At 44.5% G+C, this 72,089-nt stretch overlaps 1 protein-coding gene across 1 annotated transcript; it reads right to left on the bottom strand.

Annotated features, from left to right (window-relative positions):
• Positions 1–32,816: 32,816 nt before the first annotated feature.
• LOC144891252 (extracellular calcium-sensing receptor-like) lies at positions 32,817–50,865 on the bottom strand. The gene is made up of 9 exons (XM_078773665.1): positions 50,614–50,865; positions 50,216–50,489; positions 49,644–49,862; positions 48,936–49,123; positions 43,533–43,767; positions 43,389–43,399; positions 43,160–43,283; positions 34,060–34,372; positions 32,817–33,018 (listed from the first exon to the last, which is right to left on the bottom strand). Exons 1-9 carry the CDS (start codon positions 50,863–50,865, stop codon positions 32,817–32,819), a joined length of 1,818 nt encoding a protein of 605 aa, XP_078629791.1.
• Positions 50,866–72,089: the final 21,224 nt, after the last annotated feature.

The following is a 72,089-nucleotide window of genomic DNA, read 5'->3' as shown; positions in this document are numbered from 1 at the left end:
TTTTATGAATCTTCTCATTATTCGAAAGTTTACAAAATTTCCCAAATCTGTATATTATTTTCTACTGTGGTTATATTAAACCATTATTTTACAAAATCCAACTTTCAATAAACTGAAAAATGCTTCGCCATGGAATAGTCCACCACTCATATAAATAATCATAAGAGTTCTGCGAAACATCTCCATCTTTAAAACTTAGCCAACCAATTTTAAACCACATGTTTTCCCCCCAAAAAACAAGTCACATTCTTTGTATATTGCCAACATTGTTCATCGTTTAAGTATCATCCAGAACTAAATTTTTTTATAAACCATCAACTTGTAGATGCATTTATTTATATCCCATTAACCCAAGAACTCTCAATTGCTTGGTTATATTTTAGTAATGTCATATATCCATATTTCTTTTCCAAAATGTTCCTGATATACACATTAATCCCATCTGTCTTTGTTTCCAGATCAACTCAAATCAAGAAATCGACACAAATCCTTATTACCTCCAATCAACTCAAAATTAAATCAAACAATTCAAAACCAGATCGGATCAGCGATCAGAAATCACTTTTCCAATCAACACATTCCAAGCAACAATTCATTCAAAGACCAAGCTTAAAAACACAACTCTCATCTTACTGTGACAAATAAGCAACCAACCTACTTCACACTAAAACAAATAACTTTTCATCACCCCTTTCTTCTCCACCGCCTCTTACACTTAAACAGATCACAATTACTCACTCATACACTGTTGCCCATCATGAAATCCCAGTAGGTTGTTCTTCAATCCCAACCATCATGTGATCCCAACCACCACTTCTGACCCCATTGTCGACGTCTCCATTTATTTCGTTCCTCATGGGGTTGGTGTTTTATGGCCTTTACCTCTTACCCAATCACACTGCACATCATTCCCCGTCCTTGATGGATAATTTTACATCCAGATGGGCACAGCATCCCATTTTTGGCGACCCAGCCCTGAAACAAGCCCCTGGACTCCTTGCAGGCTGGACCAAAACCCCTGGACGAGGTTGCATCCCAGTACTGACTCTGCTGCCTTCTTGCAAACCACTTCAACTCCATGAATTTTACATGTTTCGTGAACAGAACAAAGCACTCTGTAATCGTCAGATTGAAACTGCCCCAAACCCGTCCATATAAACTCCATTGTTGTCCTGTCCATCTCTCTCTGTTACATTTACATTTTGTGACTCACAGCTCCACATCGCAAAATGCTAGCTTCTACGAATCCAACAACCGTCACAATCCGCCCAGGAACTTCCAGGCGTGCTCTACAATGCAGCACCTCTCTACCTGGTGCACACCTTTCGCACATCCCTCCTCGTTCGCACAACGCTTCATCAACACACCTCCTCGTGCCCACACCTTGGCACAAGCCACACCACATACCGACAGTTGAAACCTCGATATTCCTCTTTCCTCGGATAAGCGTTCTGTTGAAAACGTGACATTTCTGCTCAAATTATTGAATTTCCAAATACTCTCCCTGCAGCGCCCGTGAGGCAGCTTGTCCCACATTATCTGCCCCCAGACCCATATGCGTTTTAATAACAACCTTACCAGCATCGCTCGCCAGCAAACCCTTTGTCCGGCGCATCGATCAACACAAATGCATCGAGGCATCTTCCAGCCGCCACTCCGCACTGTACCTCACTTACTGTATGAACAAGACTTCCTGTTGGAACTTGTCACCGGAAATTAATTACTCTGTCTTGAAATCGTTTATTTTAGCGTTTAGAAAATCATTTTTAGAAATCGAATTTTAGTTTAGAAATCGTTTCTTCCCCTTATATAAATCCATCTTAAATAACGTATTCCTTCTGTGACATTGCATGGCATGTATGTCGCAGGCTCACTATTCCGACATGGCTCATGACTCATGTCTAATTCTGACATGAAGATGAAGGACAAGAAGATGAAGGATGAAGGACATGACATGAAGAAGAAGATTCTGACAAGATACTGACATGAACGTCCGACATCCAGCAAAGTCGAAATGACCCACAATGCATTTGGGCACACATCCTCCTCTGAGAGTGGGCGAGTTATCGCCGGCACTCTGAGCAAATCTCATCCTCTGAACCCAATTCAACAAACTCAACAACAACTGCTCTTATTTCCCATCCTGACAACAACAATTACAACGACAACTGCCCAAAACCGAGAGCCCCCATTCAGCGCACACGTGACTCGCGGTTCGCTCGGCTCCTGCCCGAACGCACAATAACTCTACCCAAACTTCCACGGAGCCGCACGGCGGAAACACAGGTTTGTACCACACTTTAATTAAACGAACATCGCCAGGATTCTCGGATAGACGTTAATTTCACAACACACATGACAAAAATCCGATTTAAATTCAGAGATCGCCGATCGACCTGGCACAACCATCTCAACGCGACGACGCCACGCCGCCCTCCGTCCTGGCGCGCACCCTCGTGCCTCCACACGAATCCCAACACTCCCGCCTCACGGTTTCCTGCGAGGCTCGTAGCCGTGGCAACCAAAACTGCGCGCCGCTCTCGAATGAGGGCCGTCATAACAGTGAGCTGTCAGAACTCATCCCTAGCTCGTAAACATCGCAAAAAAACAGGATCTCCGACGCTCCACCTCCCCGACCCCAAATGCACCACACGACACCAATTCCAAAGGTGAGCTGCCTCAGCGATACATCCCACACATACAATCCACAATATCTGCCATTGAATGAATTCTTCGATTCCAGTCAAACACACACTTCGACCCAAACTCTGAACCTCCAGTTCCACAAACTCCAAACCTCCGTCCGACTGCCGCTCGAAAGACAAAGCAGCCCATCCTGCAACCATCTCCAAGAAACCGCTTCATATCAACAGTAGGTCGACAAGGGCACTCCGAGTGCTTTCCTGACCCGATTTATATCAATTCGCTTCCCAAACAACTCCCAAACAGATGAAAATCCGGACTCAGTTCAGGACCTCACCTGTTCCCTCGGATAGTCGCTAGGGAATGTCAAGTAGACCACTTACAAAGCTTCACACCGAAACCCTCTGCTTTGCATATGTCATACAGACAAATACATTGGCCAGATACACACGTCAATTAACATCCCAATATACATTCATTCCTCATTCATATACGAGTGAGTCTCCCAGACTTCGCGCGAAAATCAGATCGACTCAAATCATGCCTTTCTCCAGCCACTCTCATGTACAATCTTTGCTCATTCATGTTACGTCTCTCATTCAAGGAAAAGGATTTTTGGGACGGGTTGGACGGGGTGGGTTGAGGTGAAAAAGGGAAGGCAGGGCGGGGTGTTGGGGTGTTGCCTAGAGCCCCGGGACTGAGCTCAGGTCTTGGGGGGGGGGGGGGGTGGGGGTTGTTGCCTAGAGCCCCGGGACTGAGCTCAGGTCTTGGGGGGGTTGGGGGGTCTTGGTCTGGCATCTGGTCCAGCGGCATCAATCGCTGATTTACTTGCTTAACTGCTTACTTACTTGTCAAGCCTACCTACTGCGCGTTTTCCTTTTCCTGGCCATGTTCCTATGGCCCTCTAAAGTTAGCCACACCCTTCGTTCCCTGGCATGCAATGGCATACCCCATCTTGTCTCTGGGCTGTTCCTTCCTGGAAAAATCTTGGCCACCTGGCTTCAACCTATATGGCTGTCCGACCTCATTTTCCCCTTTCCCTTGTTAACTTATAATGTTACCCTTATCGAACGTTATCTTTACCGATATCCTGCGCAAATCCTTTTACTGGCCATGTTTTTATGGCCCTCTTAAGTTAGCCACAGCCCTTCGTTCCCTGGCATGCAATGGCATACCCCATCTTGTCTCTGGGCTGTTCCTTCCTGGAAAGTTCTCGGCCTGGCTCAACCTTTACGGCTGTCCGACCTCACTTTCCCCTCCTGGTGCTAACTGTAACTTTAAGCTTACTGTTAAGTCCTTACTGGTATCCTTACTTGTTTATCCTGGCTTTAACAAAGCCACGTCATTCTGAGGCCTAAAATGAGCCTTTACTTACAATTCTGTTCGAGTGCAGGCCGCGCGGAGACAGGGAGACTGAACCCGCTCGAGGGAGGAAGGTACGAATTTGGAATAATAGCCCTCTGATATAAAACAACTCCCACCTTTAATCAAATCCGCGTGCCGGCGCCGGCCTCAGGCAGCCTTCCTCCTGTCCCTCGGGCTCCGTTTCCCGTCGTCCGGTGCTGACCCCACTCCTGGTACCATTTGTGAAGAAGCAGCTCTTCGTTTGCAAAAGAAGTCCACAAATAGCCTGAAATGACGCAGCTTTTATTAAAAACCAACTTATACAGATCCGGAAGAAGCCAGACATCTACAGCAAGAACCAGCTTCATGCCACGTCTAGCCTTCCTGGAAACGCATTGATTCTCATTCACTTATATAGGAATACGATTATCAGAAAATCTCCGAGAGAACAAAGCGACTGGCGAGAGTCCCTCACCGCCATCCTAGCCCCCACCGTCATCCGCTCTGTCATTCGGGGGAGTCAGCCCTTCCTTATCATTCGGACCAGATATAGTTTCAAAAGCTCCGAGGTGACGAAAAATGTAACTCACAGAGAGAAGAGTGCATGCTTGGCCAGATAAGACCATGCTTGGCCAGCCAGATAAGACCATAAAATATATGGGTTTGTTCACATGAGTAATTCAAAGCATGTTTATACAGAGTCAGGCGTCGCTGTGATTAATACAAAATATATATGGTAAAAACAATAGGTTTATGTCTGCAATCTAATCATTCTACTAGCGTTACACAAAATCACGCGCATGTGAGCGTGATTTTACGACCGGCCTTATCTAGCCTCGAAAAAGCACACGTATACAATTGTCCAGCACGACCGAAGCGAGCCTTTCCTCATTTTAAACACAAACTGAAGCATGTTTATTGTAATTCAGGCGCCGCTATGATTATATGGAATATAATTAATGTTTTTTAAGTTTATATCTGCAATTCGAGCACTCCACTTGAAACTACACATTCCACGCGCGTATAAACGTCCGCCAGCCCGCGGCTCGAGGCGCCATCTGCGGACCGAATCAGAGAATCTATGACCGGGCTTTATCTTGCCTCGAGAGGGCACATGGAGGACGAGCCATCCGTTCAGCACGAAATGCATCGAGTACTTTCCCATTTATCCCCAGCAAAGCGAAAAACCCCTTTATTTACTTATGTAAAACATTAAGCAACATTTTAGATCAAAACATATTATTCGACCGACGTTTAAAACAGAATTCTAAGCAATAAAGAATCTACGACTTGACATATATATATATATATATATATATATATATATATATATATATATATATATATATATATATATATATATATACATATACATATATACAGACTTGGCATTTAATATGAATTTTTTTTTTTCCTTGACTTGGGTTTACTTTCTTAACTCAGTACGTATATCAATCTGGTGAGTTTCTTTTACACTTTGGTGATTTATTTGTTAAAAGAACCATGTCACTGATTGTCTGTCGCAGCAAGAAGTCAACAACAGGATTATATCTCAGGTGGCGTGGAAAAATGTACGGACAGGTGCATTTGATGATTGGCTTCACAGTCGGGTATACAAGGGTTGTTGCGTTCTGTATTAGTGGAAAACAACTGCTGCACGTCTACAAAAGTTATTGCCGCTTCCTCTGGAGATGGTCCGTCAACTCGACAATGCTGTTTGTCATGGAGTGGTGGCTTTACCAAATTACGGCATGAAACAGCGTGCTATTGCTCGGCAGTATGGCATCACTCAAGGTCAGGTGTCAAAGATCCTGAAACCGAATGCTCAGAGGGGTGTCCCTACTCCAATACCGAGGCCAGGACGTCCCCGCAGAACCACAAGGAGGGATGATCGCCAGCTGCACCGGTTAGTCCACAATGGCCGTACCAAGTCAGCTAATCGGCTTAGGACTGAGTGGCAGCAACTGACAAGTGAGCCTGTATCCAGAAGGCTAGTCAACCAACGACTGGTTCAAGCAGGCTATCGTGCCAGGCATCCCCTGAGAAAGCCACGTCTGACCAGACAACACCGCCAGCGCCGATTGCAGTGGGCCAGAGAGCACCGTCGATGGCAGCCAGGACACTGGAATCACGTGATCTTCAGTGACGAGTCTAGATTTCTGGTCTATCGTCAAGACGGCCACGTCCGAGTGTGCAGACAAGTGCAAGAAGCCTACAACGAAGATTATATAGTGCCAATAGTCCAAGCTGGAGGTGGTGGGGTGACCGTTTGGGCTGCTTTTCATTCAGGGGGCAAAACTGACCTCGTTGTTCTGAATGGAAACCTGAACCAGTTCAAGCACAGGGCCATTCTGGAAGAAACATTGCTTCCATTTGTTCATGCAGCCTTTCGAGGAAACTTTGTCTTCCAAGATGACAATGGACGGCCTCATCATGCTCGCATGATCCAACACTTTCTTGCTGACCGTGGTGTAGAGCATATGGAGTGGCCTGCCATGTCCCCGGATATGAATCCGATAGAGAACTTGTGGGCAGAATTAACGCGTCAAATCGACAACTTGGACCAGCAGCCTGCCTCTGTGTGTGAATTGCAGCAGGCTATTGTCACTGCATGGCAAGCGATTCCTGTCCAAACCTTGGCAAATCTCGTGAACAGCATGCCTCAACATGTACGTGCTCTCCTGAATGCTCTTGGGGGTTACACGAAGAACTGAACTGTAATTTTACTGTCCGTAATCCCAGTCGAAATTTAACTTTTGTTTTTGTTAAAAAAAATTTTTGGCTAATGTGCAAAATAGAGATACTTCTGGAAAACGCACAGAAGTTTAACACAGTACTGTCTGTGAATTGAGTTCGATATCAGTTTACATCACTTTCAAGGATCAATTTATTTGCTTCGAAATGTCAAATGTGGTTTTTGTTTCTTTTAAAGGTCACATCAACAAAATCTAGAATAATTTCAACATAATTCCAATGAACTTTTGGTTCTAAGTCATCTTGAAAAGTAAGTTCACCCACACAAAAAAAATATTCCATATTAAATGCCAAGTCTGTATATATATATATATATATATATATATATATATAGTTGCGGATTTGAGAATCCTGTTTGTAAATATCACCCGGTGTAAATGTAATGATCCTTGTAAATACCTCCGTTGTGTAAAGGTCAAAGGTCGTCCTTTTAGTTAGTCCATCGCATGCACGTAGAAAATCATAAGCCCTTCTAAATAGTTATTTCCTTATTCTATGTTAGTTTAAGGCTCTGTTTCCCATTAGTTGACTCTGCATTGCATCGAGTCGAATAAGATAGATCCCCTTTCAATTCCCCCAAAACCTCCATTTCCAACTGAATCATTGCCATTCGCATTGCCAACTACTTTTGCCGCCATTACGGCGAGGTCATCTCGCAGAACAAGGTGGGAGGAGTCAACCAAGCACCAGGAACAAGGCGTGGCTTTGCCAACGCCTCATCAAGGGGGCGGGATCGGTGAGCCCTCACGACCAATCCAGGCCGAGACGAGCTCACCGATGGGCATTTCTAAAAGGCCAGCGGCTTGACCGCCACGTGCCTTATAAAAGGAAGTTGGGAGAGTCCAGTTGGCGCAGATGACCGAGAGAGCCACCAGCAGATGAGTGAGGAATCCACTGCAGCTGAATCCACTGCAGATGAATCCACCGCAGCTGACTCCACCGCAGCTGAGTTGAGTTGAGAAGGAGTTGAGCTTTAACGGCAGTTCCACCCGCGGCCGCGAAGCAACGCCGCCGTATGAACGGGATTGAGGAGGGGCGGTGGCTGCTCACCTCGAGCCTTGCCATTGACAACGAACCGGACCCGTGCCCTTCCAGCCATGTGGTCCCACCTCCTCATCCGTCCAGCCATCCACCTCCTGCCATTCCTGTCATCATCCCCGTGTAAGTCTGACGGTCGTCTGTTTGTCCGTGTTGTCCCTGGGAATAAGTAAGACTGTATAGGTAAGTAGAATTGCACTGTGTCTTCCTCTTCTGTAAATTATTTTCGTTTCTTTCCATCTCCTTTGGTTTCTTTGATTGTGTAAATAGTAATTGGTTAATAAATCCTGTTATTTCCTACCTTCGTCTTCTTCTTCATGCACGTCCGGTCATCTTTGTGATTTCCCCATTGAGTACCTGTGGCACGATTTGGCCAACGTTCAGAATCGGGTCTCGTTTTTGTTAATGGCCCGAGCCGCGGGCTGCTAATCCGCTCGGCAAATAACATCTTGTCCGTGGTCTCGAGCGAAGTTGCTCACCTGCCTCGTGGAGGGAGCTGGGCACCTTCAGGAGCGGAGACAGCCAGTGAAAATAGAAGGGGGATTAACCCCCCCCCCCCGCTAAGGGAGAGAGCCGTACTCCATTTCCGTAACAATTGGTGTCGGGAGGGAGATTCGGACCTGAAGTGCACTTAGCGCACTCAAAATTACGAGTGGCCAAAATTTTATTGAAAACATCCAAATTTAAAATCGTGCCATGGATAGTCAAGGCGACCGGATGCCGGTGGGGGTAGAGTTAGAAGGGGGTAGAAGCGACCCAGGACCCCAGGGAAATGTACATGGGGGAGAGAGAGGAGGAGAGCAATGAGGGTGTGGTTGCGGCGGTATCAGGTGCACAAGATTGTGCCCTCGTGCACGAGGTTTCAGGTGCACAAAATGGCACCTCGCGCGGGGTTGCGGCAGACGTGCCCACAGCACCGCTGAATTTGGACCTCTTTATGATGCAAATGAGGGCCCTCATGGTCCAGATGAGTGAAGACATGAGGAATGAAATGGGAAACCAAATTGGAGGATTGGAAAACAGAATGGGGGAGCGATTAGAAAACCAAATCGTGGGATTGAGAGATGGGTTAAGTAATATGGGAAATCAAATCGGGGGGCTAGAAGCCAAATTTGAGGGTTTAGACAGTAAATTTTAGGGTTTAGACAGTAAATTTGAGGGTTTAGACAATACATTTGAGGGGTTAGACAACGGGATGAAAGGGGTGAAGAATGGGTTAACGGGGTTAGAAAACACCATGGAAGGCAAATTGAGGGAAATAGGGGAGCAATCCGCCCGGGAAATTAAACAGATGGGAGATCAGATAGAGGTGAAAATCGGGTTGGAAACTAAATTGGATGCCCAGAGGAATGATTTGGAACAGATGAGGGCAGCATCTACCAAAGAGATGGGAGAAATGGGGGAGGAGATCAGATGAGGTGTGGGCAAAGAGGTCGCGGTGGTACGCGAGGAGGTAAAGCGGGGTGAGGAGCGTATGGAGAAAGAGGTGAGAAATAGTATGGCTAGACTACAGGGGGGCATAGAAGATTTGATGAGGGGAGTAGAGCAGCTGACGGTGGGACAAAAGGAGTTAGGGGAGCAAGTGGAGCAGAACACTGCGATAATCGGGGGGTTGAAGGCGACACAGAAAGAGATTTTAAAAATGAACTCATTGTGACAAAGAGGGAATGTCAGATGGTACATGAGGGACTGACAAAGAGGTTGGACGAGGTGACAGAGGCAATGGAGACGAAAGAACGGGAAGTAAGAACGCACATAGAAACGACCAAGGTGGCCTTAGAGGAAGAAATTGAGGAGGCGCACCGGGAAATAAAAGAGGTGAAACAAAAATTCGAGGAAGTGGGAGAGGGGGTGAGTGAAATTAGGAAGAGATGGAGGGAAACAGAGAGATAAAGGAGGAGGTGATGGAATTGGTGCAAGGTCTGTGCTCAAATCGTGATGATGTGCTTACTGACCAAATAAAGAGTTTGCAGGTGGCGGAGGAGGAGCGAAGACGAGGTGCCGAGGTGAGTGGCGATATACTCGGAAATGTATGTGGTGTGAGGAGAGATTCAGGGGGCTTGGGTGTTGGTTTAGACCCGGCTGTTCGTGAGAGACCAATGGTGAGGTGTATGACTGGTCCGGAGTGTATGGAAAGAGGAGGTGTGCAAGGAGGTCCGACTATGGGGAGTGCGGAAGGTATTTGTGAGCCAGGGTGTGCGGCGGTGATCGGGTGTGTGCAAGAATGCACCCCCATGAGTGGTACGGAGTAGGTACCAGGAGAGAGTGTGTGAGAAAGGTGTGGAACGGAGGTGTGTGTGAGGAAAGAGTGTGCGTCGAGGAGTGAGTGTGCTGTCGAGAGTGAGTTGGTCGTGGCATGGGTGCGGGGGGGCACATTGAAGGCGGTGATGGGGAGTGTTACAGGGGATGTAACGAAAGAGTGCACACCTGTGGTGAGTGTTACGGAGGGCGTAACGGGAGAGTGTGCGCAAGAGGATACGTGAGAAAGGTGTGCAACAGAGGAGTGCATGATTACAGAGTGCGCTGTCGAGAGTAAGGGTGAATGCGCGACCGAGAGTGGTGGTGAGAGTGATGAAAGTGAAACGGAGCATGAGTTGGTTGTAGCAGGTGAGAGAGGATGCACACCTGGAATGGAAGGATGCACATCTGGAATGGTCGAGCGCGTGTGGGAATGCACACTTGAGTTGGTAGTGAAGCATGTGATTGGGTGTGCGGAAGAGAGCACACCCGTGGTTGTCACAGAGGATGTGACCGAGGAGTGGGCACGAAGAGGTGTGTTGGTGAGGTATGCGAACGACGAGTGTGAGCCAAGGTGTGTGGTGATCAGGTGTGTAGCGAAGTCGGTGAGCGGAATGAGTGTACCTGGGTGTTGTGTAGGAGAAGGTGCAATAACGAAGTGTATGGAGACACCTGGATGTGTGAAAAAGGAAGGGAACGCGGGGTGTGAGCGTGCAAGTGAAGCATCGACGTTAACCGGGTTAGCAGTTAGACCGACGGTTAGCCGAAGTGAGCCCCCGGTTCGTGCCGGGTTTTTGTGCTGCAGGAACCAGCGGGGTTCGTAACCACGGCGGTTTCGAAAGAACCGCCATGCGCGAGCCACGCCGGGCCTCGCTCTGAACGGTCGCATCCGTGCTCCGCTAAGCGGGGCGGGCGGGCCGGTTCGAGGACAGGTAGGAAGGGTCGACACAGCGACCCCTTGTGGTTGCGGCGTCCCGGCCGGCCGAGATTGGGGCATCGGACGGTTCCGTGCCGAGATGGTGCGTGGAATCCCGGCCCGAGTAAGCCTCCTTCCCTGCACCGAATGCCGGACGGACCCAACCACCGGCAACGAACGACCCGCATTCATTACTCAGCTTGGCAAAGCCGAGCTTTGCGAATGTAAAAACGCACCGAGGCTCAAGTTAAAGGACATTTGGTAGGGATAGGGAATTTGTGATTGGCTAAATTTGATTGGCAAATGATTGGTAGAATGATTGGCAGTGATTGGCAAATTTGGATTTGCAGGAAATTGGATGGGCCAAATTGATAGTAGAAGATGCCCGATGTGGTGGGATGGCAAATCCACCATCCCTCACAATGGGGCACATGAGCACTAGCTATGGAGTTTGGCAGTGACAACTAGCCCGGGAGGGTTAGGATAAAATGATAGGGATCTCGAGAAGATTGACCATAGGTAACTGGAGATTTAAGTAGCGACATTATACAGGTAGTGGGGACGTAGGTAGATTAGTTTGGATGATAACGACGTGGTATGTGCTTAGTTTAAAGGGAAGATGGGGAGCACCAAGTTAGAAGGAAACCAGGTAGACCAGATGATGCCATGTGTTTGAGAATCGAAAGTGTATGGAGCAGTGCATGAGGAACAATTGTGGTTGTGCATTGTATTGAATGATTGAGGAAGCCTGGGAGGAAGGAGGGTGCAGGTGGCACCAGGTGTGATTGCACAGGTGCGCCAAAACAGGTGTATGGAGAATGGATCTATGGAATATACGGAGTATGGAATATATGGAGTACGGAACACATGGAGTATGGAAGGGATGGTGTGGATTGAGTATGGTGGAAACTGTGGAGTGAAGTGGATGGTGTGAAGGTGTGTATGGGGAGGATGGACCCCATCATGAATACCCGGGGAGGGTAGTTTAAGAGTTAGGTAGAGGGAGTAGGTAAATTGTGGTTGGATATTGGGATCTGTGGTGCGTGTGGAAGAATGGTGTTTGGATGGGTGCATGAGTGTCGTGGAAATGGCTGGGTGTTGTGTGTGTAGTTAAATGGGCACTCCGCCTCTGTTAGGATGTCGGCCAGGTGAGTCCGCAGGTGGACTCTGGGAGCCGGTAGAGTTGTGAATGGAGCCCGAGGATCCAGAGGAGGGATCCGGGTAGCCCAGTGCCAGAGAGGGCACCGAGGGGGGTAAGTGCAAGAGAGGGCCTTCCCCAGTTAGATAGGTTAGGTAAGGAGCAGGTAAGCTCAGAGGCAACTGCAGTGGTGGAGGTGTGCAGGTGGGTAGACCTGCTGGGAGAGCCACACGACCCAGTCCTGAAATTGTGCAAAGGCACAAGGAGTTGAACCGGGGGAGTGAGACCCCAAATTGATGAAGCACCACAGTTTGGTCAATGGGAATTGGTTCTTAAAACCGCATAGAGTGTAAGATGGCCAATGGATTGGCAGGGAAAGACCCCGGGTAGTGTAAAGTGTGTTAATGTCATTTAGGAAGTAGTTAGGATTAAGAATCTCCTCGCACCATCTACATCCACTCACCTGAGGTGACAGAACTCCACACCATGCCATGTTTTTGGTTATTTTTCGGTGCAAATGTTTGGATTGTGAGACGCATCACGACGTAGGTGTGACATTGTGCTGATGTTCCATCTCTCCCTCCTTATGAGGATTGATGATGAATTGGTGATGGCAAATTTTAGACAATGGGATTGTGACGAATTCGGTATTTGGGGAAATATGGGGTGGACGAGACGGTCGCGACGGCTTTGTAAATTGTAGTGTAATGTGTAAATTGTTGTAAATATGGGTAAGGGCAAGGGTGGAGTAGATGACAGGGGGGGTGGCGTATGGTAGGGACGACCTTTCTCACTTCGTTCTCCGTACGCACCATATTCTGCATTACCTGGTTTGATGTGTACCCTTGTGCCGTTACCCCTCACTCACCTGTCTTCTCTGTCTTCCTTCCCCAACCCGAGGATCGTGCTCTCTGGGCACTGAGGGGAGCGTGCGGAGGGGGGGGGGGGTGTCGGTGTACCCAAATCCTCGCAACCAGCTGCCTGCATCCACGCACCACTTATGGACCACATTCTGTGGCAAAGCACCACTTATGGACCACCAGTTTTGTGGCATGGCCCCTCTGCTGGGACCGGCCAGGTTGGCCAGAGGAAGATCTTGCTTGCAGACCTCGGTGAGTTGGCACCAAGCCCACAGGTGAACCACCCATAGTCGGCCCCTGTGGGCCATAAATAAAAAAGTGGACACGTGCTGTGCTTTTTATTATTATTGCAAATCGGCCGCCAGCAAGAAGAACATGAAGAAAGACAACATCAGGAAGAACAATGGCCAGCAGAGGGAGCCGAAGAACAAGACCACCAACAGGGGTTTTTAAAAAAAATTTGAACTATGGTGACTGTGCACTCTGGTGCGTTTTGGTGAGTGGTGCTTTGGTGATTATTGGTGCTGGTGCGTCGATGCAGCACAGGCTGTCTCCTCCCCTCCCACAGGATTTATTCTTTTTTTTGTTCCCAAGAGGAAAAATCACAGGTCCTGTGTTGCGTTTTGTAAATAGTCCAAGTCACGTCACTTGTAAATAATGCTCCCCACCGTTCATGTTTAGTTTGAGAATTAATTCCGTAATTCGGTTATCCTGTGGGCCTGAATCTGTTAGGTAGGGTGCAATGCAGCAGAGGGACATACTTATTTTTGTTTTAAAACTGTTGCACTCAGGGTCAGGTTAATTGTAGAGGGAATTACACCTACGTGCCACACTAAGTTAAAGTTTTATATGCCCGGGACGTGCCTGGAGGGTTGAGGGTGCAGTGTTGCGGCTTTGAGAATCCTGTTTGTAAATATCACCGTGTAAATGTAATGATCCTTGTAAATACCTCCATTGGGTAAAGGTCAAAGGTCGTCCTTTTAGTTAGTCCATCGCATGCACGTAGAAAATCATAAGCCCTTCTAAATAGTTATTTCCTTATTCTATGTTAGTTTAAGGCTCTGTTTCCCATTAATTGACTCTGCATTGCATCGAATTGAAGAAGATAGATCCCCTTTCAATTCCCCCAAAACCTCCATTTCCAACTGCGTCATTGCCATTCGCATTGCCAACTACATTTGCCGCCATTACGGCGAGGTCATCTCAGAGAAGAAGGTGGGAGGAGTCAACCAAGCACCAGGAAGAAGGCGTGGCTTTGCCAATGCCTCATCAAGGGGGCAGGATCGGTGAGCCCTCGCGACCAATCCAGGCCGAGGCGAACTCACCGATGGGCGTTTATAAAAGGCCGGCGGCTTGATCGCCACGCACATTATAAAAGGAAGTTGGGAGAGTCCAGTTGGAGCAGATGATCGAGAGAGCCACCAGCAGATGAGTGAGGAATCCACCGCAGCTGAATCCACCGCAGCTGAATCCACCGCAGCTGAGACCACCGCAGCTGAGTTGAGTTGAGAAGGAGTTGAGCTTTAACGGCAGTTCATCCCGCGGCCGCGAAGCAACGCCGCCGTACGAACGAGATTGAGGAGGGGTGGCGGCTGCTCACCTCGAGCCTTGCCGTTGACAACGAACCGGACCTGCACCCTTCCAGCCCTGTGGTCCCACCTCCTCATCCGTCCAGCCATCCACCTCCTGCCATTCCTGTCATCATCCCCGTGTAAGTCTGACTGTCGTCTGTTTGTCCGTGTTGTCCCTGGGAATAAGTAAGACTGTATAGGTAAGTAGAATTGCACTGTGTCTTCCTCTTCTGTAAATTATTTTCGTTTCTTTCCATCTCCTTTCGGTTCTTTGATTGTGTAAATAGTAATTGGTTAATAAATCCTGTTATTTCCTACCTTCGTCTTCTTCTTCATGCTCGTCCGGTCGTCTTTGTGATTCCCCATTGAGTACCTGTGGCACGATTTGGCCAACGTTCAGAATCGGGTCTACTTTTCGTTAATGGCTCGAGCCGCGGGCTGCTAATCCGCTCGGCAAATAATATCTTGTCCGCGGTCTCGAGCGAAGTTGCTCACCTGCCTCGTGGAGGGAGCTGGGCAGCTTCAGGAGCGGAGACAGCCAGTGAAAATAGAAGGGGGATTACCCCCCCCCCCCCACGCTAACGGATAGAGCCGTACTCCGTTTACGTAACAATATATATATATATATATATATATATATATACATACACACACACACACACACACACACACACACACACGTGAATAAAAAATTTATGCGAAATTAAAAAGGCAATTTTAGGGATGACAAACTACCAGTCTTAAAAAGTCCTAAACAAGATAGGGATGTTGTTGGTTTAGACTTGAGAGTAGCTAACAGTATTGCCATCACATAATAATCCCTACATCACTGCCTCACTTACACTTTGTCATGGAAATCAATCAGGTCCACGACTTGTCCCAAAGGTTGGTTTAATCACATTTAGATCTTTGGTATCATCCTGTAAAATACAATCATGCAATAGATATCAGCATCTTGGTATCAATCATATAGAAAGGTCCGATAACAGTAGGCAAAGCAAGCGAGTCTAGCATATAGGTGCGTACATACCATTCAAGACTACAGGACTATATGTCACAGTAAATGTCTCAGGAGTGGCCCCGCGTCGCGGTTGTCCCAGGTCTTATAGTCGCCCCACAGTGGTTCAAGTGAGTATCACTCCCGGGTTCAGCTTCGGTATTATTTCACTACACACTTCATCAATTATTGCCTCAAGCTTCTACAAACACTCCACTGGTTACAACAGTACTTGATTACTCCTGTAGTGTAGCCACATACTGAGAATCCATAAATTATTAGCCCAAGTACAATGTTATAATATCAGTACATGATCATCAACCTCTTACAAACTGCATGGACACCTCTAATAACAGCATTCTATAATTATCTCCATTTGTGATTGGTTACTCCAAGTTGATAAAAAAGAAAAGCAGGAAAGACAACTGAAGCTGCAAGAAGTCTGAAATTATATCGGAGCTTCTTATACTTATGCAGAAATGAAATATCGGAGCTTCTTATACTTTTAGCTCGGCCTAGCCCGAGACATTAGTCTGGAGGCAGTGATGTAGAAATTCTAATGTGATGGCAATACTGATAGCTACTCTCTAAACTGACGTTCCGCAACCTATGGGTTGCAGCTGAGTGCAGCTGAGGCGAAGGATTTTCAATGGGTCGCACGATCGTTTCAGAAATCGTTGGGAAAAAACTTTATCGACGATTTACTTCTCCCGACTGAACAGAACAGAGATCAAACGAACGCCGACACGAAATTTTTAGTGTGGACTCTTCTACCGCGCTGTACCGATATACCGCGATGTACCGCGCATGCATCCGGTCAGTCAGATCATACATTTAGTTTCCGACACGCGAATGTCCATTGCTTTTCATTCGAAAGATTGAGCTGTGAGCGTAAGGTACTCGCCATGGCTAGAAAGTATCAGCCTGTGTTCCTGAACTATGTTCCCTAAAAATGGGCTCAACAAATTGATATGTTATTTATGACCCCTTCATGACCCCCGGAAAACCCCAAACGACCCCCGGGTTACTAACCGCTGCCTTGGAACAAAATCAAGATTACTCATAGAGTGAAAGAAATGTTCATGTGTTATTTTATTTATCTTGTGTTGCAGAGCAACTCATCCTGCCATGCGCCAAGGTGATGTGCAGAGAAGTGCTTGGAGAGACGGCGGCTTCCAAGATAAGCACCAATCCGCTTTCTGCCGACTCGATTCGCCGACGGCTAATAAACATGGGCGAAGACATCGAGCACCAGCTGTACGCAAACGTCGAGGCCAACAAGTTTGTCATCCAGTTGGACGCGTCAATGGACATCGCACAGAAGGCGTTGATCCTCATTTTTGTTCGTTATCGGCATGACGATGATTTTATGGAGGATCTTCTGGCACATGACGAGCTACAGACCAAGACCACGGCCGCAGAAATATTCGCAGTCGTCAACAAACACTCAGATCCCTCAGATCGGCAGTCTGCAGCCTCCTCACTCTCTGCAGACCTTGACAAAATCACAGACTGGGCAAACAAGTGGAACATGTCTTTCAATCCTGACAAATCTCACACTCTTACGATGTCTCTCCGAAAAGACCGACTGGACAACCCTCCCATCCACTTTCTGAATAATCCTCTCCAAGAAGTTCTGTCACTCAAACTTTTGGGTCTCACTATCTGCCATGATCTTTCCTGGAAAAAACACATTTCAAATCTGGCCTCCAAAGCCAGTCGCCGACTGGGCATCCTCCGTCGTGCGAAGTCCTTCCTTGGCACACCTGAGCTCCTCACCACATACAAGGCTTTCATCCGCAGCTCAATGGAATACTGCTCTCCCCTCTGGGCTGGTGCTCCTGCCTCACACCTAGCTCACCTTCGCGCTGTTGAAACCAAAGCATTCAGAATCATTGGAATCTCCCGCGATGAAGCTAACTCCAAGGGCCTCTCACTCACTCACCGCAGGCAGGTTGGTGGTCTTTCCGTCTTCTACCGACTCCTCTCTGGCCTTGCCCCCCCAGCTCTCTCTGGGCTCTGTCCTGCAAATATTCCTACAGGTCGCACAAGATCTGCCTGCAACCCTCTTTTGGTTAAACTGCCAAAATCAAGACTCTCTGCTCACCTTCACTCCTTCATTCCTCTTTTCTCCCGCCTCTGGAACAAACTCCCTCACTCTCTTCAATCCCACTCCACCCTCCAAGTCTTTAAAACAGCTGTTCACCACCATCTCTTATCTTCCCCCATCCAAAACCTTGATCTTTTCTACCCCCACTAATTTCACCCCAATTCCACTTTTTGAAATACCAACTTCTGTCCTGGAAGTCCTTGGTGTCCTTGTGCTTTATACTTCTCCCTCCCCCCCCCCCCTTCCCATGCCTCCTCCCCCCGGGCCCTCTCCCTTCCACACATCTCCCTGCTCTCGGATGTTGTGTTTGTGTGCCTCCCCTTTTCTCCCCATCTTGTCTTCCGCTCCCTCTTTTTGTGTATTTTGTTTGTCTGGTCGATTTGTTTGTGAAGTAAATGTTAGCTCTTCACGAGCCTCGATTCAGTATACAAAAAAAAAACATCACATTGCATAGCCTCGGGTTGGAAGACTGTTTTGGCGTTTGTACCGATGGTGCGGCATCGATGTCAGGTCGGCGCAGCGGTGTCATTAAGCTCATCCAAGATGTGGCACCAGAGGCAAGCTGGACCCACTGCTTCCTCCTCCACGAGGCATTAGCGGCAAAAAAGATGTCACCTGGACTTGCCAAAGTAATGGACATTGCAGTGAAAACAATCAACCATCTCAGGAAGAGCAACCTAAATTTGAGGTTGTTTGCAGAGCTGTGTAAGGAGCAAGATGCAGAACACACCACGGTGCTGTATTTTGCAGCTGATCGCTGGCTCTCCAGAGGAGATGCTTTGGCAAGATTGCCTGAACTTCGCGACCAGGTCCTCGCATTCTTGGAGGTGGCTAGGTCAAACCTGGCAGTCTACTACAAAACAACAAAATCATCGCAACATTGGCATACATGGCCGACATCTTCAACTTGTTGAACAATCTGAACATATCGTTCCAGGGCAAAACGAACAAGCAGGCGAAATCCGTGTTCGTAATGTTTGACAAGATAGCGGCGTTCAAGTCAAAGCTGGATTTATGGAAGAGAAGAGTACAGACCAATGATGAATTTGACATGTTCGAAAACCTGGATGATCTGCTCAGCAAGAGTGTTGAAGAATGTGTGGACATTAAGGATGTCATCGTCGAACATCTGGTGAACCTGCGCAAACGATTTAACGAATACTTTCCAGTTGAGCCACGTGTGGAGAAGTAGTGGATCCGAGACCCTTATTCAGTCGACGTTCAGCAGTGCTGCAACTTGTCCAACAGATTGAAAGAGGACTTGATCGACATCGTGTCCGACGGTACACTTGAGACACTGTTCAGGAAGGACACTTTAGTAAAGTTTTGGCTGACAGTGTCTCATGAGTACCCAGAGATTGCACATCTCACGGTAAAGTTCCTGATGCCATTCACGACGACGTGGATGTGTGAGGCAGGTTTCTCAACGGTGACATATCTGAAGTCCAAGTATCGACACAAACTGGAGACAGTGGCCCTGTGCTCCAACCTGAGAATCGCATTGTCGCCGCTTCAAAGCCGAATCGATGATCTCGGAGCCAATATGCAAACTCAACCATCGCACTGATGTGGATAATCCACATCTACAATGTTGCTAACGGAACATTTGAATTAGGCTTGTAAGTTTCACTTTCGGCTTTAATAAGTGAAAGTTGTTTATTTAATGTTGTTCATGATAGCGGAACATTGAACCTGGATATAAGTTCAGATGCATGTCGGGTTTTTCAGTAAAAGTTATTCTTGTTTTGTTTATCAGTTCATGCCAGTGAAACATCACAGTTTTGCTCTGCATCATCTGAATGCGAATGTGATGACAGGGTCACATGATCATCAATGAAGTCCCAGCTCCAATGTTCATTTTCATTGGCACTGTCTGATTCTTTGGTGTGTTGGGAGGTACTTGCACAGATTGCATTTTCAATACTTGGTTCACAGTGGGAATTATCAGAAACTGTAACATTGGAGTTTAAGATGTTCCCAGGAGAATTGGTTGGAGCACTGTCACCATCAACATCACTGTGTCCTGGTAGATCTTTGGAAACAAGTTTTTCAGCGACGACTGATCGCTTTACCTTTTTCCAACGTCGATTGTAGTCACGCCGCCTTTTCTTGCGGTTATCCATTCTGTTATGAACAAACAATACTGTATACAAAACATGCAACAAAATATACAGGCTCCATGTAAGCGAAGTTTCTAAAGCACTCATGCAAGCACTCCAATGAAACGGTTGAAGAATAACATGTTTATTTTATCACCTTAGCATTTGTAATTTTAATTTTAAAAACGTTATCCACTGATATAAAGTCAATTACACCACTTGCGACTGTATCGCCATGGCTTACAAACAAAATTGGTTGATGAGGAACAGCTTGCTTTTATGGCATTATTTTGCAAGGCTCTATATATGCCACGAGGCCAGACATAACAGCGGTGAACGAAGGAGCCCTGATGTAATCAGTCATACGATATAGATTTCCTGCTCTCTTTTTAAAATAGCACCATTTCAATTATAGACTTGAATTAGTCCGTGTGAGGGCATTGTGGCAAATTGCATCATATAATACATAAAATCCTCAAAGCTCCTATTTTGAAAACGATAAAGCACCGAAAATACCATTGTATACAGCAATTTGTAGGGATGAAGATTAGACATTAGATGATGCGAGTGAGTAAAGTGAAAACAAAGTTTGAGCAGAAACTGCAGCGGCATGTTACAAGACAAGCAAGGCACATTCGAATAGGCCGAAAAATGGCAGCTCAAAAACCCAGCGATGCAATAGAGGAAATTGATTAAATTGAAATAGAATTGTGCTGATGGAACCACCATTTTCGTTACGCTTATTTTTTGTGATGAGCACCCCTAAATTATCTTCAAAAGGGGTGTTTCAACACATTCACACACCCACCCACATTTCATTAATGTACTCCCTTGGAGTTCGACAAGACAGACAGACAGACAGACAGGGGTGAAAACAACGTCCATCCACCTTCGGTGGTGGAGGTAACACATTTACCTTTGTCAAAGGGGTCGAGGCAGTAATGCACACGGGGGAGATGGATAAAATCCACACCACACAGCTGAGATCCTGAAAGACAAACAAACCCCACAAAGGCACATGCGTTACCCTTTAGTTGAAGCATGTATGAAAGGTCTTGCACATAAACGTTTTTATAAGAAAGTTATAGCGAAACAAAAATCATGCCGGGTCAATGTCACTCACTTCTGTATCTCAACTGTTGTTAACAGATTTCAATGAAACCACCGTCAGCTTAAGTTAACACATCACTTATCACTTAACACTACACAGGTGTTTTAATTAAGGGGTCACGTGCAAGGGCCCACAATGCATAGCGAGTACTTCAACGCTAATCTACTGCACCTGAAACTCCCAAACACAAATAGAAAACGAACAAATTAATTCAGAATGCAAATTTTTTCCTGCTCAAGTCCTTATCGGAATGTATTAGTAGAACCAAAATGAGAGGATCAGGAATTTCCACTTTCACGGTTTGGAGGCGTTAGAAAAACTAAAGAACAATCGTGTTTCGTCTCATCCCCAAGACGCGGTTGGTCGACTCTGTGTAAATGGCTTCCATGTTTGTGTTATGGCTGCCGGATCTGAAAAGTGAAAGTATCGCATTGGAACCAAAAATTATCGTATTTTCATCAATGGTGTCGTGCATTGTCAAATCATAAACCCAATAATGATGAACCAAAGGACCAGGAAGCGGGTTTCTTCAAAGGGCAGTGAGTGAGTTCAATCCAGAACCGAACAGGATAAAGGACCCCAAGGGGAGCGCAGCACACAACGTGCGTTCAACACGGACGAACATAAAAATAACCCAAAGCACCTTCAAACGTCACTTCCGTCCCATCCTCGCGCTAAAAAACCAACCACGGGAGGTCCCTTCAAGAAAATCCGGCCGTCTTATTATATTAGCGCAAACGTATATGATTATGTCGTCATGTTTATCTGCAACAAAAACGTCTTCTTAAAATAAAATTAACACCTTCTTAATTAACCCACCAATAAGAATGGCCACCGAAACGTCACTCATTCACAGAATGCCCCGCTATCTACAGATTGCACCTCCACTTTTTATTTACATTGTCAATACTGTGCGGAAACATATAAAAGGTATTTTCTCCAAATAATGTCATTGAAAGTGATTTATCGGTGGCGAAATGTATGATTTTTATACCTCCGTTGACTAAGTCGACGGAGGCAGTATGTTTTCAGGTTGTCCAAAGTTGAGCGGAATGTTTAATAGATCGCAACACGTTGGTTGATTGGTATAACGTCGGTCCAGTACCTAACTAAAACGTTTAGGGAACGTTTTTCTGCAACATTCAAATAACGTTGTTGTAAAACGTTTCCACAACGTTGTTTCAACGTTTCTCACGTTACTTAACAAAATGGCAGAAAACGCGTTTTTTCCACTTCCACCAACATCTCCCACACCTGGAATGCTTGCAAAGTTGAGCGGAATGTTTGTAGTTCGCAACACGTTGATTGGTATAACGTCGGGCCAGTACCTAACTAAAACGTTTAGGGAACGTTTTTCTGCAACATTCAAATAACGTTGTTGTAAAACGTTTCCACAACGTTGTTTCAACGTTTCTCACGTTACTTTCCTGCAACATTGAAATAATGTTGTTGTAAAACGTTTCCACAACGTTGTTTCAACGTTTTTCACGTTACTTAACAAAATGGCAGGAAATCCTTTTTTTCCACCTCCCCCAACATCTCCCACACCTGGAATGCTTGCAAAGTTGAGCGGAATGTTTGTAGTTCGCAACACGTTGATTGGTATAACGTCGGGCCAGTACCTAACTAAAACGTTTAGGGAACGTTTTTCTGCAACATTCAAGTAACGTTGTAAAACGTTTCCACAACGTTGTTTCAACGTTTCTCACGTTACTTTCCTGCAACATTGAAATAATGTTGTTGTAAAACATTTCCACAACGTTGTTTCAACGTTTTTCACGTTACTTAACAAAATGGCAGGAAATCCTTTTTTTCCACCTCCCCCAACATCTCCCACACCTGGAATGTTCGCAAAGTTCAGCGGAATGTTTGTAGATCACAACACGTTGATTGGTATAACGTCGGTCCAGTACCTAACTAAAACGTTTAGGGAACGTTTTTCTGCAACATTCAAGTAACGTTGTTGTAAAACGTTTCCACAACGTTGTTTCAACGTTTTTCACGTTACTTAACAAAATGGCAGGAAATCCTTTTTTCCACCTCCCCCAACATCTCCCACACCTGGAATGCTTGCAAAGTTGAGCAGAATGTTTGTAGTTCGCAACACGTTGATTGGTATAACGTCAGTCTAGAACCTAACGAAACGTTTTGGGAACGTTTTTCTGCAACATTCAAGTAACGTTGTTGTAAAACGTTTCCACAACGTTGTTTCAACGTTTCTCACGTTACTTTCCTGCAACATTGAAATAATGTTGTGGTAAAACGTTTCCACAACGTTGTTTCAACGTTTCTCACGTTACTTTCCTGCAACATTGAAATAATGTTGTTGTAAAACGTTTCCACAACGTTGTTTCAACGTTTCTCACGTTACTTTCCTGCAACATTGAAATAATGTTGTTGTAAAACGTTTCCACAACGTTGTTTCAACGTTTTTCACGTTACTTAACAAAATGGCAGAAAACGCGTTTTTTCCACTTCCACCAACATCTCCCACACCTGGAATGCTTGCAAAGTTGAGCGGAATGTTTATAGTTCGCAACACGTTGATTGGTATAACGTCGGGCCAGTACCTAACTAAAACGTTTAGGGAACGTTTTTCTGCAACATTCAAATAACGTTGTTGTAAAACGTTTCCACAACGTTGTTTCAACGTTTCTCACATTACTTTCCTGCAACATTGAAATAATGTTGTTGTAAAACGTTTCCACAACGTTGTTTCAACGTTTCTCACGTTACTTTCCTGCAACATTGAAATAATGTTGTTGTAAAACGTTTCCACAACGTTGTTTCAACGTTTTTCACGTTACTTAACAAAATGGCAGAAAACGCGTTTTTTCCACTTCCACCAACATCTCCCACACCTGGAATGCTTGCAAAGTTGAGCGGAATGTTTGTAGTTCGCAACACGTTGATTGGTATAACGTCGGGCCAGTACCTAACTAAAACGTTTAGGGAACGTTTTTCTGCAACATTCAAGTAACGTTGTTGTAAAACGTTTCCACAACGTTGTTTCAACGTTTTTCACGTTACTTAACAAAATGGCAGGAAGTCCTTTTTTTTTCCACCTCCCCCAACATCTCCCACACCTGGAATGCTTGCAAAGTTGAGCGGAATGTTTGTAGTTCGCAACACGTTGATTGGTATAACGTCGGTCTAGAACCTAACGAAAACGTTTAGGGAACGTTTTTCTGCAACATTCAAGTAACGTCTCCCTTGACATATCAGAGCTGTCAGAGCTGTCTCCCTTGACATATCACGTGCCTTCGATACGGTCTGGCACCCAGCTCTGCTCACCAAGCTCTCCTCCTATGGTATCCATGGAAATCTCCATGCATGGCTTGCGGACTTCCTCTCTGGTCGTAGTCAAAGTGTGGCCCTGAATGGATTTCTCTAATCTCCCCTTCCCGTTCAGGCTGGAGTTCCCCAAGGCAGTGTGCTGGGCCCTGTGCTTTTTCTGGTCTTTATCAATGATCTCTCCGACTCTCTGGAAAATCCTCTGTATCTCTTTGCTGATGACTCCACTCTCTGCCGCTCCATTCCTCTTCCCTCAGATCGGCAGTCTGCAGCCTCCTCACTCTCTGAAGACCTGGACAAAATCACAGACTGGTCAAACATGTGGAACATGTCTTTCAATCCTGACAAATCTCACACTCTTACTATGTCTCTCCGAAAAGATCGACTGGACAACCCTCCCATCTACTTTCTCAACAACCCTCTCCAAGAAGTTCTGTCGCTCAAGCTTTTGGGTCTCACCATCTGCCATGATCTTTCTTGGGAAAACCACATTTCCAAGCTGGCCTCCAAAGCCAGTCGCCGACTGGGCAGCCTCCGTCGTGCGAAGTCCTTCCTAGGCACACCTGAGCTCCTCACCACATACAAGGCTTTCATCCGCAGCTCAATGGAATACTGTTCTCCCCTATGGGCTGGTGCTCCTGCCTCACACCTGGCTCGGCTTCACGCTGTTGAATCCAAAGCTTTCAGAATCATTGGAATCTCCCGCGATGAAGCTATCTCTGAGGGCCTTTCACTCACTCACCGCAGGCAGGTAGGTGGTCTTTCTGTCTTCTACCGACTCCTCTCCGGCCTTGCTCCCCCAGCTCTCTCTGTGCTCTGTCCCCCAAATATTCCTACTAGTGTAGCAGCATAGCAAACCTGTTGTGCATTTTGTGATACAAGCACCAAATTTGGCACAAATGTACATTAATATGTTGCGAACATTTTCAGATATTGGGCCACTGGAAATTCCGTAATTTTTTTTTTCAAATTTTTTCAAATTTCGTAATTTCAAATTTTTCGGGTGACACCGTCACAATTTCGGTCTTCGAGGCCGGCCGATATAGTGGGGCGGCTTAGCCCAAATATTCAAAAGAATTGTGCATTTTGTGATACAAGCACCAAATTTGGCACAAATGTACATTAATATGTTGCGAACATTGTGTGGTCAGCAATGAAGACGAGAGTCTGAATTACATGTATGCAAAAGACCTTGTGAACCAGTGAAGCAAATACACGGGTAAGCATGAATTAAATCTAGGGCATGATATAATTTCCATGATGTTTACCTCTACACTCAATGGTGGAAGGAGGTAATGTTTTGATCCCAGCTTGTCTGTATGTCTGTTTGTCTGTTAGTCCACAAAATTCCAGACAAAGCTTGTAGTAGTGGTAGTTGTAGTGGTAGTGGTGATAACAGAAATTGTTATATAGAACTGAACTTATATTATTATTATATGCAGAAAATAACTTCATTTCTATATGCCCTGCAGTGGACAGGTTAATTGGTTTATGCACTGAAGGGGTCACCCTGGTGTGCACTGCTGTGTTCTGCCTCACTGAGTTGTTCAGGTATGATGTACTCAGCACAAGCTTCCGGTCGGCCCGGAGGTGGGGGTGCGGGGCCTGTCACGGAACGTCAAAACAAACGGCCTGCCGGGGCCGCCCAAAAGTCGGGCGTGAGGGGCGCGTCCACTAATGGAACGCCTCTCGCTTCCCAGATCGAGAGCCACGTGGTCAGGAGAACCTCGTCCCTTCCGGTCACACTTTGCCTATCGGCCGGCCTCGAAGACCGAAATTGTGACGGTGTCACCCGAAAAATTTGAAATTACGAAATTTGAAAAAATTTGAAAAAAAAAATTACGGAATTTCAAGTGGCCCAATATCTGAAAATGTTCGCAACATATTAATGTACATTTGTGCCAAATTTGGTGCTTGTTTCACAAAATGCACAATTCTTTTGAACATTTGGGCTAAGCCGCCCCACTATACAGGTCGCACAAGATCTGCCAGCCACCCTCTGATGGTTAAACTGGCGAAATCTCGGCTCTCTGCTCACCTTCACTCTTTCATTCCTCTTTTCTCCCGCCTCTGGAACAAACTCCCACACTCACTTCAATCACACTCCTCCCTCCAGGTCTTCAAAACAGCTGTTCACCACCATCTCTTATCTTCCCCCATCCAAAACCTTGATCTTTTCTACCCCCACTAATTCACCCCAGATCCACCTTGTTTGAAATTCCAACTTCTTTCCTGGAAGTCTTGGCAGTGTCCATATGTTTTATACCTCTCCCACCCCCACCCCCCTTCCCATGCCTCTCCCCCAAAGCCCTCGCCCTCCCACAGTTCTCTCGATGTCTCCATGTCTCTCGGTCCCTGCTCTCAAATGTTGTGTTTGTGTCCTTCCCCCTCTCTCCCCATCTTGTCTACCGCTCCCGATGTTATTTGTTTTGTGTGTCTGTTCGTCTTTCTGTGTGATTAATGTTCGCTCTTTCACGAGCCTCGATCTTGTATACAAAAAAAAAAAAAAAAAAAAAAAAAAAAACGTTGTTGTAAAACGTTTCCACAACGTTGTTTCAACGTTTCTCACGTTACTTTCCTGCAACATTGAAATAATGTTGTGGTAAAACGTTTCCACAACGTTGTTTCAACGTTTCTCACGTTACTTTCCTGCAACATTGAAATAATGTTGTTGTAAAACGTTTCCACAACGTTGTTTCAACGTTTCTCACGTTACTTTCCTGCAACATTGAAATAATGTTGTTGTAAAACGTTTCCACAACGTTGTTTCAACGTTTTTCACGTTAATTTAAAAAATGGCAGGAAATCCTTTTTTGCCACCTCGCCCAACATCTCCCACACCTGGAATGTTCGCAAAGTTGAGCGGAATGTTTGTAGATCACAACACATTGATTGGTATAACGTTGGTCCAGTACCTAACTAAAACGTTTAGGGAACGTTTTTCTGCAACATTCAAATAACGTTGTTGTAAAACGTTTCCACAACGTTGTTTAAAGGTTAACATGTTTGAAGGTAAAAGTAAAACGTCTTTAAAACATTTATAAAACGTTGTTTTTTTCGTTACCTAATTACGATGTTCCAGCAACGTTGTGATTACGTTATGTGTTTGCCTGGTTACCAATATATTAGTCATAAGCAATCGATATTTCCGTGACGGTTTGTGGGCGGGGGTAGGGGGGGTTCCATGGGTCATGACTGGATGCCTGGGTTTTTTAATGGGTCCTGGGCTAAAAAGGTTGTGGAACGCAGCTCAAAACCAACATCATCCCCATATTGTTTGGGACCTTTTTTAGACTGTAGTTTGTCATCCCTACATTGACTTTTTAATTTAGCATAAATTTTTATATTCACTTGTTTCTGTAATTTTTTACAATGTGGAATAACACAATGGTACGGTACTCAGAGGATACCCAATCTTGGAGCAAAAGTGCCAAGATATCTTCGTCAGCATAGTCAAACACTGCACATGTGTTCCTATATTGTCTTACATTAAGATACGTAACCCTGACTGTATCTTGCAGCTCTGTCTTATTGCTCGTTTCTCAAAGAATATTGTCTTCATCCAGCCTCAGGCCACACAAGGACCTGCACTTAGAAATGCCAAAATCACTGGTGTAGTTTGCCTCCAACCAATAGGGTGGGGACAGAGGGGAGGGGCAGAGCTTCTCGAAGGAATTTATTTGCACACGGCCGGACATGAAAGACACTCGTGGTTTTTACTGTTTTGTTTACTTCGTGTCAATAAAAATTATTATACACTCGAACTGCAGGTGTCCTCGATAAACTACTATGAGAGTACAAAGAGATACTCCAACTTTTGTTTTGTATCAGTGGGTGGGGCCGACATTTTTTATCCACGTCATCCCTACGTTAGTACGTCTAGTCGACAGTGCCAGCACACTCTCTGATAATAGTTTTGTAAAATTAATTTCAATGAAGAATTTTATTAAGACAAGATATAAGTATTTATCTGAAGTATCCAAATCCTGGTTCTGAGAAGTCAGAAGACCTCGGTAATACTTGAGGAGATTCTCACCAGACAAAAATACACTCACTATAAATCATCAGAAAGAGTTAGTCAAACACACTGTACACGTGACACGCTTTGTTATCTGCGCATGCGCATCGCAAGGTTCAGGGTTGATCGAGTAGGCGTGGGGAAGGGTGTGGCCTTGCCAAGCTATGATGGCCTCGGTTTAGCACAAGAGAACACGCTCTCAGAGAGTATCTGTAAATATTTAACTGGAGAAATAAAATGGAGAAACAAATTATTATAACAAAGGATTCTGCACCAAGTAAAACTCCAATCATTGCCATTGAGAGAGGCCCAGCTGAGAAATACACCGTTTGAATAATTATTGTAATATTTGAGTAAATGATGTTCTACTACTGATTTACAAATGTTGTAGTACAAACTTTATTGACGTGCTCACCAGTGGTGTACTGAGGGTGTCTGGCATAATTTTTTATTTAAAAAAAAAAAAAAAAATCCTTCTTTCCCCCCCTCAACCCCACCCGCCTCCCCATTCCTCTCCCAAATTCCCAACCCCAGTAGCCATAGGTAGTAGGGCATAGACATCAGGAAACTAGGATCTTCATATTTAAACATTAATGAATTGACCACACCAGGTGATGCAGTATGCCAAAACAAAGATGAAAGGATCATTAAATGTCAGTTCAAAACTTATTAAACTAGGGGGGGCCTAGCCCCCCCCCTTTTGGGGGCCGTTGGTCCATTGGACCAAATTTTAATTGGGGACTTTTGGATCTTCGGGGACTTTTGGGTCTTTGGTGACTTTTGGGTGATCTGGATCTTTTGGGTCATCAAGGACTTTTGGGTCATCTGGGTCTTTTGGGTCGTCTTTTGGGTCCTCAGGGACTTTTGGGTCATGTGGGTCTTTTGGATCATCAATAACTTTTGGGTCCATGGGGACTTTTGGGTGATTTGGGTCCTTGGGGACTTTTGGGACATCAAGGACTTTTTGGGTCCTTAGGGACTTTTTGGTCCTTGTGGACTTTTGGGTGATCTGGTTATTTTGGGTCATCAAGGACTTTTGGGTCATCTGGGTCTTTTGGGTTGTCTTTTGGGTCCTCAGGGACTTTTGGGTCATGTGGGTCTTTTGGATCATCAATAACTTTTGGGTCCTTGGGGAGTTTTGGGTGATTTGGGTCCTTGGGGACTTTTTGGTCATCAATGAATTTTTGGGTCCTTAGGGACTTTTTGGTCCTTGTGGACTTTTGGGTGATCTGGGTCTTTTGGGTCATCAAGGACTTTTGGGTCATGTGGGTCTTTTGGTTGACAGTCATAGCCACGCCTATCGCAGTCCTATTCTTTTACATAGGAATCTAGTTTTCCATAATTTCAAGGAATCCTTTCAAGCTACAATAATTATAATACCAAAGGATGTTGCAGGAAGTATAACTCTATCGAATGGTAGCACAATCATTGCCATTGATAGAGGCAGCTCGGAAATATGCCATCTGAAGCAGATTATTATTATTATTATTATTATTATTATTATTATTATTATTATTATTATTATTATTATCATGTCGCCCCGCCGTTACGGCGTTGGTGTTCAATTCTTGTGAACCCGCTTGTGACTATACAGTATACAGTCCGAGTGCCGATTTGCATCGGCGTCCACAAGTTGTACAAATCCATTTAGAGTCGGCAGGCACCGGTTGCCGCTCGAGTTCCTTACGTTTTCTACGGGCTTCTTTGGCAGCATCTAGACGACCCTTTTCCGCGGAGTCGTATCGTGTATGGATCAAGCTATGCCATTTCGGTCGATCACTGGACAGAGCTTGTAAATTGTAGAGCGGGATGTCACATTCTTTCAAATGTGCACGCAGTGTATCCTTGAAACGCAGTTTGGGCCGACCCACTGATCTCTCTCCTTCGTGCAGTTCTCCCATAAAAATAAAACGTGGGATCCTGTCTGCGTCCGTCCTCATCACATGGCCGACCCAACGGAGCTGGGCCTTTTGCAGGGTGCATGTGATGGATTGCATTTCAGCTCGCTCGAGTACTTCCATATCCGGCACGAGATCGGACCAGTGGATACCTAGAATTTGTCGTAGGCATCGGGAGTGAAAGCCATTCAGTCTGCGAAGGTGGCGTGCATAGCAATTCCAAGATTCGGCTCCTTCAGAAGAGAGGGGATGATAACTGCTTTGTACACGGCCAATTTTGTGTTGACTTTGAGCCCACGTTCTTTCCAGACTCTGCTGTGGAGTTGGGCAAACGAAACACTCGCTTTGCGGATTCTTTGGTCGATTTCCTTGTCCATGGTTGCGGTATTCGATAAGCACGTGCCCAGGTATGTGAATTCTTTTGTGACTGACAATACATGACCCCCAATCGTAATTGCTGGTTCAACGTACGGGCTTCCCGGCGCTGGTTGATACAAAACCACGGTCTTTTGCAAACTGATAACCAGACCAAACGCCTCCATGGCCTCAGCAAAACGGTCAACGATACACTGCATTTCCTTTGGTGTGTGGGCAATCAAGGCTGTATCATCGGCAAACAGCAGGTCAGGTATTACCATGGTCTTGGTCTTTGTGTAGGCTTTTAGACGTCGAAGGTTGTAGAGGTTTCCGTCAGCACGAGAACGGACGTGTACGCCAGGCTCCAGATCATTCGAGGCATGCTCGATAGCTGCCGCTAGATAGAGCCCAAACATGGTTGGCGCAAGCACACAGCCTTGTTTTACTCCTGTCGTAATGCTGAATACGTCCGTCTCATCTCCGTCTACTGCCACTTTGCCTCCCATTTTGTCGTGAAAACTCCGCAGCAACTTGATGAAGTGGTCTGGACATCCATAGTGAGCAAGAAGTTTCCAGAGTGCGTCTCTGCTCACCGTGTCGAAGGCCTTCGTCAGGTCGACAAAGACCATGTGCAAATCCTGGTTTTGTTCCATTGTTTTTTCCTGGATTTGCCTCGCTGCGAACACCATATCAATTGTGCTCCAAACCAGACTGTGATTCCAGAAGCGTTGCCTCACTGATATTGTCCACCAGTCGATTGAGCAGCAGTTTCGCGAAGACTTTGCCTGTTATGCTCAACAACGAGATTCTGCGGTGGTTTCCACAATCTGTGCGATCGCCCTATCCTTTGAACAAAGTGATTAATTTTGTGTCACGCCATTCTTGAGGAACATCCCCGGCCTCCCAAATTTCATTGAACAACACCGACAACGCTGTAACCAGATCGTGGCCTCCATACTTCAACAGTTCGATCGGAATACCGTCCGAACCAGGGGCTTTTCCACATTTGACCTGTTTCACAGCTTTTGCGATTTCGTCTGGTGTTGGTAGATGTGCCAGGTGGTTCTGAATTGGACACTGATCGATTTCGTTGATCACCGTATTATGAACTATCAATGATCTGTTCACAAGGTCGGAGAAGTGGCTTCGCCAGCGTGCGAGGATTAACGATTTGTCAGGAAGTAGTTCACCGTCCAGTGTCTTCATCGGGAAAGTACCGTTTCGTTTCGGTCCGTAACCCGTTTTCAGACTGGAGAAAAAGTTATGGTACTCCTTTCGCTCTGCGTAGCCTTGGATCTCGTTTGCTTCTCGGCCCACCAAATATCTTTCAGCTTACGGATGCATTTGCTTGCATCACTACGAAGAGTTCGGAACTGCTGTCTATCAGCTCGACTGCCGGTCGATAGTGCTTTCTGGTGGGCAGCGTTTTTCGCGTCCAGGAGCTCACGTAACGATTCATTAGATTCGTCAAACCAGTCGTTGTGTGTCCTCGTTTTTGATGGGATTGTGTCGGCTGCAGCCTTCAGGACAGCCTGCTTGAAACTTTACCATGACGAGTCTACCATTTGAGACATTTCCGTTGAGACTTTATCTACATACTCAACGCGGAGAGATTCGCTTGTCACCAGTTGACGCACATCGATTCTCGGTTGACGCTTTTGACCAGCAGAACGATGTTGCTGAGCGATTCAAAGCCGTAACTTGCTCCGAACCAGCAGGTGATCTGTCCAGCATTCGGCTCCACGCATAATGCGTGTTAACTTGGTGTACCGCAGATGTTTTTGGCGTACAATCACATAGTCGATCATGTGGGAGTATTTTGACCGAGGATGCTTCCAAGTTCCTTTGTACTTGTCGGGTTGCTGAAACATGATGTTCATGGTTGCCAGTCCAAATTTTGCACATGTTTCGAGAAGGAGGTTGCCATTCGAATTCACATTTCCAATACCATGGAGACCAATAACGTGTGTCGAGGCGGCATGGTCTCTCCCAACCCTGGCATATTATTATTAACAAGAAGATTAATTCCCGGGTTTGACCGATCTCATTATTTTGCTTTATTTTGCTTTTGCCTTGGTCTGGAGAACTGAAAAGGGATCTGCCTCGACAATCAACTGAACAAACCAGGTAGGCTCTCATATGTAGCCAAAGCGACTTTTTAAATAAGATAATCCAACTTTAGTTTTGCATGTAGCAGATGTGAGCGACGTTTTTTCTGTGCCATCCCTACATAGAGAGTACTGGCGTACTCTCTGATGTGTGTGTATGTATATATATATATATATATATATATATATATATATATATATATATATATATATATATATATATATATATATATATATATATATATGATTCCCAAGTATGCACGAGTGAAAGTTTTCTTCTTGTTGCTTTTCTTCAGCTTGAATGCAAAATAGCAATATATTTCTACTTATTTCTTTTATTCAGTTTGAATGCATAATAGCATTTTGGGACAAAAATACAGCTCATAATCCCAAAGGCAGTTACAAGAAGAGCAAATATTTCAGAGGCAGTGGAATATTTTCCCTGTGTACTTGCATAGGCTGGAACAAAGGCCAAACATATGAGAGAGCAGACAAGCATACTGAAGGTAACAAATCTTATCTCACTGAATGTTGGGGAAAGTTGAGAGGTTTTCACAGAAAATAACAAACATATTAAAATCAAGAATCCCAGGTAAGAAAAAGCACTGATTGGCCAAACAGGTGATGAATCTCGACACTCCAATATGACGGTTCCTGGATTTGCCGAAGTATTTTTCATTGACTTTGTGGGGTTCCATAAGACCCAAGAAATACACAGTAACAGTTGAGGGCTCACTCCCAGCAACACAAAAACTCGTGGATTTACTCTTCTCAACATCATCCAGAAGCCAATGTCTGGAAGGGGATCTGGAAAAATGTTTCTGTTTAGTCAACTCTGATGAGATAATAAAATATGTTAACTGAAAGAAAAGATTATCAATTGTATTTCTTGTAAAGATCATATGTTTGGAAGTATAAGGGATTGGCCAACTGAGCAAATGAGGTGTCTAGTGTTGGTTTTTACTCCTAGTGTTATCGATTTAGTCTTGTAGGTTCCATTTGGAGTTCTTCGGGGAAATGGGGATCCATCCTGGAGCAAATGTTCTTTAAAAAAGAAAAAAAAGAAAAGAAAAGAGAGTCAGGTCCAAAATATGAAATTAAGACGTCATGGTGATTGTACAAAGGAGATTGTACTTTAAGGTGATTTTCAGGGAAATTGTACTTTTTTGAATATAATGTCGGGGCTCATGGAGTCGCGAGATAAAGTGACCATCTTGCTCTGGTAATATGAGTGGAAATTTGTGAAAAGATATAACGATGTATTTTGTGTCAAAGTTGTAACCTTGCATCAATGTACCGTCTCTTGATCTCAAATTGGTCAAACAGCTCTTGAAATGTCTCCATAATGAGATTGGATCAGATTTTCATTAATCGTTTGTGAACATACTGTGGTGTTATTCTCTACAATCGTTTTATTAAAAACTACAAATGGTTGATTAATTGACTGTGTTGATTAATTGATTAACAATTAATCATTGCTTAATTTAAGGCAGCAGTGTGAAAACTTACCTGTTATTTGCAAGAGTATTTCACAGGTCCTGCTTATAACACAAGAAATAACAAACACAAGGAAAGTGGAGGCAAGAGTTTGCCGTATTGAGCAGGTTGCATCTGTTGGCTCACCTACAAAATTAATAACACAAACAAAGCAACCTGTGAGTGCAAAAAGTAAAAGGCCAATTCCCATTCGCATCTCATGAAGCAGATACATCATCACACCGATGAGCATTGTGAACACAAGTCCCAGTGCAGTACAAGCCAGCAGAATAACACTTAGGGGATCTGAAAAGTCCAGAAACTCGATAGGCATCCGCACACAACCATTCCTTTGCTTCATGGACCAGAACATTTCTGGACAGGAAATGCAGTTGGGGGAATCTGTGCACAATTCAACAAAATAAGAAAGGCATCACGCAGAGCACCATACTTGGAAAATCTACCCTCTCCCCACACCAAATATGTTACCATGGATACATCAACTTGTCCGTCTCACAAGATTAAAATTAACGATTGTAATCAATGCTCACGTCAATCGGATGAAAATTATTATTTTTCATATGAAAATGAATGATTTCAGAAGTTTGACTTTGAGTTGAACTTTGATGTTTTGACCTCAAAAATAGTTGGTTTCCCAATTCAGTGAGGCAATGTGCAATTGTTAATTAATTTCAAATCATTAATTGATGGGTTTTCAGATGAAAATTGATGATTTTGGAAATTTGACCTCAAGTTGACCTTTGATCTTTTGACCACAAAAATAGTTGGTTTCCGAATTTAGTGACTCGATATGCAAATGCTGTTTAATTTTCAAGGCAATCGGATAAAAATGATAATTTCAGAAGTTTGACCGCAAGATGACCTTTAACCTCAAAATCAATTGGCTTCATCCTTATGACCAACTCTATCATCTAGTGAAGTTTTGTGAAGAATGGTTTTAAATTGCGGCCTGTAGGCGATTGACAGACAGACAAACAGACAGAATAATGCACAAGACCAACCAATATACTTGAAAAATCTTTAATTTTGTAAATAGTCAGGTTCACTATGTATTTTTGTTCACATTTTAGGGAGATTAGCAAACCAGTACATTTTTTAGAAGCTTATGGCATCAGGAATGTGAAAATCAATGTTAACATTTGCACAGATGCCTGCATAACCGCCATTTTGGATTTTCAAAATGGCCGTCATAAAACAAGAATTTCCGAATATCTTTTCCTAATAAAATAGGAATTTCCGAAGATTATAATTGACATAAAAACTTCATTCTAAATGCTAATCGTATGTTTCCAGGCCCAATAAATCCAAAGCTTACGTCAAATTAGAGATTACCAGCAACGGTACCCACCCTACGAGCGGGGATTCAATTGGGAAGTCCAAATTAAAAGGCAAAATATCAGAAATTGAAGGCTTTTTTTATTTTAAACGATTCATATAAACATCCATTGAATCATATTACAGGCAAATCATCAAAATCTAAAAAGGACATGGCGCCCATTTTGAAAAAAGATTGAATTCTGCAAAACGGAAGCGGCCGCTACACGTCTTTCTCAGTCGCACGTTTATGTGTGAAGAGTGCGCACCGAATCTGTAACACGGAAGCGGCAGCTACACCTGCTTCTCAGTCGCTTTGCACATGCTGCCATGTTACTTCGGAGCCGCACGTTTATATAGGAAGAGTTCGTCAGGAGTCGATCTACTCTCTCCTGGTATGTAGAATTTCATCAAAAGCCACGTCACTGTACATATCGGTAAATATTATTCCATCGTGTTTGGAAAAACTGGAAAATTGGAAAATTGGAAAATCTGGAAAAATTGGAAAAACAATATAGCCGATTTTACTTCCAGGGGACCCACCCAAAATATCGTTGCGATCGGTTCAGCCGTTTTTGTGGTACCTTTGAACGGACAGACGGACATTTGGTGTATTATAGTAAGATGAACACCAAAAACCAAGAAAATAAGAAGTTTGAGAAATTATGTTTGTATTTTAAAGAAAAAATGCACTCTCAAATTGTTGGTGGTGACAACAGCATACGTTTCGACATATTTCCTGTCTCAGTTTGACACATCATTACACATCATCATCACTCTGATTGTCAAATTCCACATTACAGTCTGCGTCGTTTTCGCATTCTGTGCCGCAAAAGCATCGTTCTTCTGGCGGGAGTTGCAACAGTATTTATAAATCCTGATGCTTCAATAATCTTGAAATAATTAAGCATCAGTTTTGCAATATTTAATTTTATACTGTAAAAATTTACGTTAGCAAAACTAGTACACAATTATCTTGGTGTTGATTAATTTAGCGGTGGCTCTCTTTCTTTTCAGTGCCTGAGTCATTATGAGTGAAGACCCGGGCACCAGCAAGTTGAGTTTGGTAAAGTCGTCCATGGACACAGTAGACTGGAAGCAGTGCATTCTTTGTCAGGAGTCCACTGCCAGCAAAGGAGCACTTGTTCAATATCCCAGAACAGATTCATACCAGAAACTAGTCGATGTAGTGGAAGAAAAAGCCAGCGTACAGGATGGAAAATATGTTGACATCCAAAGACGCATAGTTTATTCATTGAGCTATTAGCAAGAGTGAGATTCCGTTCGTCTCAATAGGTGCAGACCATGCCGACGAACATCTCAAAGACTTTACCATATAAATATTGATTGAAAGGAAACCCATGTGGCATCGGTGTTGTTATTCTGATGCCACAAATCAAATATCCATACAGCGAGCAAAAGACCGCTTGCAGCATGCCATGTCTACAGGAACCTGTGCTGTGAAAAAACGTGGGCATAAAATAACAAGCTCTGCTAATGGAGCAATCGGCAACCCCAGGCACCTCAGCACCTTTCACTAGATCTGCGACAAAACCGTTGACAAGGGATCACTGCTTCTTTTGTCAAGAAGATGATGACCAGACATCTTCACTGTACGAACTGAAAACGCGGGGAAGGCATTTAGACGAGCTGAGGAAATTCCCCAAGATCCAGTATTGATGACTAGAATAAGCAATGCACTCTCACCAAGTGATGCCCATGCAATAGATGTAAGATACCACAAACCATGCTGGACATGACATGTGTTCCATGTCCTGAGGGATGATGCCAGCAACCGGACCAATTCTACAAAGACAGACCTACCAATGCAAGAACCATGCTTTATTGATCTGATCAATGTAATTGAATATCAAACCCAAAATAAGGCTCATCTACCCATGGATTCCATCGAAAAAATCTACATATATATTGCTTAGTGGTAGTGATGAGGCACAGAAGCACACTCGAACACTGACATGACAGTGGCTAAAGGACAAAATCATTGCAGAGTTACCAAATGTGAAGTTAGTGACACAGAAAGACAGAAGAAAACCATCTGTTCTTTGCTGTACTGAAGCCTGCGAAGAAGATATGGTCTACACTTCCTTGATGCAAGATGCCACAAGTGAAATGGACAACACAATGATGATATACAAGACAGCGAAGCTAATACGCAACAGCATTGCTAATTTCGCTGAGAAGGAAACACACACAATTACAGTATCCAGCACGAGAGGATGTCCCGACCGAGCTGTAAAGCCGTATACGGTGGATTTCGGTGAGATCTGAGGAGGAGCTGCAAACGGAGATGAGGAGCAGGACAGATGACAGGTCACCATTGACAACAAGTCAGAATATCATGTATGTTTTCACGACCAGGAGACAATTGCACCACGTGCCCAAGAAAGCCACTGGCACATTTCGGACACCACACACACAATAAAACCCACAGTTGTAGGGTTGGCACTCACTGTACATCATGACACCAGTACCAAGGCACTTATGGACCTCCTCCATGTACAGAAGTACAGCGTATCACACAGCCATGCCTTGCTCCTAGAAACAGCAATTTCCAATGCTGTTGTGGAAAACACAAAACAATTTGATGGATTGTATATACCACGTTTCCTCAACAAAGGTACATTTGTCTTCTTCGCTGTTGATTATGAAGATTTTGCAGAGGACACTGTAGATGGCAGAGGCACCACACATGGCACAATCACCACAGTGTATCAGAAGACAGATGTGCCTGGAGAATCAATCGCACCCAATTTGGAAGTTAGCGAGGCAAAAAACCTGTCGGTTGTCCCTTATCATGTACCCATCGAGCCTTGCAGTAAAACAAAACGTGCGCCAGTAGAGAGAGCATGGGAATTCAAGGTGTGTTCCACAGACGTTGCTGAATCCTATGAACTAACCAATCTTGGAGGGATTATTACATCTGCTTTGTCTAGATCAACCGACAGTGAATCACAAAGCAGTATCCTAGGCTGGGCAGGCTCCAAATCACTTGTGTCATCTCGTCAGTCACTCACTCAAGTCGGTGCCTTGCGTCTACTTCCAGAGGTCGCACATGAGTGGTCTATCATGCTGATTGTGATGTTGCAAGCGTCTCAGTTGAAGAGCTTGGCAGTTGGTGAAAAACACCCAACTGTCATAACCTTTGACATTGCCCTGTATGAGAATGCAGTACAGTTGCTAGATGCAAGACCTAACTTGAAAAGAGAAATTCTTCCGAGAATTGGGGAGCTGCATGCTGTGATGGCTGCACTGAGGGCACTCGGAGCCTCAATAGAAGATTCTGGCATAGATGATGCATGGATTGAGGCAGATGTACATGGGCCTGCTACAACGAGACAGATCCTCAAGTGCGGCTACTACAAGAGAGCTCTTCGTGCACACATCCACACTTACATGGCTCTGTAGGACCTTGCTCTGGAACAGTTCTTCACATAGATGCCACAACTAAAATATATCTGCTCGAAACCAGCAAATGAATTACAGGAAGCCTGCACATACACAGCTTCTGGGACAAGTGATGGAGCAGAAAGCATCAGAATTGCTAACACTCACCTGCTTCAAGTCTTGACCAACGAAGATGTCATTCAACAGCTGAAGAAGTGGGAAGCTCAGAAATCATCTAACGCTATGTTCAAGTCATTGATGAATTACCTCCACTGGGTTGAAACCATCTTGTTCTTTGTTGAAGCATCCAGAAATGCTGATCTCGTTCTCCACCTAGAGGCTGGAGAAGCATTCAGCAAGCTGTTTTTTGCAATGGATCGAATAAAATACAAATACCTCTGGCCAAGGTACATCGCCAACATGCACAAAATTAAGACAAGCCATCCAGCAACATGGCGAAAACTTCAAGATGGAAACATATCTGTCACCAAGAGTGAGATTCCGTTCGTCTCAATAGGTGCAGACCATGCGTGCGAACATCTCAACAAGATTATGAAGGTTCATTCTGGCCTAATTGGCATTTCCAATAATGCGAATGCTAGGCAGTGGTTCTTCTTGGGTTCTCCAGAGATTCCGTGCCTCTCAACAGAGTTTAAAGGACAGTTCGGGCTTCAAGGAAACAAGCCAGAGGAACACCATGATGTACGACCCACTGCTGTCAGGAAAGAACATAAAGCTGTTGATAAAATCGAGGCTGCAATACTGAGCCATGGGAATCCATTTTGCTGATGCAGGTGATCAGCTGTAGAATCTAATCACACATGCATATACATGACAAGAGTATGTCCCACAAATCTTGAACATTGATGACATCAGACAGAAGCTTTATGAAGCTTATGTCACTGAACTTATCAATGGCCTTTCGAGGGCCTTTCACTCACTCGCCACAGGCAGGTTATTGGTCTTTCTGTCTTCTACCGACTCCTCTCCGGCCTTGCTCCCCCAGCTCTCTCTGGGCCCTGTCCCCCAAATATTCCTACAGGTCGCACAATATCTGCCAGCAACCTTCTTATGGTGAAACTGCCAAAATCAAGACTCTCTGCTCAACTTCACAATTTCATTCCTTTTTCTCCCACCTCTGGAACAAACTCCCTCACTCTCTTCAATCCCACACCTCCCTCCAGGTCTTTAAAACAACCGTTCACCACCATCTCTTATCTTCCCCCATCCAGTGAGTGAAAGACAGAAAGACCACCAACCTGCCTGCGGTGAGTGAGTGAAAGGCCCTCGGAGTTAGCTTCATTACAGGACATTCCAAGGATGCTGAAACCTTTGGTTGCAACAGCGTGAAGACGAGCTAGGTGTGAGGCAGGAGCACCAGCCCAGAGGGGAGAGCAGTATTCCATTGAGCTGCGGATGAAAGCCTTGTATGTGGTGAGGAGCTCAGGTGTGCCAAGGAAGGACTTTGCACGACGGAGGATGCCCAGTCGGCGACTGGCTTTGGAGGCCAGTTTGTAAATGTGGTTTTCCCAAGAAAGATCATGGCAGATAGTGAGACCCAAAAGCTTGAGTGACAGAACTTCATGGAGAAGATTGTTGAGAAAGTGGATGGGAGAATTTTCCAGTCGGTCTTTTCGGAGAGACATAGTAAGAGTGTGAGATTTGTCAGGATTGAAAGACATGTTCCACTTGTTTGACCAGTCTGTGATTTTGTCCAGGTCTGCAGAGAGTGAGGAGGCTGCACACTGCCGATCTGAGGGATGAGGAATGGAGCAGCAGAGAGTGTAGTAAAGAGAGTGGACCTTGATCTTTTATACCCCCGTTAATTCACCCCACATCCAATTTTTTGAAATACAGACTTCTTTCCTGGAAGTCCGAGCTGTGTACATGTGTTTTCTACCTCTCCCACCCACCCCTTCCCATGCCCCTCCCCCAAGCCTTCTCCCTCCGACATATCTCCCGATGTCCCTGTTCTCTACTGTTGTACTTGTGTGCTTCCCTCTCTCTCCCCATCTTGTCTCCCACTCCCTTTATCATATGATTTATGTGTCAGTTTGTTTTTATGTGATAAATGTTAGCTCTTAGACGAGCCTCAATCTTGTACACAAAATAATAATAATAATAATAATAATGGAGATGTTAGTCTCTGGGCACCAGTCAAAAAGCAGAACAACAAGATGTACATGTCTCACAGCAAGAAACAAACTTTCAAGTTCCGTGACCAGACAGTTGACCTAAAAGAGACTGAATATCTCTATGGTCGGCTGATGGTTGTCACCTGAACGAGCAGGGACATCAATCAGAAGAATGCAGTTGGCAACTATGAGTTCACATTGACTCCGAGAGCACTATATGACAGACTATCTCGCCAAAGCAACCCTTGATTACAACAAAAACTCACCTCAGTTAGTCATCACATCACCATCAGGTCACACCAGAAGCAACAGAAACATGCACTTTGAAGACAACAATCACGAGGAGGCTGACACATTGATGATCTCCCTGGCAGCGGAGGCATCACAGCGGTGTCCTGATGCACAGCTGGTATTCTTCACTCCTGATACTGACGTCTTGGTTCTTGCTGTGGTACACTATGACAAGCTCTGAAAAAAGACATCTATTTTGATGTTATCAGGTACAGTCGAAATAGAGCGAATCTGGAGAGCTTTGGGCAAAGTAAAGGCGCAAGCTATACCTGTATTCCACGCATTCACTGGAGCAGACAATGTTGGAAAATTCTCAGGAATAGGCAAAACAAAATGGTTTCAGCAGTATATGAAATCTGAAGTGCACTTCGTCAGAGCACTGATGAAACTACCGGAGGAAGGTGACCTAACATAGGAGGTGAAAGACGTATTGGCGAAATTTTTGTGCTCAACCTACTGTCCTAGGGTATTCCCATTGCAAGTATCCCTGATCTAAGATGGTATCTGTTTTGTAAACAACTCGCTGAAAGCAACAACTTCCCTCTTACACTCCGTGCACTTGAGGAACACATCCAGCGTGTGCGGTTACAAAGCCGAGTTTGGTGCCAAGCCCATGTTATGTGCAGCAACAGCCTTTTGACAACCTGAAAATTGGTTACTTTCAGGACAAAAGTGGCCAAATACTGCCAGTCACCAGAAAGGTTCCTCCTGCCCCACAAGACATCATAGAGTTGGTCCGATGCCACTGCAAAACCAACTGTTCTACACAGAGATATTCATGCAGAAGGGATAACTTGCCTTGCACAAAACTCTGCTTGTGCGGCACAGAATGCGAAAACGATGCAGACTGTAATGTTGAATATGACACTGAGAGCGATGATGATGTGTAATGATGTGTCAAACTGAGATATGAAATACGTCTGTAAGTATGCTGTTGTCGCTATCAACAATTTGAGTGTGTATTTTTTTCATGAAAATACAAACATAATTTCACAAATTTCTTCTTTTATTAGTTTTTGGTGTTCATAATCACTAATTTGACATAAGCTTTGGATTCCTCGTGCCTGGAAACATAGGATTAGCATTTGGATGAAGCTGAGATATTCAAAAATTCTTATTTTATGGCAGCAATTTTGAAAATCCAAAATGGCGGCTATGCAGGCATCTGCACAAATGTAACCATTAAGGTTCAGATTCATGATGCCATAAGCTTTCCAAAAATGCACCAGTTCGCTAATCTCCATAAATTTTGAACGAAAGTGTTTTTATTGACATAGTGAACCGGAGTAAAATAACAGACACACAAACAGACAATTTTGGAAATAAAATAACACTCACAAAATATTCTGATTTTGGTCCATATTTGTGAGTCCACAATTTGTAATTCCATTTAAAAGAGGAAAACGCTACGTAATGGTCATTGTAACTCCCAACAACTTAGTGGTTTGTTAGTTGATGGAGTTTCTTTGTTGAGATGCTTTATTCACTGAACTTTTGTACAATCAGCTTGATCTGTTTTAACTACTTCGGCCTTCATGTCCATTAACGGTGTCAAAACCCCTGCATGTCATTCCCCTCCCTATCATATGTAAGTCCTCACTCATCACCTGTGTGCCAAGTTTGAACAACATCGGTAAATGCATGTCTGAGAAATAGTTGAGGACGGGTTCAACTTGTTTTGTTTTTTTTGTTTTTTTTACAACTAAAATGGCTGCCAGTCGGCCATCTTTGATCGCATCGCGAAACAAAATGATGTCCCGTCATGTATTGTCTTTTTGCCAAATATGAACAAAATCGGTCCATACATCTCCGAGAATTAGTTGCGGACGCATGGATGCATGGACGTGACCAAATCCATAAGCCCCATTTTCGGACTACGTCCAATGGCGGCTAATAATGTCTTTGTCTGTCATGCAAATTATGAACAAGCTTCCCCACAAGCCTTCTGGGGGAGTGACAAGACAGATGTTTAAAAGAGGCCCAGATGTGGAAATATCTGTGATTATTTATGAGAAAAGCATACCGGTTGTATTGGAGTATGTTCCATCACCACAGGGAATGCAGTCAAAGCAACAGAAAGGTTTCCCTTTTTGTCTGACTTTCCGTGTACTTGGTTTGCAAGGATTACTGCATACAGACTTTGGAACCTGTGAAATGCATTATTCCATTAATATGAGAACATAATTTTTACTTTTCAACATGGTAAAAATTATTTTCAGATAAACTTACAAACGGAATTTGCCATCAAGCACAAAAACAATGGCTGTTTAAACATGCAAACATACATGTAAATATATATATATATATATATATATATATATATATATATATATATATATATATATATATATATATACATATATATATATATATATATCAGATGAATGAAGAACAACTTTCCTTCTGTGTTCCATCATTCCAAAATATCGTTTTGTTGTTGAGGTGGAGTTGCTTCTCTGGAGGACCCGAAGACTTGAAATCACCAACGACTTTAAACTGGACTTTCCCACTCTCATCTAGTTGCCAGTTAATCAATTCATAAGAGTTTCCAGATGGATCTCCATTTTTGTCAAACTTCACCAAATCACCGAGGTTGTTGATAAATTCGACATTCCTGAGATAAAACAAAAGCTAAAACAAGTGTGAATGCAAACATTGGTGGAGAAGTACACTTCATCAGGCATACAACATAATGCCTTTATGGTATCATACAAAATAAAGTTTCAATTATAAAAACAGAAATACCACCACGACCAAATGTTTCACAAGTCTGTGTCTGTCTGTTTGTCTATGAACAGGATATCTCAAAAAGTTATTGTCGGATTCTGAAAAAAATTGGTGGACAGGTCAGGTGGTTGCAAAAGACAAATTGATTTGATTTTGGTGAAAATACGGATGCAGATCCAGAATTTTTCATCAATTTTAACAACTGATTATTCACCATTGAGAGATCGAGCCAAAACGATATTTAGCATTATCATGTAATACGTTATGGATGATGATAAAACTATACGGAAGAATTGGGTAAGTGATAACAAGTTGATTCGATTTTGGATAAGGTCCGGATACAGATCGATCTGGCATATCAGCGGGATACAAAACATAAACTGGTCAGCCTGGCAAAGGTATTCACTCTACCGAGTGCCGTTCCAGATACTAATAGTAATTATTAAAGCGTTCATGAATTACAAAAACAGTAACACCCTAGTTTTGCAACAAGAACACAAAATAAATAAATAAATAACAAACACAAAAGTAAGACCAACTTTTTATCAACAACTCTGTGAAGGTACAAAAATGAATAATCATCAAATATAAAAATCATTAAAATGTTTCACCTATTCATCCCTTTTTACGGCGTAGCCCATAGGACAAGCCCGTCTACAACAGTGTTTGTCCGTCCGTGTGTATGTATGTATGCCCCTCAAATGTATACCAATCAGAGCTGAGGATCTGGTCACATGACAGGGTGATGTCAGCTGATGTCATTACAGCGGTGCGGTGGCTGACTCTGCATACCGCCATTTTAATTCCAATTTCGTTCCGGTCAAACATATCGTCGAACCTGTCATATATCACAATCGTCATGTATGACGTATTGCCTCCCATAACCCCGGTTAGGGTGCACCTCAGAGTCTCGAAAGGGAATGCGGTGGAAAGATTTGTATTTTTGAGTGGTCGAATAAACCATGGTAAAACAACACCAATGCAATTGCAGAACAAAACAAGTAATTGTTTTAATAACTATCACATACACAATAATAACACTATTAAAGAAAGTACAACGAAAATGTCACATGCATCAAATGAACAATACATACAGTCACATGAAAAAGTAAGTACACCCCATGTAAAGATTTGACTTTTTCAACATATTTCAACATACAGCTATTTGATCTTCATTTCAACAATATTGATAGATAAAGGTGATATAATATAACAAATATCATGAAACATTTACATTTTGTAGTCCATTGTATAATTTAAATAAACATAAATGCAAATTTCGCATGTGGAAAAAGTAAGTACACCCCTACATTTATCACTACTTCAAATACCTAAAATTAGAATCAGGTGCACCAGCTCAGGTGCAAATGATTAGAACATCGTTGGAGAGGATCTTGGAGGAGCCTGTCTTATTTAAACCTCAGACATTTAGTTTGGTTTGCTCATTATTGTTGAAGTGTGCGGCGTCACCATGCCTAGATCAAAAGAGCTCTCTGAGGCCTTCAGAAAGAAGGTTATAGATGCCTACGAGTCAGGGAAGGGATTTGAAAAGATCTCCAAACAATTTGAAATCAATCACTCGACTGTCTGGAAGATCATCTACAAGTGGAGAAGATTCCAAACAACTGCCAACTTGTTCAGGCCAGGCCGCCCCAGCAAGATCAGCCCGAGAGCAGACCGCAAGATGCTGAAAGAAGTCTCTAAGAACCCCCAGAATGTCCTCACGGGACCTACAGGTAGCTCTTGCCACTGTTGGTGTCAAAGTGCACGAGTCTACTATTAGAAAGAGGCTGCACAAATTTGATCTACATGTCAGGTGTGCCAGGAGGACACCTTTGCTGTCCAGAAAGAACATCAGGGCAAGAATAAAGTTTGCCAATGAACACCTTGGCAAAGACCAGCACTCCTGGAACAATGTGCTCTGGACAGATGAGTCAAAGGTAGAGCTATTTGGCCACAGCACCAGAAGACATGTTTGGCGAAAACCAAAGACAGCATTTGACCACAAGAAACTGACACCAACTTCAAAGCATGGTGGTGGAAATATTATGGTTTGGGGCAGCTTTGCTGCTTCAGGGCCTGGGCAGCTCACCATCATATAATCCACTATGAATTCTTCATTGTACCAGAGGGTGCTTGAGGATAATGTGAGGCCATCTGTCGGAGAAGTTGAAGCTCAACCGAAGGTGGAACTTGCAATATGACAATGACCCTAAACATACCAGTAAATCCACCAAGGAATGGCTGAAAAGAAAGAAATGGAGGATTCTGGAATGGCCAAGTCATAGCCCGGATCTAAATCCCATCGAGATGTTGTGGGGGGATTTGAAACGAGCTGTGCATGCAAGAAACCCCTCAAACATCGCACAGCTTTAAGAATTCTGCATGGAGGAGTGGGCAAAATTTTCTCCCAGTCGATGTCAGAGACTGGCAGACAGTTATAAGAAATGCCTACTTGAGGTTGTTTCTGCCAAAGGGGGCAATACCACCGATTAGAGCCGAGGGTGTACTTACTTTTTCCATATGCGAAATTTGCATTTATGTTTATTTAAATTATACAATGGACCCATCTCTTCCGGTTCTCTTTTTGCCGCGTCTTCCTTTTTCCTTCACAAACACTTATTTTCACCTTTTACTAAAGTCATCTCCATTTCATACAAAAATCTTAACAACAATATTAACTGAAACTAAAAATCCTACAAGTATATAGTAACAACAAAGGTGGAAGTGACGTTACAAATGCTCTAACTTTACGTTTGTCATGCAGTGTGAAACACAAACAAACCGATTGTTAATATGTCCATAAATATCAAACCATCGGCGTTATGTCTCTTCCAACAATACGGATGTTCATCAGCCTTAGGCATCACGCCTCACCTTTGGACCAATTAAGCCCAGGTTTCTTAATACAGTAGTGTATAGTTTCAGTCGTATTCTTTTCGTCATTATAATAATATAGTAAATATAACCATAACACTTTCATCTCAATGTCGTGAATGGAAAGTAAATCGATTGAATCGATGCATGGTTCATGAATTAATGATAAGCGGTGAACCACGGAAGTAAGGAATTAGCCTCGGTTTATTTATAGCAATATAATTTTCATAATGATAACGTAACGTTAATATTATATTAAATGTAATCATAACACTAATCCCTTCGTAGTGATTGCAAAGTTACTGGAGGTTAAAATATATCTTCTATATATTAAAGTAGCAGCAGTTTTGTGTCCGGCCGTCACGCTGCGTATTTACGTCTATCTTCAACTAAAGTATCAAACAAGCCCGGATACGCCACTGTTAGACTTTCAGTCTTGTTTTGTATGCAAAGTCGAGGCTCATGTAAGAGCAAACACATGAAAACATAAAGAGAAATGCACATAAAACCTATAAAAAAGGGAGCAGGAGACAAGAGGAGGAGGAGGAGAGAGAGAGGCACAACAGTACTGAACAGGGACATCAGGAGATCTGCGAAAAGGACAGGGCTGGGGCAGGATACACAGGATAAATAAGATGGACACGACAATAACTTTCAGGAAAGAAAACAAAATTTGAAAAAGGTGCATTTGGGGTGTATTAACAGGGGTATAAAAGATTACGGTTTTGGAGGGGGGAAGTTAAGAAATGTTGGTGAACAGCTGATTTAAAGACTTGGAGGGAGGAGTGGGATTGAAGAGAGTGTGGGAGTTTGTTCCAGAGGTGGGAAAAAAGAGGAATGAAAGAGTGAAGGTGAGCAGAGAGGCTTGATTTTGGTCATCTACCAGAAGAGGGTTGATGGCAGATATTGTGCATCATGGAGGAATATTGGGGGGACAGTGTACAGACAGAGCAGGGGAGCTAGGCAGAGAGGAGTCGGTAGAAGACAGAAATATCACCAACCTGCCTGCGGTGAGAAAGACCACCAATCCGTCCTGGCCTTGAACTGAAACATAAAGCAAACAAATCCAAAATCAAAGGTGTTTGGTGGTTGTTCATTTCGTGGCTTTACTTTTGCCGTCTGTGTTCCTTTAATATTTTTACCATGTCAACACCTCACCCTTTTTTACCATCTCCGGTGCAAAAACAAAGGAACAAGAAGAAAAATAAATAAAATGTCATAGCCCCCGTGGTTTTATTAATTTGGTTGTACAGAGTTAAAGGCCGCCGGTCGGCAACCTTTGGTCGGATTACTGAACAAAACCATCTGCATATGTATACTCTCATGTATTGTCTCTTTACCAAGTTTGAACAAAATCGGACCATGCATGTCCGAGATACAGTATGGTTGCGGATGCACAGGTGAACGGACGGCCGAGAACCATTCCATAATGACCCTGCTTGACATAATGCCCCATAAGAGAAGAACACACTGCTTCGGACTTTTGTAAAGTTTCTTAGGGTAAATGTATTCTTAGATATTATTATTTTATAATTTCCTTCAATCCAATATGGATGCCACACCATGTGACCAATGACGTTTTCATTATCAAACTTTAATCGCTATGCCTAGTCAATGACACACGTAAAGTTTCGAGTCGATTTATTTGGTGGTTTTGGAGAAGATGTTTTTTAAAGGTATTAGGTTTTATCCAATATGGCTGCCAAACCATGTGACATATGATGTCATAAATTTAATATTTCAATACAAAGGGGTCATAGATCATGTGCAAGCAATTTCAGATTTTTAGGATAAGGCATTTGATTAAAACATTAATGGCTGGTATGGACAGCACTTCACCGATGATGTCATCATTATCAAGCTTTTGTTCCCCCATTGGGAGCACTTGACAATGTGCCACGTTTCAAATTTTCCATTCAGTGGTTTCCGATAAATATTTTTTTTTAATTATTCACATTTAATCCAAGCTGGCTGCCAGACCACGTGACATATTACGTAACAATTATCATAAAAAACATTCTGAATGGGTGTCGCTCCTACCCTGAAATTTTCGTTTCAATCAGACATGTGGTTGCTGAGAAAAACGAGGTTTAGCCCATTCGGACGGACGGACAACCCAAAAACATAATGCGTCCGGCCATCTTCAGGGGTGGAGGCATAGAAACAACAAAGGTTTCATCTAATGGCATTCTCACCTGCCAGGGATCAAAGCTCAGAATATTTCCACAAGTAATATTCAATAAAATGCCTTTTACGTGCACACAGGACTTAAGATTATGCAAAGCATTTGCGATCGCATACACAGCCATGTACGTGTTGTAACTGACTCGAAGATGAGATACATCAGTGAGCTTTGTATTAGATGCTTCTAAACTTTCACTTCCTGTGCACAATTGTGAAGTCTCATCATTTCGACTCCATCTGCAACCAAACATCTGCTCCCAAAATTCTAACAAGTATATGTTTACTGATGAATTTTCCTTCCCATCTCGAAGCTCTGTTCTGGTATGAAGCATATCTGAATCAGTTGAATCGAGATTCATTACAATGGAAATAGTTTGGTTAAGAGTGAACTTCTTGTTTATTTGCTCTTCACTTAAATGTTGATGCTTCATCTGCTTGATTGATACAAACAGTAAAGAATCGATTAATAAATAACAAACAAAATCAACAACAATCACAGGTAAATTTTTAATCATTTCATTGGAAAATCTATTAATTCCTTCTCACAAATGTTTATTTCATGTAAATCGTTGAACGATCCTTCAAATTCTGGTAAATAAAGCAATTTTTACTTTTTATATAATTTCTGGAAGAAAGTTCATGCAATTTTACTCCACTACTTGCCATTCTTTTCGCATTCTGATGACTTGGTTTTAGGTTAATTAGGAAGTCATGAAAACCTGGAATGTATCCCGTGGTTAAAGCAAAACCAATTGTGCCTTCAAACATATTGATCGTATCCTGGGCTGAAATGACTGACGAAACAATCCAACTTTCACTTGCAATCCATTGTTTCTTTGTGATATTTCTCCGTAACAGTTCTGTTATGATTGGTGTAAAAGCCTCAACAGAAGTAAAAGCCAAGATGACTTTTGCTTTAGTGTTTGCAATCTCCTCCCCTATTTGATAAGAACATAAATTATTCATTAGAAAACATATATTCGAATAAAAATTATGCAATTGATCCAGAAGTTGTTTTTGCATTGCACATCAATATTAATAAATCACACCTGGAAAAACAAAAATAATTTTAATTTTTGGCTGTTCACATCTTTGCTATTCCTCCGCTATTTCACTTTATGAAAAAAAGTATACCTTCTTCAATGTGCAAGTCTGCGAATAAATTTATACTTTAAAGATGCAAATAAATGTACTCATATGACAATTTACTTTTGTCTTTTTACAATAACAAGAGCAATTTTCTTGATTACAATATACCTTCTTAAATGAGTAAGATTATATGTGGATTTACCAAGACGTTTGATTTCATTTACGTCCTCCTTTTTGGGCAGAACTTCTTGAAAGGCAAAACATAAGCCAAAATCCTCTGATTCAGCAATAAACTGTGCAATACCTTCCCTCCCATATTCTTCATTAATCTCAATTGTACCAACGTAAATCCAGCCAAAGTGTAGAAACGTCCTTGCTATGGCGATTGACTGGAATATATCGCTTGGCGTCGTTCGCAAAAATGAAGGAAATTGTTGTTTATCACTCAAGCACCGACATGAGGCAAAGTAGCTTATCTGAATCAAAACAGAAAATGGTAAGATGCTTTAGATTCCGGAAACTCGACAATACTGCTAATGAAAACATAAATCACAATGAAAGTAACGTTTAATAATTTCCTTTATTTATTCAAAGACTCACTTGTGGAATTAAAAACAGAGCGAAGAAACGAGCAATTGTCAATGAATGTTGTGAACCAGATTCTCCAATAACAGCATGAATTGGACAAACGTCTTTAAGATATTCACTGAACTTCTGCCCAAGATAGCTGAGTGCAGCAGTTAGGGTTTTATGCATGTTAAAACAAGAATCATGAATCATGTATCCAAGTGATGTATTGGGAAGAATATATTTGTTTCTGTTTATTTCATCAACTGCGTAAATCATCGTCATTACCCTGCGAAAACTAGGCATGTGGAAACTGAGAGAGAATAGCAATGTTCTTGACGATCAAAAGACAAAGGTCGAGGTTAATATATGAAACAATCAATTGTTCAAGTTATTTCACATATATCATGGGTCATATTTCCCCTAAATTTGTGACACAAATTCCTTTATCTTCTGGTACATTTTGTTTCAACAACACAGCCTCATTAGCATGCCAATGTCGTTGGCATAGCGTCAGGTTTGCCTATATCTTCTATATTTATGAGACATATTCTGGACGTAAATGAACACTCATTTTACTCTGTGTGCGATGCACATCATGTGCAAAAATTTTCGCCTTACTGCGTCTTGTATTTACTGTTAATTAAAAAGAAGACCGAAAGTCTAACCGGGCTTGTTTGATACTTTAGTTAAAGACAGACGTAATGACACAGCTTGACGGCCGGACACAAAACTGTTGCTACTTTAGTATATAGAAGATGATATATTTTAATCTCCAATAACTTTGCAGTCACTATGAAGGGCTTAGTGTAACGATTACATTTACTGTAATATTAACGTTCCGTTATAATTATTAGGAAAATGATATCACTATTTAAAAAACCGAGGCTAATTCCTTACTTATGCAGTTACATCGCTTATCATTGATTCATGAACGATACACCACTTCAATCCACTAACTTTCCATTCACGACATTGGGATTAAAGTGTTGTGGTTATATTTATGATATTATTATTATAATTACGAAAACTATACGACTGAAACGATATACTACTGTATTAAGAAACCTGGTCGTAATTTGTCCGAAGCGGTCCGAAGGAGAGGCATGAAGCCTCATGCTTATAACCATCCGTATTGTTGGAAGAGTTGTAACGCTGACGCTTTCGATAATTGATGGACATTTTAACAATCGGATTGTTTGTGTTTCACACTGAATGAAAAACGTGAGGGTAGAGCATGGCGATTGTGATATACAGTATGACAGGTTCAACAATATGTTCGCCTGAACGAAATTGGAATTAAAATGGCAGTGTGTGGAGTCAGCTGCCGTACCGCAGCAATGACATCAGGCATAATCACATCCCCCTGTCATGTGAGCCGATCCTCAGCTCTGATTGGTGTACGTTTGAGGGAACATACACACAGTCATGGCCAAAAATATTTGCACCCTTGCACTTTTTTTTAAATAATGCACCATTTCTTCCAAAAATTGTTGAAATTAAAAACTCTTTTAGTGTCCACAACCAGTATGTCTTACTTTGGTTTGCAGTGGATTAAAACAAAAAAGTGGAAAAATTACGTAATCTTAGCTGATTCCACATAGAAATCCTAAAATGGCCCAGACAATATTATTGGCACCTTTTAGAAGTTGTTAGAAATAATTCGCTTTCAAGGTGATTCTCCTTTACTTTGGATTTGAACTCACCTGTAATGAGTTGCAGGTGCCTGCAATATAAAAATCACGCATTCAACTAGTTTGAACAGAGAAAAGAGGTCATTCTGCTGTTTTGTGTCACTGTGTGTACGCATTGAGCATGGAGAAAACAAAGAAAACCAGAGAATTGTCTGAGGAGGTCAGACACAATATTGTAGCCAAGCATGGACAATCTCTAGGCTACAAGTCGATCTCCAGAGACCTTGATGTTCCTGTGTCCACCGTATGCAATGCTATCAGGCAGTTTAAGGACCATGGCACTGTAGCCAAACTCCCTGTACGTGGCCGCAAGAGAAAGATTGATTGAAGATTGCAGCGAAAGATTGTTTGAATAGTAGAGAAAGCACCTCGATCAACTGCCAAACAGATTCAAGCTGACCTTCAGACACAAGGTACAGGTTTCAACTCTCACCATTCGTCACCAACTCAATGAAAGGGAGTTCTATGGTAGGAGACCCAAGCTGAGAGAGAGACATAAGAAAGCCTGATTGGAGTTTTTCAAAACACACGTGAACAAGCCAAAATCCTCTGCAAGAATGTATTGTGGATGGATGAGACCAAATTAGAGCGTTGGGATAAAGCACATCATCTCTATGTTTATAGAAAACAAAATGAAGCCTTCAAAGAAAAGAACACCTTCTCTGCAGCCAAACATGGAGGAGGTTTAGTGATGTTTTGGGGTTGCTGTGCTGCCTCTGTGACCAAATACTTTTGTCAATTTCAACGTATTTTTCGAGAAATTGCGAGTTATTTGGAAAAATTGCAAGGGTGCCAATATTTTTGGCCAAGACTGCACATACGGCCGGACAAACAATGTTTATACGGCTTTGCCCTATCGGCTACACCCTAAAAACGCTTTTGTACACCTCCATTGAGGCTTGGGTTTCAGGTTACCATCTACAATTCCAATAAAAGAGATGCAAATTTCTTTTTAATTTTGAAGGCTCCAGTCAAGGATCATATAGTCCTAATCGAGGTCAGGCCTTTAATAAAAGAATTCCATTGATAGAAAAGTGAAGAAAGAGAGAATAGTCAAATAATTTTTGAGGAAGTAAAAAAAAAACTTTTTGAAAAGGGGATGATCACAAGTGTTTGGAAAGACATGAGAAGATAAAGAGTTCCAGAGCTTGGCAGTGGAGGGGAAAAAACAACCATCATAATGGCCCATCCTTGAGTTGCCAAAGGCCACACGATAATCATGCAATGTAGGGGCTTGTCAAGTATTCCGTGGTCTCGCTAATGGCTGAGGTGACACAGTCAGCAAGTTATTGGGAGCAGAAACCGAAGTAATATCTGTAGACAGGGGCACCGCCAGGGATTTTGGGCCCCATGAAATGATATCACAATGGGCCCCTATGAAGCACACGCGCACATTTTTCCCCGACATTTTTGCCAGGAGGTTGAAACAATAATTATATTTCTGCATAGAGTATGGAATTCACTATTTGATGCAAGACTGATACCCACACAAGAAATGTGCTAAAGGCCATCTTTTACAGTCTAAATGTAATTTTAATGGTAAGAATTACAATATACATTAACCTCTTCAATTAAAATAAATTAACATTATCATCTATAGAATGATGCAATAAACAAAATAATAAAATCAGCAGCATAGTATACATACAAGTATACATACCAAGTGTAGTGATCCAATATCCATAGCCATGCCATTTAGTTAACACTGGTCCTTGCTCAGCCTTACACACCAAGAGCCCAGTGTCGAGCCTTGTTGCCAGCAAAGTCACTGATCAAGACTTTGAAGTCCAGCTTTCTAGCCAACTGACTTTCAATGGACAGCATGGCAAGACTGCAAAGCCTGGTTAATAATTTAATGTTGAGAATTTTTACCTAATGTTCTAATAATTTTTAGGGCCCCTGTCAATGCAGGGCCCCTGGAATCATCCTAACCTTTGCCCCCCCTTACAGTGCCCCTGTCTGTAGAAGAAAAAAAAACAAGAAAGAGAGCCAACTTCGTGGCATATTTGAGCGGGTCCACTTTTGACGTCATATTGGGAGAGTTGATATGTCAAATTACTTTGGATTCAAATTTGCCTAGCAATTATGTGGAGCTAGAACCTCCCTAGATGTGAGAGCAGTACTCTATGCAAGGACGAATCAATCCTTTATATAGTTGAAGCAACTGTTCAGAGGAGAAGAATCTTCAACATCTGAACAGGATTCCTAGTTTCTTTGAGGCAGACTATTTGTGTAATGTGTCGATTCCAGGATAGATTTAATGCTATGGTAATACCTAGTATGTTTATTGTATCACATGGTGTAATTGTGGAGCTTTCAAAGGAGATTGGAGAGAGGAGAAGAGAGGAGAGGAGAGGAGAGGAGAGAGAGAGAGAGAGAGATGAAAAGAAATGTAATTTTACAAGCATTAAACTTAACTTGTTTACAGTTATTTTTGGTTTTTTTGGTCTATTGTAGCTGCTTCCAGACTCCTTTCTCAGCGAGACTTCTCGATTAAGAACTAAGAAACCTCATTGAGTTCAAACCGAGATTTATTCAAATATCGCGGAGAGGAAAACCAACACTTATTGCAAAAATAGACGCAACAAAACACACACAAACGACGCATCATCCAGTCGAAGGAATTCTCTCTGGCCAAGCCTCACAGTCTTCCTGTTAAAAAGACAATCATACCCTCTTATCTTCCAGTTGGAATTTCGGGGTCATTTACGAAGGCTTAGTCAAGTCAGAACCCTGGCGCCACTGCCATCTGTTTGTAATCATGGAGCGACTCAAAAGTTTGCCCAAGATGACAATCAAATGGAAGGGAGAGAAAACCCATTGTTTCTATCCATTTAAGGTCAATCCTTTGACCTATTCCAGCTCCCTAATGGAGTGCTGAACACCAACCCCATGCTAAGCCAACATTCTTGCCTCGTACCATTTGACAGGGTGACAAAGGTTGAATCCCAGATGTCCGGTAATTGTGAGATATTGGTTCCACACATTCCTTTGCAGCTTTGAGAACCCTTCTTACAAGATTCACATCGAAATGCAATTTAACTGTTTTTGGCAATAAATTGTCCCAATACATATCAATTATATATATATATATATATATATATATATATATATATATATATATATATATATATATATATATATATATATATATATATATATACAGTGAAACCTTGACTTACGAGTGCACCAAATTACGAGTTTTCCGAGATACGAGCCGTCGCTCGGGCGGTTTTTTGCTTTGAGATGCGAGCCGTGATCTGAGTTACGAGCTTACGCCACCCGCCACCAGGTGGGTTCCGGTCACATGGTTATCTTGCCGTGCAAGCATCTCTGCCATGTATCGCTGCTGCTTTGTTTTCGCATTTTGGTTATTTTGGAAAATTTCTTAGTTTTAACCATGGGTCCTAAGAAATTGAGTGCCAAGGGCAGTACTGAGAAGAAGAAGAGGATGATGTGCTTGGATATAAAACACGCAATCGTCGAAAAACATGAGCGAGGTGTGCGTGTTGTCGACTTGGTGAGGCAGTACGATAGTAGTACTTCTACGATATGTACGATTTTGAAGCAGAAGGAGTCGATAAAGGCTATAGCACCAGCCAAGGGCGTTACGATTATTTCAAAGCTCCGGACCTCTATCCATGAAGAGATGGAGAAGTTGTTGTTTGTGTGGTTGATGGAGAAGCAGCTCGCAGGAGATACCGTGACCGAGAGCATCATGTGTGAGAAGGCCCGAGACATTTACGGGGATTTGGTGCAGCAGACGGCGGGAACATCAACGGACAAGGCATCGGAAGTCATTCAAAGCCAGTAGGGGATGGTTTGATAATTTTAAGAAGAGGACCGGCATTCACTCCATCGTCAGGCATGGTGAGGCAGCAAGCTCAGATGTGAAGGCAGCTGAAGATTTTATTATAACTTTTGCCGAACTGATAGAAGCCGAACGATACATCCCCCAGCAAATCTTCAACTGTGACGAGACAGGGCTCTTCTGGAAAAAGATGCCGAGGAGGACGTATATAACGGCAGAGGAGAAGAGCATGCCAGGCCACAACTTGTTCAGAGTGCCGGCGATAGCTCGCCTTCTCTTTGTGGAAAACACGGTGAGATCCTTAACATCCAACAACTAATGGGATGCAAACGGGGTGCCCAGTTTAGCGGTACACACATTGATGAATCACCCTGCCTGTGATTCACCCGTGACAGGTTATAGCTGGGTCGGGATTCAAACCCAGGCTGGACAGTTTAGAGTCAAGTGTGCGTACCTCCAGTCCAGGCCATCCTGCCAACTTGTATGCTGCATACAGGTGAAATATAAAGCGCGAGAAATTTTTATATATACTGTATATTTAAAAAAAAATTGGTGTGGTTTTTGGCGGGCTGGAACGGATTAATAGCATTTCAATGCATTTTAATGGGGAAATTTAATTTGAGAAACGAGCAAATTGAGTTACGAGCTCGGTCACAGAATGAATTAAACTCGTAAGTCAAGGTTTCACTGTATATATATATATATATATATATATATATATATATATATATATATATATATATATATATATATATATATATATATATATATTGTTACGGACCGCGGATAAGATGTTCGTTTTGCCGAGCGGAGGCCCCGCAGCCCTAACAGTTACCCCGACTAACCCGATTCCCGAACGTTGGCCGGATCGCGCCACAGATATTCAATATGGAAAAGACAAAAGTGACACGGATGTGAAGAAGAATAAGACAAAAAGGTTGGAAATACGAATCTAATTTATTTACTATTTACAGGCTCAAAAAAACCAAGGAGAAGGAAAGATAAGAAAATAATATACAGAAGATTTTAGAGACACAGTGCAAATTCCTTATACAAGCTTAATTAAATACCCAGGACAGAACAAACAAAACAAACTCACGTACACAAGAGGATGGAAAGGCAGGAGGTGGATGGCTGGAGGGAGAGGAAGGTCCAAAGGTACTGCAGCACGATCGGCACGTTTAACAGCCGCCGTTCCTTCGCGGCCCTGCTCAAAACCACCGTCCAGGCCCCAAGCGGGTATTGTTGCTGCTGTGGCCGCCGCTGCTGCTGCTGTTGTCTGCTGCTGCTGCGGTGGACGTCGCGCGCTTTTCCAGGACTACAACAGGCTTCTTGCTGTTAACTACTGCTCAGTCCAACCTTGGTGAGCAAGGCGACGAATAGCAGGCTTTGTGCTTCCCTGGACGATCTCTCTTTATGATCTCCTTTGGACAAGAATCGCTGCTGGATGATCTCTTTTGGACAAGAATCGCTGCTGGATGATCTCCCTTGGACAATAATCGCTGCTGGATGAGCTCCCTTCTCTTTCTTGGTCCAACCACTCTTTCTCTCTCTTGGTCCAATCACTCCTCACCACCGACAACTCAACGCAACCACTTTGTTTCTTGCGTGCGCGCTTTTTATAGCGCCTCCGGCGATCAAGCCACCGGCTTTCAGGACACGCCCATCGGTGTGCTCACCTCGGCCCTGGTTGGTCGCGCGACCCTCTGGCTCCGCCCTTGATGACGACGGGCGGGCACGCCTTTCTTCCCCAACCCGAGCACATGTTCAATGGTGGTTTTGGAGGGGATGTATTGGCAATCGAGGCTTGGCAATGATGAAAGGGGGAATGTGAATGAAAGGGGATCTACTCTATTTCTCTTGGTGCAATGGAGTGTCATCTTAATGGAAGACAAGGCCTTACCCTAATACACATAATAAAGATATAACTATCAACCAGGGGGAAATCTATGATTGGCTGACGTGTATGCTTTATGGAGTAATTATGGGACGCCCTTTGACCTTTATACATAACTGGAGTAAGGAGGGTCCAGACTTAAGCAATAATTCACAACAATTTACTACAATGCAACACAATAAAAAAAGCACAATCCTCATATCCGCAACACTGCACCCTCCTCCTCTTAGGCACGTCCCGGGCCTATAACTTTAACTTAGTGTGACACGTAGGTGTAGTTCCCTCTACTTTTAACCTGACCCTGAGTGCGACAGTTTTAAAACATAAATAAATATGTCCCGCTGCTCCATTGCACCCTACCAACAGACTCACGCCCACAGCTAACCAAATTGCGGAATGGTCTTCAAACTATACACTGACGGTGGGGAGCATTATTTACAATGACGTTACTTTATTTGCAAAACGCAACCCAGGACCTGTGATTGTTCTTTCTGGGGGGAGACAGTCTGCTCTGCATCGACGCACCCTGAAAGCACCCAAAACGCACCAACACACCCTCAAGCACCAATCGGTGCACAGTCATCACTGTCATCAATAAAAATAACCAAACAACCCCTAACCCTGCACGTGGTCTCTTGCTCTTCGGCTCCCTCTGCTGGCTATTATTCTCTTCCAGATGTTGTCATTTTCTTTGCTGGTGGCCTATTTGCAATAAAACTTGCCCAAACGTGTCCATTCTTATTTTATTTATGGCCCACAAGGGGCCGACTACGTGTGGTTCACCTGTGGGGCATCGGTGCCCTGTGGCCAAGGTCCGCCAGCAAGATTTCGGGCCTTCATGGCCGGTTCCAGCAGAGGGGCCATGCTCCAACCCATGGGGTCCATCAGTGGTGCTCAGCCACAGACATGTGGTCCATAATGTGGTGCATCGATGCAGACAGCTGGTTCTGGGAGCTCTGGGCGCACAATGGCGGACTCACGCACGCTCCCCTCGGCGCCCAGTGGTGCACAGGTCCTCATGTGGGAGACAAAGGGGGGGAGAGACAGATGAGTGAGGGGTAAGGTCACAAGGGTACACATCAAACAAGGCAATGCAAGGCGAAATGCATACGGAGAGCGAAGTGAGAAAAGCTCATCCCTTCCGTACGTCACCCCCCCTGTTACCTACTCTACCCTTGCCCCTACCCCATATTTACAAAAATCTACACATTTACAAATTCGTCGCTACTGTCACGTCTTCCCCATATTTCTTCTATACCAAATTCATTCCCACAATCCCTCTATCCAAAATTTGCCATCACCCAATTCATCATCAATCCTCATAAGGAGGCAGAGATGGAACATCAAGCACAATGTCACACCCACGTCATTATGCGTCTCACAATCCAAACATTTGCACAATAAAAATAATAAAACATGGCATGGTGTGGAGTTACGTCACCTCAGGTGAGTGGATGCAGATGGTGCGAGGAGATCTTCATCCTAACTACTTTCTAAATGACTTTAATACACTTCACACTACCCGGGGTCTTTCCCTGCCAATCCATTGGCCATCTTACACTATGGGTTCTAAAAACCAATTCCCATTGACCAAACTGTGGTGCTTCTCAATTTGGGGTCTCACTCCCCCGATTCAACTCCCTGTGCACTTGCACAATTTCAGGACTGGGGCGTGTAGCTCTCCCAGCAGGTCTACCCACCTGCACACCTCCACCACTGCAGTTGCCACCCGAGCTTACCTAGCTCCTCACCCTAACCTATCTAACTGGGGAAGGCCCCTCCTGGTTCTGTCACCCCTGGGTGCCCTCTGGCACTGGGCTACCCGGGTCCGTCCTCCGGATCCTCGGGCCCCATCCACAACAACTCTACCGGCTCCCAGAGCCCACCTGCGGCCTCACCTGGCCGACATCCTCACAGTGGTGGAGTGCCCAAACCAACTACACACACTAACAGGCTACACGCCCAGCCATTTCCACAACACTAATGCACCCATCCAAATACCATTCTCTCACCCGCACCACAGATGCCAATATCCAACCACAATTTACCTATACCCTCTACCTAACACTTACACTACCCGCCCCGGGTATTCGTGATGGGGGTCCATCCTTCCCCCATTCACATCTTCGCACCATCCACTCCACTCCATAGTTTCCACCATACTCACTCCACGACCATCCATTCCAATACTCCATATATTCCACACTCCATGTATTCCACTCGACCATTCTCCATACACCTGTTGTTGCACACCTGTGCAATCACACCTGGTGCCACCTGCACCCTCCTTCCTTCCTGGACCATTCGGTCAATACAACACTCATCACCATCACTCACTCATACACTGCTCCATACACCTGTCTAGTTGCACACCTGTGCAATCACACCTTTTAACCATACACACGGCATGATCTAATCTACCTGTTGCCCTGCTAACTTAGTGCTCCCCGGCTCCCCTTTAAACTAAGCACATACCACGTCATTATCATCCACTCTAATCTACCTGCGTCCCCACTACAGGTATCATTGTCACTAACTAATCTTACCGTTACCTAATGTCATCTTCTCGAGATCCCTATCATTATATCCTAACCCTCCCGGGCTAGTTTTCACTGCCATAAACCCCATAAACCTAGTGCTCCTTTGCCCCCGCTGTGAGAGATGCCAGAGTTGCCATCCCACCACATCGGGTATCTCTCACTATAAATTTTGCTCGTCCAAATTCAACAAATCAAAAATTTGCCAATCACTACCCATCATCTGCCAATCATTACTGCCAATCCTTTGCCAATCATCAAATTTTGTTTTTCTAATTTCGGGGCCAAAACACTATCCTCATCATCACGTCTTCTCACTAGAGCCTCTCGGTGCGCCAATTCACTTCTAAAGCTCGGCTTCGTAAAGCCGAGCAATGAATGCAGGTTGTTTGGTGCCAGCGGCTGGATACGTCCGGCACTCGGTGCAGGGAAGGAGGTTTACCCGGGCCAAGATCCCACGCACCACCTCGGCACGGAGCCATCCAATGGCCCGATCTCGACCTGCCGGAACGCCTCAACAAAAAGGGGTCGCCATGACGACCCTTCCTATCGGGCTGCCCGCTCCGCCTAGTGGAGCACGGACGCGGCCGTTCAAAGCGCGGCCCGGCGTGGATCGCGTACGGCGGTTCTTTCGAAACCGCCGTGGTTCGGATCCCTGCTGGTCCTCGCGGCACGCGAAGCTGCTCGGCGCGCACCGAGGGCCCGATTCGGCTAAATGTCGTTCTAACCGCTAACCCGGTTACCGTCGATGCTTCACCTGCATGCTCACACGCATACGCTACCCCTTTCACCCTCACCGAGCTCGGTGCTCCAACGCCGCCCGTACACCCCGCGTACTTCGCTATTGCACTCGTTCTTTCGCTCACAGACTTGGTCACACACCTGACCACCGCACACCTTTGCACACACTCGTCGTTCGCACACCTCACCAACACACCTCTTCGCGCCCCCTCCTCGGTCACCTCCTCTGTGATAATCACAGGTGCGCTCTCACTTGCACACCCAACCACGTGCCTCACTACTAACTCAAGTGTGCATTCCCACACACGCTCTACCATTCCAGGTGTGCATCCTTCCATTCCAGGTGTACATCCTCTCTCACCTGCCACAACCAACTCACGCTCCGTGTCACTCTCACTATTCTCACCTCCACACTCGGTCGCGCACTCACCCTTACTCTCGACAGCGTACTCTGTACTCATGCACCTGTCCATTACACACCTTTCTCGCGCATCCTCTTGCGCACACTCTCTCGTTACTTCCTCCGTAACACTCACCAACAGGTGTACACTCTCTCGTTACATCCTCTGTAACACTCACCACAGGTGTGCATTCTTCCTTACTTTTGACAGCGCACTCTTTCCTCATGCACCTGTCCATTACACACCTTTCTCGCGCATCCTGTTGCGCACACTCTCTCGTTACTCCCTCCGTAACACTCACCCCAGGTGTACACTCTCTCGTTACATCCTCTGTAACACTCCCCCCTACGCGCTTCCATGTGCTCCCTCGCACACGCGCTACGACCGACTCACTCTCGACAGCACACTCACTCCTCGGCGCGCACTTTTTCCTCACACACCCCAGAGTCGGACATTCTCGCACACCTCCTCCTTCGCACACCGTACCTGTCGCACACTTCACCAACGGCCTCTCACGAACACCCGGATCCAAATCAACCCCCAAGCTGACTGAAGCTCCCCTCACATCATATGCATTTCCGAATATATCGCCACTCACCTTGGCACCTCGTCTCCGCACCTCCTTCACCACCTGCAAACTCTTTATTTGGTTAGTGAGCACAACATCACGATTTGAGGACCGACCTTGAACATATTCCATCACCTCCTCCTGTATTTCTCTCTTAGTTTCTGTCCGTCTCTTCTTAATTTCACTCACCCCCTCTTTCACCTTCTCTAACTTTTGCTTCACCTCTTTTATTTCCCGGTGCTTCTCCTCAATTTCGTCCTCTAAGGCTACTTTGACCGTGTCTATGTGCGTCCTCACATCCCGGTCCTTCGTCTCCATTACTTCTGTCACCTCTTCCAACCTCGTGGTCAGTCCCTCACGTACCATCTGACATTCTCACATTGTTTCTTGGTCTATGGTCTCACATGTCACATGGTCTCACAAACCATAATTCTCACATTGTTTACACTTTCTCAAATTCGTTACAATATATATATTGTTACGGTCCACGGATAAGGATGTTGTTTGCCGAGCGAAGGCACCGCGGCCGAACAGTTGTTCCCCGACTAAACCCGATTCACCCAAACGTTGGCCGTATCGCGCCACAGATATTCAATGTGGAAAAGACTAAGACGACGAATGGAAAGAGGAAGAAGAAGAAGACGTACAGAAGAGGACCGGGGTTTATTATTTACACACACATAAGCAAAAAGAGCAGTCACGATTATTTACAGGTGACATGAAAACGCAGGTGACACAGTGAAAATTACTAGCTTATACGGACTTAATTACCTACCCAGGACAGCACGAACAAAACAAACTCACGTACGCATTGTCAGTCAGAAGGGTAGGAATCGTTTGGAGGGATGAGCAGGTGCGATCACAGGGCACAGCGAGCGGGTCCACTCCGGGCGCGAAGCGGGGAGCCGGCAGCTCCTTGTATTCGGCTTTACAGCGCATGCCGGCAGCTCCTTGTATTCAGCTTTACAGCGCACGCCGGCAGGGTCACTCGGCTGGTTGAAACGGGGCTGATTGAAGCGGCTCTTTGTCAAAGGCTTTTCTTATCTCGCACGCAACAACGGTGCAACTCTCAACTCTCTTGGACCTCACAACCCAGCTCTCTCTTGGACCCTGTTTGCGACTCTCGTGTAAAAGCTCCTCTCCTTTCTCAGCTCATCTGCGATCTCTTTATTTGGTTAGTGAGCACATCATCACGATTTGAGCACCGGCCTTGTACATATTCCATCACCTTCTCCTGTATTTCTCTCTTAGTTTCTGTCCATCTCTTCTTAATTTCGCTCACCTCTTCTTCCACTTCCTCTAATTTTTGCTTCACCTCTTTTATTTCCCGGTGCGTCTCCTCAGGTTCGTCCTCTAAGGCTATTTTGACCGTTTCTATGTGCGTCCTCACCTGCCGGTCCTTCGTCTCCATTACCTCTGTCACCTCGTCCAACCTCATTGTCAGTCCCTCACGTACCATCTGACATTGCCTCTGTGTCGCTATTAAGTCATTTTTAATTTATTTTTGTGTTGCCTTTAACCCTCCTAGTACCGCAGTGTTCCTTTGAACCTGCTCCACTAACTCCGTCTGTCCCACCGTCAGCTGTTGCACCTCCTCCGTCAGGTCCTCTATTCCCCCTTGTAACCTAGCCGTATTATTCCTCACCTCTTTCTCTATACGCTTTTCACCTCGCTTTACCTCCTCGCGTACCCCCAAGACCTCCTCACTTACACGTCGTCGTATCTCCTCTTTCATCTCCTCCCTCTCTTTTGTAGATGCCACCCTCATCTGTCCCAATTCATCCCTCTGAGCATCCAGTTTGGTTTCTACCCCGATTTTCACCTCCTCTATCTGCTCTCCCATTTGTTTAATTTCTCGGGCGGATTGCTCCCCTATTTCCCGCAATTTGCCTTCCATCCTATTTTCTAGCCCCATTAACCCATTTTTTCACCTCTTTTATCCCGTTGTCTAACCCCTCAAATTTCTTGTCTAATCCCTCACCGGTACCCCTCGCTTCGTCCCTCATTACCCCCAATTGCTCACTCTGAGCCTCCATCCGGTTTCCCATTTCTCCCATTTTGCCCCCCATTTGCTCACCCTGAGCATCCATTTTTGCTTCTAGCCCCATATTTGCCATTAGTATGGCTGCATTAATCTGCGCCATGAGGTCCCGCATATCAATTCCCGCTATTTGCGCAGTGGGCGCGGCTACCCCGCGCTCGTGCGAGCTGCCACTTTGTGCGTCTGATACCACGTGCGCGAGAGCGCCATTTTGTGCACCTGATACCCCCTCAACCACATTGCCAATGTTCTCCTCCTCTCTTTCCTCCACATACATTTCCCCGAGGTCCTGGGTCGACTCTACCCCGTCTATCTCTCCCACCGACATCCCGTCGCCTTGACCAGCCATGGCGCGATTTCAAAATTCGGGTTTTCCTTTAAAACAACACAAATTTCGGCCGCTCCAAATTTTTGACCAAATTTTTTATAGATGTTTTACAAATTTGGTTCGGGCCTCGTATCCCACTCCTGACACCAATTGTTACGGTCCGCGGATAAGGATGTTGTTTGCCGAGCGAAGGCACCGCGGCCGAACAGTTGATCCCACTCCTGACACCAATTGTTACGGTCCGTGGTTAAGGATGTTGTTTGCCGAGCGGAGGTGCCGCGGCCGAACAGTTTTTCCCCGATGCACCCGATTCACCCAGACATTGGCCGTATCGCGCCACAGCTATTCAATCAGGGAAAAGACAAAGACGACGGATGTGAAGAAAAGGAATAAAAAGACGAGAAAAAGGTTGAAAATACTACTAAATTTATTTACTATTTACAGGCTCAAAATAACCAAGGAGAAGGAAAGATAATAAAATAATATACAGAAGCTTTTAGAGACACAGTGAATTCCTTATACAAGCTTAATTAAATACCCATGGACAGAACAAACAAAACAAACTCACGTACACAAAAGGATGGAAATTGCAGGCAGGAATGACAGGAGGTGGGTGGCTGGAGGAAGGCACGGAGCTGGCTGGAGTTTGATCCCGCACGGGACGTCGGGCTGGACCTCGACGGCCGCCGATGCCACCGATCCTGTCGTGTGCACGGGGTAACGGGTCGGAGCTGCTTGGTGGAGCCAAGCCAACGCTGCTGGTGGGGGGTCTGGCGTGACGGGTTCTCTCTCCCTCTCTCACTAACTCCAGGACTCTTTCTCTCTTGCTTAGTCCAACTCTTCCTCACCACCGACAACTCAACGCAACCCCTCCACTCTACGCAACCACTGACCACCACTGACGACCAACCCAGCTCTGACCAAAAACCACACACTCAGCTCTTGTCGTAGCTCATATCGTAAATGCTCATCTCTCATCTCACCACGCAGCTCAGCTCAGCCTTTGACCTTTTTGCAACTCTCTTCTGACGACCCTTGCGCGCGCGCTTTTATCACGCCTCCGGCGATTAAGCCGCCGGCCTTTAGGACACGCCCCTCGGTGTGCTCACCACGGCCATGGTTGGTCGCGCGACCCTCTGGCTCCGCCCTTGATGACGACGGGCGGGCACGCCTTTCTTCCCCGACCCTGCCTCGTGGCCAATGGCGGCTTTGGAGGGGATGTAATTGCCAAATTGAGGCTTGGCCATTACGAAAGGGGAAATGGAGGTTTTTGGGAATGGGAATGAAGGGAGTCTATCTCTTTTTCACTCAGTGCAATGGAGAGTCATGTTAATGGACGACAAAGCCTTAATCTAAAACACATAATAAGGATATAAACTACTTAACAAGGGTCTTATAGTGTCCTGCAATGTGGTGTTTCATGGATTTAACTACCGGGACGCCCTTTTTACCTTTACACAACTCTGGAGGCCGGAGGAGCCATATCCAACAATGTTACACAACAATTTACCACAATACAATACACACAATCAAAAAAATGCAATCCTCATATCCGCAACAATATAAAGAAACTCTGGGTTGCCAATTTTCCAGGAGTGTCTGGAATTATGCGGTTCAATTGAATTGTATAACCCTTACGCCCTCCACAGTGCTGTGTACTTGGTTCTTCAATAAATCTTGTCATCCCTTGAACTCAAGGTGTGGAACTTGGTTCGAATCCCGAGATTCTGGTATCAGGAGTGGGATCCGACTGAGCGATATTTGGGAGGCAGACCCTGTGGAGACTCGGCGGAGAGGCTGGCCAGCACTGATTTGATTAAGGTGAGCTTTAATGCTGAGGGGTCATTCTCAATTGAGCTCCGTTCACTCACCCAGGCTGTCTGTCTCCCATGTCGTCGCTCCGTGCTTGGATCACGAACAAAATTGGAATCTGGTGTGTAAGTGCAGGCCTATTTGGCCCGGGGTAACGAGTTGTTTATTGATCCACCAAGGAATGGGGGTCAGTTAGCAAAAAGGGGGGACTTCTTGGTAAAGCCAAGAATTTCCCAGGCAGGGCAGTCTAGAGACAAGATGGAGTTGATGGGGTTGATAGTAACCAGAGAAAGTATTGGCTGCGGGCTAACGAAGGAGACCCAAGGAATATGGCCTGGATAAGTAATAAGTTAAGCTAGGTTAAGAAGGGAGAACCCCTTTAGGGAAGCCCCAGCGTGGGTGATGAGTTAGACAGGTCAGAAGCGCTATACAATCATTGACCGTGAGTTAGAGCTGCGGGAGGACCAGATTGGGGAAATATCGGCGCGGTAAACCAAAAGGCAGGATTTTTCGGTGGATGGCCTCGGGGCGCTTCCTTGCGCCTTGTACGCATCATGACCTGCTTCTTGCGAATGGGGGTCATGCTGCCATGCGCCGGGAGCGACCGCCTGGGCGCATGGACGGGAAAATGTTCCGTGCACGTTAATTAATATCTTAAGGGAGATTAAGGTATGTCGGAGTAATACTCAATCTGAAGTAAACTAGAATGATTTGAGTTCTGGAGACAGAGTGCGTGTATTCAACGCATTCGGGTGGCCGAGTCAGGTGGAAAAAGGATTATAATGAGCCAGGTACAGTGATTAAAACGAGTGAGATATGGAAAGAAAATGATGCAGCCAGGTGTTGTTGAGCTGCATCTTTGTGAACAACGTGAGTAAAGTTGCTTGGAGGATGTGTGCCCAAATGCATTGTGGGCCATTGCGACTTTGCTGGATGTCGATCGTTCTTGCTTTGCTGGCGGGATGTTTCATGCGGTGTGCTATGCGCCATGTCAGTATAGTGGGGGCCTGTGACTCCTGCCATGCAATATCATGAGGAATACGTTGTTTGATAAAGGAATTATAAGAGGAATGCTGAATAAACGTTGATAGTAACGTGAAGTATATAAAATGAGGCGATTGACGTGGTCGATTGGGGGATTTCAAGACAGTAATGAATTTCCGGTGCCAACAGGAAGTCTTGTCCATACAATGAATGATGTACAGTGTGGATGAGGTCTCTGAATGAGGTGAATGAGGTTGTCTAGAGCGTATGAAATAGAGAATGGCAGTTGCAAGATCGAGGTACGGATGGGATGCGGAATGGCAGCTGGGACGTAAGATGCATCGGTACATCTCATCTGTGTTGATCAATGCGCCGGACAACGGCTTTGCAGGCGAGCGATGGTGGAATGGTTTAGTTATGAAAATGCATGTGGGTCTCAGGGCAGATAATGTGGGACAAGCTGCGGAGGAGGGAGAGTATTGGAAATTCAAGAATTTGAGTAGAAATGTCGGGTTTTCAACCGAACACTCATCCGAGGGATGAAAACGGTCGAGGTTTCAACTGCCGGTATGTGATGTGGTTCACGCCAGGTGAATGATGTGTGGATGGGGTACGTAATGCATCTTGGAGATGCGTCGGAGCGAAGACACAGGGAAGGTGGTGAGAGTGACACGGAGTACGAGTTGGTTGTGGCAAGTGAGAAGGAATGCACACCTGGAATGGTTGAGCGCATGTGGGAAGGTACACCTGAGTTGGTGGTGGCGCAGGTGAGAGATGGCACATGGAAGTGCGTGATCAGGTGTGCAAGAGAAGGTGCAATGACGGAGTGCATGGAGACACCTGGATGTGTGAATAAGGAACGTCGAATGGTTGTCGGAGGTTGAGGTTTTGTCGGAGGTTGAGGAGGTTGAGGTTTTGGTCGTGTTACATGAGGGGGCTGAGTTGGAGGACTGTGCGGAAGGTGTGCACCAGGTAGAGATGGTGCTGCATGGTAGAGCACGCCTCCCTAGAAAGGGTGTGGGGTTTGAGGTGAGAGCAAGTGCTCCGCACTTCAATTGAAGATCATTGGAGGTGGCTTGTGTTGGCGGGAGTTCCTGGACGGACCGGTTGGTTGTTGTTTTGGGTACATCGGGTGTGTGCATTTGCAATGTGAAGCTCTTGCAGAGGCAAGTTGTATTTTTTAAGATGACATCTTTTTTAATTTGCTTTGGGATTGATTGATTTTGGGATTTGACTTGGGAGGATGACAGGCTGAGTCGCTGTCGGCGTGGTTGAGGTGTGGCTGGCACCTCGTGTGGTTCATCAAATGGTTGCAGTTGTAATGTGGAGCCAGTCTGTCTGTCTGTCCATCTGTCCGGATGCGGAGCTCTTGGAGGCAGGATGGGCTGGGATTGACCAAGCAAGTGTTGGAGTTGTGGGATGGAGACGTCTGTTAGGCGGGCTGGAGTATTCTTTTGATGGGTGATCTGCCAAGAATGACATGTGGTGCTGGGGGTCATGACCTCACCACGGAGGAGGAATAGGGGTTATGGGTTCACCCCTGTGACCATCTGGATGTGTCTGACTGCGCTTGCAGGTATGGATCAAGGAGGAGGAGCAGTGTCTGTTATGGACCTGCGGTGGTGTCTGCGGTGTCTGCGGTGTTAGGACGTTGGGGGTACGTTTATCTGTCTGTCTGTCTGTGAGCAGGACGTTTCAGGAAGGTGTGGACGGATTGGTATGCAATTTGGTAGGGCTAGGCATTGTGTGATGCCTGGTTACATCATTTGCAATTTTGGGTCAGACGTTAAGGATCAGATAAGTTGTTGTTGCGATAATTTGTGAACTAGGGATGAGATACTGACCAAATTGTGTATGGAATGATGTAAACTAAAAATTAAATTGAGTATATATGGTGGACAGATGTGTGCAACAAAGGTAAATTGATTGGATTTTGGCAAGGTTGAGTCATATATGTGGTTGGATAGGGTGTGGAGGCGAGTTAGGACTGCTCCAGGGAGCAGTCCTGGTGTTGGGTCTCATACAATCGTGGTTAAAGTACATGTGCAGACAAAAGTGTACTTTGGTTTGTATGACTGGAAGAGAAAAGACAACATGGGTTTGTTGTTTGGGAATGCTAGCTTGGTGGGGGTGTGAAGGTCACGGCGTGCTGGGATATCTTTGTGTACAGTTGCTGGCTTGGACTGGCTTGTGTGCGGGGAAAAAGAAAACAATTGGAGCTGTTTCGGAGAAACGGTGGCTGGGTGGAGGTTGGGATCCAGTATTATGTTAGGAGCACGCAATCCTGAGCAGAATGGATTGCCATTGGGTATTTTTCAAATGATTTTATCAAAATGATGGCTCCTGAGTAAGGGGAGGGAGCAGGGGAAATATATTCACTGTAACAGGTGCATGTGATGCTGTAGGGAGGAATTAGAGGAAATCGGGTTGAATTTAAATTGAAATGAAAATTGGAAAAGTGGATTGGGAAATTGGGTTGTTGACATGCACCAGCGTTGACGGATCATTCATTAGTACAGCAAAAAGGGGGAAGACAGGGAACATTGCTGCCACCACAATAGCGCTGCACCAGGAAATATCTCTACCATGTTTTCGTGAGAAATCCAGATGGGGCCATTATTGTGTGGGGAACCATCATTTGGGAAGCGTCGTTAAATGGCAGTAGGTTTAGACAGGTATTGAAAGGGTTTGTGCAATGTCATTTTGGGGGGGTAACCATGCTCCAGGTGGAGGGGCAGCCAGGATACAAATTGGGGTCGCCCAATTGAAGGATGTGGATGCGCACACACCTGGAACAAGGCATGTTCCTGAAGCTTAGGTGTAAAGGTTGGTTGGAAAGGGGAATGAGTTCTGGGGAAAATGAATTCAATGTTTTATGTATACTGTATTAGTGTGCTTGAGCAAGGCTGTGCGATACCACTCGACACAGGGGTGGTGGAGAGCTGAAGTGAATTCTGCCAATAGGGTGCCAATAGGGTGCAATAGGGTGACAACTGATTTTTGTTGGAAAACTATTTGTTTGCAGTCTTGGTTTGTACGTGAGCTGGCAAAGAGATTATGCCAGTCTGAGGAAGTTGTGTCCTTTGGATGGGAGCTGGAGCCTTGTTGGGTTGGGGCATTGTCTGTCTGCCAGTTATGGTGGGCAGAGGGAAGAGGGAGTAATGATGCTCTGGCCTCCTGCTTGGCAGGAAGGTAATTGTGGTTATTGCTGGTTTCACCCCTGTCCAAAATTGAGTTCTCGGGAGCTGAAGTGTGAAAGAAGGGGACGTTGTCTTGTGGACAATTTGTGAATGGCTAGACAGACGTGCCTGGAAGGGGAAAATTGTTTTCATAACTCATGTGGGGTGCTATGGGATGCTGGCCAATGCCAAAAGGGTTCGGGAGGAAGTGTGAAGAAGGTTGTTGGAAGTGCAAAGATGATAAAGGAAAGTCGAATCAGATGGATTATTTGTCAATGACAGGTGACTCTGCAGGGATTTGTTGAGAAGGAAGGGGAAAGGGTTGTAAAAAGTTGATGGTAAAGTCAGGGAAGAAGGGAAAGTTGTTGTGGAATGTTGGTTTAGTGATAAGAAAGTGATAAAGGTGGTTAGCTTACACTGGGGAAGGTGCGCCAACGAATGGAAAGTTGTGAATTTTATTTAACAAAATTGTGTTAGATTGCTACACGCAGATTGACCCCAATCGAGGAGGTGGTTGGGGGCTGGTGCAGATTGGATCACGGCTCTGCAGACCAGGTGAACAGAACTCCACCAGGTACGTTAGGATCACATCAATTGAATTATTGCTCATAAGGGGAGGTGATAGGGCAAAATGAAGAAGATTGTCATGGGGACCGCAAGGCTAACCCCCGCTCTTGCAGGGAAATGGCCTTGGGATGCTAGTTGTTGTTGTTTTTGGTTGACTCTAGGTTCTAAAACCTCAGGCAAAAATGCACAGGAGGGTAGAGTTGGTGATTGCGGACGGAGATTACCTAGAGAACTTGGAGACAATTTCGTTATTTTTCAGATAATTTTCCAGTGGTTTATACTGGTGCGAAATTCACTTGACTAGGGAAAAGGGAAAAATGTCCAGGTATTGATAGGATAACAGTGAAGTTTTGAAGGGGAGAATACCGATTATTTCCATTGACCGATTATGGTTGGAGGGGGGCTAGGAATTTGATCATGGTGTGTGTAAGAAAGTATTTTTCAGGATGGACGATGAAGAAACCGACGACGGAAGACCATGATCTTGACCGCCAAAGCCGTCGACCTGAACGAGCCCCTGGGCATGTGACCGGCTCATCTGAAGACTGTTGATTTATTTGTTAATTGTGATGATTTTGTTGTAAATCCCCTGCGGGAATTGGCTAATGTTTCTTATGTATTATAAGCACACAGCTGCACATCTCCGCTTGATCCGACTATGGATCTGACTGCGACGCTGGGCCTGGCTGCCAAAGAACCTGACACTGATACTCTGGATCCACAATCTGATTATGCATCCATGAACGGCTTTTTTTTTTTTTTTTTTTTTTTTTTTGTATACAAGATCGAGGCTCGTGAAAGAGCTAACATTAATCACACAAAAAGACAAACCGACACACAAAACACAAAAAACAAGGGGAGGCGGTAGACAAGATGGGGAGAGAGGGGGAAGGACACAAAAGAGAGGGGGAAGGACACAAACACAACATTTGAGAGCAGGGACATCGGG

This window comes from Myxine glutinosa, chromosome 3 (genome assembly GCF_964187855.1).
Source record: "Myxine glutinosa chromosome 3, kmMyxGlut1.1, whole genome shotgun sequence".
Lineage (NCBI taxonomy): Eukaryota > Metazoa > Chordata > Myxini > Myxiniformes > Myxinidae > Myxine > Myxine glutinosa.
The sequence above is the reverse complement of the archived record's forward strand: the minus strand, read 5'-3'. Positions and strand labels throughout refer to the sequence as shown.

What these genes read in the sequence shown, in the direction of transcription:
- LOC144891252 (XM_078773665.1), bottom strand. Translation starts at nt 50,865, where the DNA reads ATGACGATGATTTACGCAGTTGATGAAATAAACAGAAACAAATATATT. An exon ending in CTCTGTTTTTAATTCCACAA is followed by an intron (nt 50,490 to 50,613) that starts GTGAGTCTTTGA and finishes GTTTTGATTCAG; the next exon opens with ATAAGCTACTTTGCCTCATG. An exon ending in AACCACGGGATACATTCCAG is followed by an intron (nt 49,124 to 49,643) that starts GTTTTCATGACT and finishes AATTGTGCACAG; the next exon opens with GAAGTGAAAGTTTAGAAGCA.